Consider the following 72,089-nt stretch of genomic DNA (forward strand, 5'->3'; position numbering starts at 1 on the left):
TCGCTTCCTGAATCTGGGCCCTGGAGAGGGACTCCGAGATCCGTACTTCAGGCACCTTGGCATCGGGTACACCTACCTCCGGTGTCCCCTTCTTGGGGACAGACGCTTTTTCTACTCCCACGGCCATCAGGGACTCTCTTTCCCTCCATGGCTTTAGGAGGTTCACGTGGTATATCTGTTCGGGTTTCCTCCTCCCCGGCTGAGATACCTTGTAGGTTACCTCCCCTACTTTCTCCATGACCTCATATGGTCCTTGCCATTTTGCCAAGAACTTGCTCTCAACGGTGGGCACCAGAACTAGCACTCTGTCGCCTGGGTTAAAGGTCCTGAGTCTGGCTGACCTATTGTAGACCCTAGACTGGGCCTCTTGTGCCCTTGTCATGTGCTCCTTTACAAGGGGCATTACCGCCGCTATGCGGTCCTGCATAAGGGAGACATGTTCTATCACACTACGGTGGGGGGTCCTTTCCTGTTCCCAGGTCTCCTTGGCTATATCCAAAAGCCCACGTGGGGAACGGCCATATAACAGCTCAAAGGGTGAGAAACCCGTGGAGGACTGGGGAACTTCACGTATGGCAAACATCAAATAGGGCAACAAACAATCCCAGTCCTTCCCATCCTTGCTGACCACCCTCTTTAGCATCCCCTTCAAGGTCTTGTTAAACCTCTCGACTAGGCCATCTGTCTGAGGATGATACACAGAGGTGCGGAGTTGTTTAACCTGCAGTAACTTACACATCTCCTTCATTACCCTAGACATGAATGGGGTACCCTGGTCAGTCAAGATTTCCTTGGGGAGGCCTGTGCGTGAGAATACCTGGAACAGCTCCCTAGCAATATTTTTGGAGGAGGTGTTCCTTAATGGAATCGCCCTTGAGGATTTTACTATGGGGCCAACCAGATCCATTGCAATCCATTCAAATGGCACCTCTATGATTGGTAGCGGGACCAAAGGACTCCTGAAGTGGGACACCGGGGCAGTAAGTTGACACTCGGAGCAGGAGCTACAATACCGGTTTACCTCCTCCCACACCCCGGGCCAGAAAAATCTCTGCAGGATCCTCTCCCGGGTCTTCTCAGCACCTAAGTGCCCTCCCAGCACATGTTTGTGTGCCAACTCTAGCACCAGCCTACGGTGAGATTCGGGTACAAGTTGCTCAACCTCCTCACCCCGTATCTGGTCGACCCTGTACAACAGCTCCCCAACAATCACCATTCGGGGGTATATTTTGTCAGCCCCTGGTATTTGGAGTACCCCATTTATCACCTTAACATTCTCCCGTGCTTTAAACAAGGTAGGGTCCTGTAGCTGTGCAGCCCCAAAATTCTCACGGGAAAACTCAAGGTCCGGCATGTCGGCCACCTCCTCGTGGCCCTCGACCTCACCAGCTAGGACCTCTAGGGGAGAGAATTCATCACATAGGGTCACCCCTACTGCTGGTGTGGGTACATCGGCCTCAAAGGGTTCAGGGGCCAAGGCCGGACATACCTGACGTCCATTATCTGCAACAGCACCTGAGGTGGGTCTTGGTCTCCAGAGGTCCCAAAACACTGGTAAGTCTCTGCCGATAATAGCCTCATGAAACAGGGTCCCCACCACCCCCACTTCATGGGTAATAGTACCACAAGGTGTATGTAGGTTGATGACAGCAGTGGGATATTCGCGAGTGTCCCCATGTATACACAACACTCCCACTTTACGCCCACTGTACAGTCCAGGATCAACCAAAGTTCCCCGCACCAGGGTAACCAGACTCCCTGAGTCTAGCAAGGCTTTCACCGTGTGACCACCGATTGTGACCATACACACTTGGGGTTCTGCATCCGTGACTGACTCGGCAGCCAGAACCGGCCGGGCAAACAGTGACATTCGCCGGGTCTGGTTGCAGTCCATTGGCTCCACTGACAGGGGACAGTTGGCAGCAATATGGCCCATTTCATGGCATCGCCAGCACTGGATACGGCCATGACCTCTGTCACGAGCCTCACTGGGTTTCTGTGTATCCAAGCCCCCCAGTGTACCCCCTCCCAACCTGACTTGTTTCCCTTTTTCTGCAGTAGCAGTCCTACCAGATGGTTTAATGGCCTTGTCACTGGCACTGCTTCGTGTGGGAGGGATAAGTAGAAGATCCTCCGTAGCCCGATATCTCTCTACTAGGGACACGAGTTCCTCAGCATTTGTGGGACCGGCCTGTCCAACCCACCGCTGGAGCCGAGAGGGCAGAGAACGGGTGAACTTGTCAAGAACCACTCTCTCGACCATCTGTGCTGGGGTGCAGTCATCGGGTTGTAGCCACTTCCGGACAAGATGGATAAGGTCATGCATTTGGGAGCGCGGGGGTAGTTTTTCAGAGTATGCCCACTGGTGGACCCGGCTGGAACGAACTTGAACGGTGACCCCAAGACGAGCCAGAATCTCCGCCTTTAGCTGGGGGTACTCACGGGCCTCCGTTTCACTCAGGTCGTAGTAGGCCTTCTGCGATTCGCCTGTCAGGAACGGCGCCAGGACATCTGCCCACTGCTCAGCTGGTAACTCCTCTCGCTCAGCTACTCGCTCGAACACAGTGAGATAAGCCTCCACGTCATCGGTCGCCGTCATCTTTTGTAAAGCCTTCTGCACTGCAGCCCGTGCGGAATGCTGGACAACCGGGTACCCTTGCAAACCAGTATGGGACCCCTCAGTAGTCGTCGCTTGCGGTGCTGCCATAACGCCAGAAAACTTTTCCATCATCAGCTGGAACATGGCTCGGGACTCTTCCTGCTGTTGCTGGAGCATGGCTCGGGACTCTGCCTGCTGTTGCTGGAGCATGGCTTGCTGCTGTCGGGACCTCTCCTCCTGCTGCTGGAGCATGGCTTGCTGCAGCTGTCGATTAGCCTGGGATTCTTCCTGCTGCTGGCGGGACCTCTCCTCCTGCTGCTGGAGCATAGCCTGCTGCTGGCGGGACCTCTCCTCCTGCTGCTGGAGCATGGCCTGCTGCTGCTGCCGATTAGCTCTGGCCTCCTCTTGCAGGTATTTAATAAAGTCCTCCATCTTGGCTTTATCCTGCAATTTGCCTGCTGCTTTCACCCAGGCCATGCAATGTTGCAGGATGTAGCGAGCCTTTCAGGTGTGTGTCTTTTGAACTGCCCGCAATCCAAAGCACCATCCACAGTTCCAAAGAAACATACCGCCCATCCACAGTTAACCCCTTCAGTGTCTCACAATATATATACACACATACATACTACCACATACTGAAATGCATAAAATACCACATCCATACACCAATCTATATACACATATACATAAACACCTATACCATGCACTTACAGTGTATGTATTTGCATACTCATATACACATATCATGCACATACAGTTTACATATATATATAACCTACATACACACTGACCTTCCATGTTGGATGTGTCAAGCAGACTTCCACTTGACAACACTCATGGGTAGAGTAAGAAGGACTGGGAACAATGTACGTGATAAGCAGCTGCTGCCCAAGAAGGTGCCCAAAACCTGACAGCGAGGAGGGAGATAATGATGATCAGAGCCTGGGAGCAGATGTTGTATTGTTGCCCTCCCTTCTTCTGCTAAACATGTCTATGAAGGAAGTTTTTCCTGGTGCTGCTCAGATATGGCAGTCCAGGCAGATCAGATGAGCGATATGGACGGCCATGGACCCCCAGAATTGCCTATAACGCCTAATGAGGATCTGCCAATTGCTTTACCCACTCTCCATTCTAATTAATTGGTTATCAATAACTTTCACAAAATTGCTGTTTGCTGTGGCCAAGAGATATAATTCTCGAACAGGGCACTCACAGTTATTACCCAAGATTTTCAATTTGTTGTATGGAAATGGGTTATTCCACAGGATTTTCCTTTGTGAAGAGACAACATTTCTAAAATGGACTAGTTCTTATAGCAGAATTGCTCTTCCTCACCACTGTGACATACAGAAAATTTAAAGGGAACCTGACACCACACTATAACCCCCAAGAATGCAAAAAAATAAATAAATAAGTGCCATATACACACACACACATAAATATATATACGGTGTATATTATAATGATATAATTTACTATAACATTTGATAATTAATAAGTAAGCAGTTACCTGAAATTCCAGAATTGTCTTAATGTAGTGTACATAATAAACTGTTATTGTCTTTGCTTTACTGTAAGTTCTTTCTGCATTCTGGGAGGATTCATTTGAATGTCAGTTATGTTATGTTACAGTGACATTCCTGTCAGTCATCTTTAAGAACCTCACAAATCGAAGGCAATGTTTGAAGTCATGCAATAGCATGGAACATGTTTTTCTCCGGAGTTAATAAGGCATTTAAAAGGTCACACTTCTAACTGAGGAAATAATGAAAACTTGTGTAGAATATTGCTGAGGTATAAATGAATCTGTGTAGAAATGTAAGAGCAGAGTGTCCTTGCGTTCCTTTATGAATGCACAGCAGCTGTACTTGTGGTGTTATTTAAAGAAAAGAAATCTGGATTGCTCTCTTTATGACCAATTGAAAATGCAAATTGTATTTCAATTGTTAAAAGAAAAACTAGGGCAAGCTATAAAAGTCAGTTCAAAATAAATATTTTTTTTGGACTACAAATGTTCATAAAAGAAATGACTTAACATTATTTTGAATCCATGATTCTCTTATCTTAGGCAGTGTGGATTATAAAAGTGCAATTGCAGTATTTTTTTCAAAAATCAATAGCTCTTGGGATGTAGTAAAACTTTGCCTATTACTTTCAATAAAAGGAACCTGTCACTGAAGACATCATTTTCACTGAAGACAGATTACAGAAGCCCATTACAGCTGAATTGCACATATGTTTTACTGCCTTTTATAAGCATTTGCATTGCAATATAATTATGTGTTATAACTTACCTTGCACCTTGACAATTCTTTGTGTAGTCACAGAGGTTGGGCTTTGGTTTCGATGCATCTCAAAAAACACCATGTGACTTGTCTGTGCTGCAGACTGCTCAACTCTAGGCCCCCACCTTTGTGCTCCTGTACAGCCCCTCCCTCCCTCATTGATGTCATCTCACGTGGCTGTGAGCTCTGAAGAAGCAGGAGGGAGGAGCTGTACATGAGCACAAAGGTGGGGGCCATGAGTTGAGAAGTGAGTAGCACAGACAAGTCACATGTTGTTTTTTGAAATGCATCCAAACCAAAGCCCAACCCCTGGGACTACACAGATAAATATGTCAGGGTGAGAAATAAGTTACAACCCACAATTATATTGTAATGCAAAGGCTTAGAGAAAGCAGAAAGGTATATTGGAACTGCAGCTGTAATGAGCTTCTGCAACCTGTCTTTAGTGAAAAGGAGGTCCCTGGCGACAGGTTCCCTTTAACTTTGTCCAGAATTATCTCTACTATCTTCCTCAGTTTAGCCATTCTCTGAAGAAGCTGTCTCCTCTTAATATGCTGCTTACATCTGTGAAACAGTCCTTCGTTTACAGTCATTTTATAAGAGTTCTAATTACTTTTGCTCTCTTCTCACTCTGAAGGGAGGGGAGGTCATGTGATTCTCTCAGTGTATAGCTAGCAGAAGATGTGTATCTGTGCAGCTTTGTGGATACAGAAATCTCCTGAAAAGAATAAGGAACAAAATGTCCCCTGTCATCAGTGCTCTTTGGACGCTATCTACTCAGCAGGGAAGCTAACCTTTCTGAGCAAGATTCTACATTTCATGTAACTATTACACTGCTGGTCTGTACAACATATCCAATTTTCAATGTTCCTCCATGTAATAAAAGCTGCCAGCCAGTCACCATATTGATCGGTCAATGGTTCCCAAACTTCCTGTGACCAGAGACTGACTGCATAAATCAGTTTTCTCCAGGGAATGCAAGGAGGGAAGATTGGTTGTTTTGCATGCCAAAAATGTACATTTGTGCACCTTCCTTCTATCACTCATCCACATCTGTGCTTGATTCTATTGCCAACATGCCTGATGTGAAGATAAAAGCACTTTCACTTGCTGCATTAAAAAACAAGTGTTTAATGATTTAGACTGCAGGTTTTGAATCTACAGCATGTCAATTAGTGCTGATAATTTGTAATGCAGAGTTTCACCTTTGCACAGTCTTTCCGTCTTAAATTGTGAAATGCTTTGCATTTATAATTTTGTGTGCTTGTATTTTATGACAGTTTAACTAAATTGAGGGGCTTTTCTAAGTTGTCAGTCCATCCGTTCCTTCAACCAGTTCTGCCCAAGACTACTTTCTTATATTTTTTTGAATTGATTTTCTGCACTAATTTTATACATTACCTGAAATATAAGAAACACTGTATGACCTTGCTCATAGAATACACAAGCATCTTTATAATTAGTGATTTAGAATTCATCTGGAAAACTTTGATCTGACTTAATAAGTCATAGTCTTACATGTGGCAGATTATACATTTTTTATCTGGCTACTCAAATGCAATTTTAGCACAGATTGGCTCCTGTTCTGGTTAAATAATGAAGGATGTTTGTCTCATTTTGTCTTCAATTTATGCAAATTGTGAATAAAACTAGGAAAACAGAGCAGTTATATTCTCTGGGAATGATTGCTGCTTATTAGAACATTGATATCAGAGTTGTTATCTCCACAGGATGTTTTGTTCTGATTTGATTAGATGTAGGGTAATGTGAACGTGAACTTTTTCAGAGAATTCATTCTAAAGTAGTAGATCATCTTCACCTACGTTTCTAAGAAATGAAAGTTATGCACAACATAATTTACTTACAATTAAAATATTGTAAGCCCAGGAGAGTTCCTCTATGACCTGATGTTTTTTACACTAATAAAGTCTAATATGCAGAAATATCAATGATAAAATGTTTAGTTTAAAGAAAACCTGTCACCACACTAAGCCCCCCAAGACCAGAAACATTACTTTTATAAAATATATATATTACAAACCTAGAGTTTGGACACACCTTTCACAAAAAAGTGTGAAACAACTGAAAATATGACTTATTCTCTAAGTTCTTCAAAGCAGCCACTTTTTGCTTTGATTACTGCTTTGCATTCTCTTGATGAGCTTCAAAATGTAGTCACCTGAAAAGACTTCCAAAAGTCTTGAAGGAGACTTGAATCTCAATTGGGTTCAGGTCTGGTGACTGTGGAGGTCAGGTCATCTAGCGTAGCACCCCATCACTCTCCTTCTTGGTCAAGTAGCCCATCCAAAGCCTGGAGGTGTGTTTGGGGCCATAGTTGAAAAAATAAATTTATCCTGTTGAAAAATAAATGATGCTCCAACTAAACACAAACCAGATGGAATAGTATGCCACTGCAAGATTCTGTGGTAACCATGCTTGTTCAGTATACCTTCAATCATCCATCCGTTTCCAAAAGACACAATGGTTGGAACCAAACATCTCAAATTTGGACTCATCAGACCAAAGCACAGATTTCTGATGGTCCATTTCCTGTGTTCTATAGCCCAATCAAGTCTCCTCTGCTTGTTGCCTGTCATTATCAGTGGTTTCCTAGCAGCTATTTTACCATGAAGGCTGCTCTTAACAGTTCTTATAGAGATGTGTCTGCTGCTAGAACTCTGTGTGGCATTGACCTGGTCTCTAATCTGATCATCTGTTACCTTGTGATTTCTGAGGCTGGTGATTTAGATTAACTTATCCTCCGCAGCAGAGGTGACTCTTGGTCTTCCTTTCCTGGGTTGGTTTTTCTTTACTTACCTGCTTTTTTCTAGCCATAATACAAATTCTAACAGTCTATTCTGTAGGATCCACCACACTTCTGCACACACCTAATGGTCCCAACACCATTTATTAAACCTGACAGGGCACACCTGTGATGTGAGAACCTTTTCTGGTGACTACCTCTTGAAGTTCATCAAGAGAAGCCAAGAGTGTGCAAAGCAGTAATCAAAGCAAAAGGTGACTACTTTCAAGAAATATAAGACGTATTTTCAGTTGTTTCACACTTTTTTGTTAATAATATAATTCCACATGTGTTAATTCATAGTTTTGATGACAGTGTGAATCTACAATTTTTATAGTCATAAAAATACAGAAAACTCTTTTAGAAGGTGTGTCCAAACTTTTGGTCTGTACTGTATACAGGTTGCTGCACAAATGAAAAATCAGCTTTTATTATTTTGTAAGATGCAGTGAAGGTGGTGGGGCTGCTCACCAAGCAGTCAACCCTGCCTCATGACCACTGTTTGCTCTGTCCTCTCCATTCAGCTGGCATCCCAGCTCTGCCTCAATAAAACACATGTAATTGGGTCACAAAACAGATGTTTGAAAGCCAACTGAATCTAGAACTAAAAAATTTCGTAAAAGGGGGTTTTCTCTGTAAGAAAGAGTGCTTGTATAATTGAACAGTGTGTGCAACAATTCGATAATATGGAACAAAGTTCAAACTGCACTAGGGAAGTTACAACAGTTTTTATAAATCTGGGTTATTGAGTTTCAGCTCCGTCAAAAGATGACTTCAAGGCAAGAGACTGGCTAGGCCTCTCCAGGACCTGAAAATAATTGTTACAGAGACACTCCTTAGTTGCTCTGGAAGTGTGTTTCCCCTTATTAAGACCTGATATTTCCTCCAGCCACCCCCCATCTATTCTCTGCTTTTTCACTGTCTTTCTCCATAGTGTTCCTAAAGTGGAGAACCTATGGCAGGAGTGCTAGAGTGGACACGCGCACCATCTCCCCTGCCTTCTCTATATTCAGCACTGGAGCCCCAGCCAGGCAGGAAATACAGCCGCTCACTGAGAGCTTCAGTGCATTATCACACTGTAGGCTGCATGTGCATCTGTTCTCACTAGTGCTGCCTTAGTCCTGCTCCCTCCCCCTTCTCCACTGCAGCCTGGGAAGGAGAGTGAGGCAGAACTGCAGCAGCGCTGAGCACAGATAAGTCATAAGTGTAGTCACTCAGTAGGAGTGAGGAGGTCAGAAGCTACTCTATGTGGTTTTCACAGACAGCAGTTGAGTGTTCAATGTTGTAACCTGTCAGGTGGCTTTGGGACCCTAAACAACTGTAGTTTGTTCTTGTTTAGTGTCCGCTATCTATTGCCATTGAAGCCGGGGTGCACTAAGCTGCCCTCATTGACAAAATGGCACAGGTGCCAAGAGTTTTGGCTCAAGGGATGTATATATATGTGCATATATAAATATATTATATGGCCAAAGACGATTTGAAGCGATTTGATCAGAAATTCACCTGTCTGGCTCCTTTGCTGTTCAGCGCCCCCACCCCACAACACACACTTTTCCCTACACACCACCTGTCAAATTAGATTCCCCAATCCTTCATATTGCTTCTGCTACTGGCATCATAGCAACCCCCCCCCCTGCTCAGGACTATTGTCACTATTTGTGTAAGATTAAACACGGTAAGGAGTTAATAATTAATATATAGCTGAAAAATTATTTGTATGGCCATGATATTTCTCACTGTATGGCGGTAATATTTATCACTATATAGCATAGTCTGCCTCGCTGAATTGGGGTAGTATTCCTCACTGTGTAGGGGTTATATAACTCACTGTATTGCGGTAGTATTCCTCACTGTATGGGGGTAATATTTCTCACTGTATGATGGTAATATTCGTCCCTGTATTTGCTCATGCTTAGTGATATTATTGGTAATATTTGTCTTTCAATGTTGCTTTGTAGTTTTGGCACTTGGGAGCACACTTATCAGGACCTCAGAGGCCCTGAAATAATCACAAATGCTAGCCTATTGCTAGCATTAGCGACTATTTGCCCCAATCCGCCACCTTCACGCCAGTGGGAAGTGAGGGGGGGGGCAGGAGTGGGCCAGCGTGGGGCGCTGCCTGGCATAGAATAAACGTGGCGCAGCCTCCTGCCCCGATACATCAAGAGACTTCCGCTAACTTTGGCAACCCAAATGAGACATATTGAGGGAGGTTTATTAATCTGTCCACGACAGGATTCTGTCATAGTTTGCAATGTAAAAAAAACTGTCTGTACCCCATATATAAAGGGTTTTAGACAGTTTTCTGGCGCTCCTATGACCAGCTCGTCAAAAGGGGTGTGGCATAATAAAAACAGGGCGTGGACTCTTGCCAAAAAAGTCAGTTCGCAAGAAATACTGCTGACCTGGCAGAATAGTGTCCTAATTTTCTAAGGCAACTAATAGGAGGTGTAGGACTAGACAGTCTTATACTAGGACAGTTTAGACACTTTTTATAAATGTGCCCCAATAAGCTAGCTCTGTACTCTGCTTAGTAGCTGGCACTGTGAGACGCCTTTTTTTCCCCCAAGGTTTACAAAGAGTTATAATTAAATTCTACACTGGCTTTTTAAGCCACTTTTATGTGAATTTCCAGTGACCATGCCACGTTTAACTTACTGTATGTTCCTTTATTTTGTCCATTAATAAACCAATGGATATCTGTATTATTTTTATTTTGAATAGATAGATTGTAAATTATAATGATGGCTTATTTATTTATAAAGTGATTAAAAAAAAACATAAATGAGGAAATGTCTTTTTCCCTCACGCGGCGATAAATGTGAGGACGTCTTTCCTCCCACCAGAGATGGACTTGGGTGATATTTATCATTATTTTTCTATGCTCATATTGCTGACTTCATGTTATTATCGTCATTACTATTGATTATTGTTTGACCTGCATCTTATCTGCACTTTGTCCATACCATATAGATAGCCACATCGTTAGGCATTGGTGAGGAGGAGCACACTGTTACATTTCTACAGTGGCCGAGTGGCACATAAGGATGTGTCCATTTTTATGTGTTTTTAGAGTATACCAATAAAATTGTGTATTTTATTACAGTTAAAAGATTGTTTTTGGTTCATGACATTGGCCGGGTAGGTTATTTAGCACTTTATCCCGGGAGCTTTCCCTTCCGTTCGGTCTTTTTTATGTTATCAGGCATACAAATTCCAGCAGCCACAATGTCAATGGAAATACTCTTATCTTATTAAAGCTCTAGTAGCTAACCTGTATTGCCATCTTGTGGCCATTCAGTGTAACCATACACAAGTGCGTTAAAGGAAATCTACCATTTGTTTTTATGCATTGTGAACCAAACATACCTTGAGAATGCTGTAGCTACACTGATGCAGAAACATATCTTGTTTAATACCTGAACTGAATGGTTTTGCTAAAAAAAACTATTATAACATTCAGGACCTTAGGAAAGCTGGGTCCAGCCTGGCTGCCATACATAAACACATTACTTCCACATTTCACTATCTAGACAGGACTAATCCACCTGAGCTGGATGACCCATATACATTAGCTGGGGGATGGCGCAGTGATTGATTACAGGCGGTCCCCTACTTAAGAACACTCAACTTACATACGACCCCTAGTTACAAATGGACCTCTGGATATTGGTTATTTATTGTACTTTAGTCTTAGGCTACAATAAACAGATATAACAGTTATCTTAGGTGTCTGTAATGAAGCTTTATTGATAATCCTGATTCTTATGAAAATCCAATATTTTTAAAATCCAATTGTCACAGAGACCAAAAAAGTTCTGGCTGGGATTACAATGATAAAATATACAGTTCCGACTTACATACAAATTCAACTTAAGAACAAACCTACAGACCCTATCTTGTATGTAACCCGAGGACTGCCTGTACTTCTACCTGTCAGGGTCAACACAGTGATTATATTCTCAGCAGGGATTAAACAAGATATGTGTCTGCATCAGTGTAGCTACAGCATTCTCAAGGTATGTTTGATTCACAATGCAGACAAGCAAATGGAAGATTTCCTTCAAATAAAGTGCACTGTAAAAATCATATCAGATAACAGTCAAGTATAAATTATAATGGATTTTATTATGTAAGTTAACATTCATGAAAAATTCACATTGCATTATGTATATTTTACTGATACTGGGGCACATGTATCATAGTTTCAGCTAGCCAAATTGTCTAATTTTAGCGACTTTTGCAGTTTTTGCGCCATTTTTGCAACTTTTCTTTTTCAAGCACGCCTTGGTCTGCACCTTTGTGCAGTGTTCCTTATGTATCTTTGTTTTCCAGATGTTCTGTGCGACTTTTCACTTAGGTTTCACTTTTTAGCGCCTTTTTTGCAACTTTTTTAGGCGCAAATCTGCATATGGTCCAGGGCAGGTACAAAGGAAGTTTTTTTTTCATGGACCCGATTTTAACATGTAAATTGGAATTATTTGACATGCTTAAATGTTTATCATTTTGCACAATAACCTCTTTTGTCAAAATTCTTAAATTTTTGCTTTTTTTTTTTAATCGGTTACTTCTAAGGGTCACACGTAGCGGTTTTATTGCATTTTTTATGCATTTTGAAACTAATTGCAACAGCTGAGGAGAGGTGATTTGCCTTATTTCATTACTGTTAACATTTGTGTTTACAAAATGCAATATAAACGCCTCCTTAACGCATGTGTTAACATTGTGTTTACTATGTGTTTTGTACATTCAAATGTTAAAAGTAATTAAATAAGACAAATCACCTCTTCTCAGCTGTTGTAATTAGTTTCAAAATCCATTAAAAATTAAACATGTTAAATCCCAAATTAACAGTAGGGTCCACTCCAGCATATAACCCCCTCACGTGGCCTATGTCCATGTGGATTTGAGACATTTGTAACAAAAAGTCTCAAAAAGAAGCCAAAATTTGCGCCTGCCAGGATAGGAAAACCTTAACATGTATCACAAGTAAAAAGACAGAATAATACATAAGGCGCAAAAACTATCTGCCAAAAGCCTCTAAAATTCACCTCAGAGAGACCAAACTATGATACATGTGCACCAATGAGTTTAAGTGTGTATTGCCTTTTGCAGAGTTGTATTTTACAGTATTTCTTGACGGTTTGGTGTTTGAACAGAGAATTCCCTGATGGACCTAGGTACTGGTGGTTTATTTATAAACAGAGATTAGTTCTGGTGCTTTAATGTATGAAATCTGGTTGTGGTGTTGTAAACGGGTACAGAACTTTGTTCCAGTGGTCATGTGGTTATGTATGGGGCTTGGTTCTGCTGCTGTATATAAATACGGATATATATAAGTATATAAATATGGATGTATATAAGTATGGAGTTCAGTTCTGGTTCTATACCAGAACTGAACTCCATATATAAATATATATAGTGTGTGTTTTGAAACTTCCAGTAACAGGGCAGCACTTTATTGAGATTCCGCCTTTTAAAGGTAATTACTGCCAAGTCTACTGGAAGATATATGAGTAAGCTGCAGGGATTATGATGTCATAGGACAAAATCTTTGGAGTATTCCATAGTACACACAGCTTCAACGGTTCTGTGAAGGATTGAGGTGAGCCTGTGCATTCTGCACCCTGTTTTTACTGTGCCTGGCTTTCTCCTCCGTAAATCAACTACTAGCTGTAATTTCACCTTCACGAAGAGCATCCTATCAAAATCTAGGTAAGTAATACTGCAATCCTTCCTGATAAGCTACTCCCCTTTCAATGTAAGCTCCACCCTTTTTCAATCAAAAGTGTATAAAACACATTCCAAATGTGGAGCAAAACTAGAATGCTAGTTTTTAATTTGCATTTTTCAAGAATCATGAAAATATTTTTATAAATACATTTTTATTCAGAAAAGCATATTATATGAGAATCTATGGGGGGTACATATAAACAGGGAGCTAGAAGCCATTTATGTAACTGACCCAAAATAAGTAAATATACACAATATATTATATTACTGATACTGTACAGCATATAGTGGATATAGGAGTAAGCGTACTGTGTGAAAATGGAGCAGTCCATTTTATTTACTGTATACAGAGTCCCTGTCCTGGTTTGTTTGTTCCACAAGCTTCAGCCAATAGCAAAGCAGCATTATATGAAAAGTGGGTGTGGCTTTATCAACTGTCACCTTCTTTGTAAAGTGCAGCAGCTGTCTATGTCCTGGGTAATTACACTACAAGGAAGATGTAAAGCGTTGGTGTTGGGGGAGCAGTCCTACCAAAATCCACCATCTGGTACGTTACATCCAGTCACTTCCACTTGTAGTTGATGTACAGTATCTTTACATGATGCAGAATTTTATACTGTCATTTATGTATCTCATACATTGGATGGAGTTTTAGGAGACTCTGACAACTGACACCAAGTGATGTGTGGGAGGGAAAGGCCAATGACATAAGGGTTTGGAGTGTGATACAGATTTACTGATGAAGGTACAACGAATCATGGCTCTAACTAACTGCTACATAGTAAAACTATCCTGTAACTGACCATGTGTATATATATGTATAGATGTGTGTGTATATATATGTATAGATGTGTGTGTGTGTGTGTGTGTATATATATATATATATATATATATTTATAGATTAGGGGCTCATGTAATTACTACTGGAAGGCAGTGATAGGCCCGGGCAGCTACCATCTTGTACAGTTGCCTTGGCAACCCACCCGCCATGCCTGGCAATGTATGTCCCTGCAGGAGACACCTGGAGAGATACCTGCAGTCACTTCACTGAATATAATTTCTATTTTTTATTTCAGATTAGGAGACGTGATGTGATGGATCCTCTGATGGACGAGACGTCTTCCTGCTGGATGTGGAGACCAGTCACTGGTGAGTTACATCCTCCACTCAGTGACATCACATCTCATCATTTGTATCTTTACCAACTTATTTACTCCAGCTCAGTGGATTCACACAGAACCTGTCACACATTGGGGGGGATTTACTAATTGTGCCGCAAGGACGACTGTCGGCGTTGGAGATCAGTCTCTTTGAAGCACAGCCCGATGTATTAAAGTGGTGCACGGCTGTTAGTGATTACTGGGTAGACGGAACTAATCAGTTGCTCTCAGACCAATTTTTTCCTGGTCTGTTGTGAGCCTAAATTAGCGCCTAAAAGTGCCGGCAAAATCCACATAAATGTGGAGGATAATGTGGAAATGTTAGGCCACGCCCACTTGTCCCAAAAAAACCTGAAGGTGTCGGGATAGTCGGAAACATCTGTTGTTTCTGGCGGGAACTCGTTATAAATGATCCGCAACAATTCTGCGCCCAAAAAAAAGTAAAATCCCAGCATTTTTTGGGTGCAGATACGATAATACATGTCCCCCATTGTATTGTATTGGGTTTAATCTAAGACATGTACATTTTACATGTACGGCTCTGTTCACACTATTAACAGTTATGTTTCACAGCGCATTATGGACTATCTTTTAGGCTATGTCTAAAACATGGCCACCATCTTGAAAGTTGCCATATTGCATCAAGGGAAGGTTTTTCCTATGGGAAGGTGGTGATATCAATGAAATGGTGATGACGTATGAATGAAGAACACAATTACTTGAATCTATAGTAAAAATCATATTTGTGATATTTCTTGTGTTTCTAAAGTTATAAATCCAGAAACTGTAACAACAACTGGGAACATTCCCTGCACTTCACAGTTATTACATGTGTTCAATGTTGTCCCTGATGCTAAATCCAGGGGTGAAGGCAACAGATCCAATCACTATGAACCTGCATGAGAATCTATGGGGAATATCTGCATATTAATACTGTGAATACTTCATTGATATCTATGTGTGTACCATATGTGACCGTTACATAAGGAAGGGGGGGGGGGATTCAGGGCCTTCTGTGCTCTGTTGTATTTTATGTATTTTATCATGTGTATGTAATAAAGCTTTTGTTGTTAATGACTACTGAGTAATATTTATTTGTCCACATCCACTTTTGCTTGTAGATGTTTCTCTAAAGTAAATTAAGACCCCTATCCCTCAACAAATAAGGGGGGCTTCTTACTTTATCATTGCTACAATAGATAATAAACCTCATTATAGGGGTCTTAATTTATTAAAAGGAGCCATGTATATTATTGTTAATTTGAAGGGTCTCAATTCTATGGTCTCAATTTATTATACAATAATTATTTTGATGGCAACAAATATAATATTCTCTCTGGAGAAGCTCTAACAGATGCCGGATATGACAGGGCGAGGGGCCATTTTGTACACACAAGCTTTTCTCAAGCCCCGGATTAGAAAAGGCTTGATGATGTTAAAGGAAATCTATCACCAGGATGAAGGAATGTAAACCAAGCACACTGACATACTGACAGGATCCGCCCTTCTTTAAGCTTCTTGTGCCTTTGTTTTTAAGAAAAAAGGTTTTAAAAATTATGCAAATGAACCATTAACACCTATGGAGCTCGGTGCCCCTCAGGCTTATTTTATTACTTTTAAAGGCCTTTTTTTGCAAAAACCAGGGCATAAAAAGCTAAAAGAAGAGCAGGTCCTGCGAGAGGGGGCACACACCATTATGTCAGTGCGCTTGGTGTACAATCCTTCATCCTGGTGGTAGATGTCCATTAAAGCTTCTCCAGTGACTGCAGCCTACCTACCTGTGTATTATGTGTAGTGTAATGAATTACAGGCTGAGGGGCTATTTATTTTTATTCAGGAGGTTCTATATAATGTATTCAATGAGCATAAAGTCTTTTATAACTTATGGAGAGTCACAGTGTATATGTCATATATGCAGGGGGCACAGTTGTGTTGTGGGGAAACAATAGTCCAGAGCCGACTCATTGAGATTATCACCTTCCCTCTGTCCACACTATTTATTTTCCTGTATCTGCAAACAATGGCTCTCTTGTCTGTCTTTGTGGTCAGTGTGTCTTCAGCATTATTATTATTTAATTTTTTGAGCCACATGCCTGTAAAGACAGTCTGTATGTCTCCCACATGTCATCGGTTTTTGTGGCTAAAAATCAGAATGCAGACGATTGATGCCAGTAACTTGTCCAAAGTTGGACTATCACATGACTGTGTTACCGAGCAACTGATACGCAAATATGAATGGCAACCGGATGACACCATTTGTGGGGCATCAGTATTTTTCACAGCATTTCTCCTGCCACTTCCACCTATTATTGCTGTGGATGCAGAATGTAGTGATATGTGAATGTACTCATACTAGCCAAGGACATATGTCCAGAGGAAGTTTCCACCCTCTTGGGCAGTAGATGATTACTTACACATAACCTTAAAGAGGTCATATCATAATATAAACAAAACTTCCATTACATAGGTCAGGGGTTAAGCAGCAATCTGTGCCATTCAGCATCTCAGACTTGAGATCACATTGGTTGAGCTGTTTCCTTCTGCAAGCCACTAACATACGCGATTGTGGGTATCCATGGACGCATGTGTGATCTTACCAGTGAAGCATCCTTGGATACCTCCGATCGCTTGCAGATGGATACGGCACTGAAGCCATTGCCTGCGCTACATGACAGAAAAGTTATAAAGATTGTGCCTCAGTATAGTACTTTCAGATCTATGTTAAAGTGCCTCTGTTAGTCATGTGCAGCATCTTCAGTATGCTCCGGAAAGCTGCTGCCATGTGTATCTAAGAACACACACACATCCTTGGTTACCCTCAATCTATTGGTTTGCAGTAGGAAACATGAGAGATTTTACAGGAGAAACTAAGGACCTGATGCGCTGTGAAAGAAGGGGTGGGTGTAAACCGGGGACTGCTTGTGTTACCATTTTCTAATACAGGCATTCCCCAGGTTACATACAAGATAGGTTCTGTAGGTTTGTTCTTAAGTTGAGTTTGTATGTAAGTCTTCCCATAGTTTGTTCATTTCGTCCCTAAATACCATTAGGTCGTTCTGTATAGATCCCACTTGGGTACAGGCAGTCCCCGGGTTACATACAAGATAGGTTCTGTAGGTTTGTTCTTAAGTTAAGTTTGTATGTAAGTCGGAACTGTATACTTTATAATTGTAACCCCAGACAAATTTTTTTTGGTCTCTGTGACAATTGGATTTTAAAAATGTTGGATTGTCATAAGAACCAGGATTAACATTAAATCTTAATTACAGGCACCATTGATAACTGTTAAAGCTGTTTATTGTAGCCTAGGACTAAAGTACAGTAAATTACCAAAATCCAGTGGTCCGTTTGTAACTAGGGGTCGTATGTAAGTCAGGTGTTCTTAAGTAGGGGACCGCCTGTATTTAATTTTTCCAATAGCCGACTTAGATTCGTCAACTTTTGTCTTAGTTTCTTTAACAGCAGCAAGGATTTCTGCTAAAGTTTCTTTTAATTCCCATGGGGGGGGGGGGGTCCTCATTCTGTAATGGTAAAAATCTGGACCCTTCTTCTGACCCTTCTTGCTCCTTAGGAGTCTGTCTAGTCTTAGCAGGTGAAGCTTTCCAAATCTTATCTATCCCACCGCCAGACTTCCTTTGAACATTCTTGGGGCCCATTTTAGAAAGAGATCTAGAGCAGTGGTTCTCAACCTTTCTAATGCTGTGACCCCGCAATACAGTTCCTCATGTTGCGGTGACCCCAAACCATGTACAAGAATATAACTACTATAATACTGCCCCCTATGTACAAGAATACAACTACTTTAATACTGTCCCCTATGTACAAGCATATAACTACTATAATACTGCCCCCTATGTACAAGCATATAACTAGTATAATGCTGCCCCCTATGTACAAGAATATAACTACTATAATACTTCCCCCTATGTACAAGAAAATAACTACTATAATACTGCCCCATATGTACAAGCATATAACTACTATAATACTGTCCCCTATGTACAAGTATATAACTACTATAATACTGCCCCCTATGTACAAGAATATAACTACTATAATACTGCCCCATATGTACAAGCATATAACTACTATAATACTGTCCCCTATGTACATGAATATAACTACTATAATACTGCCCCCTATGTACAAGAATATAACTACTATAATACTGTACCCTATGTACATGAATATAACTACCATAATACTGCCTCCTATGTACAGAAATATAACTACTATAATACTTCCACCTATGTACAAGAATATAACTACTATAATACTGCCTCCTATGTACAGGAAAATAACTACTATAATACTGCCCCCCTATGTACAAGAATATAACTACTATAATACTTCCCCTATGTACAAGAATATAACTACTTTAATACTGCCCCCTATGTACAAGAATATAACTACTATAATACTGCCCCCTAGTTCTAGTTCTCCCTCCTACCCCCAGTTCTAATCCTCCACTGCTGCCACCAGTTCTAGTCTCCCCCTCCTGCCCCAGTTTTGGTCACCCCCTCCTGCCACCAGTTCTAGTTTACCCACCCCTTGCTGCTCCCAGTTCTAGTCCCCCCTCCTGCCCCCAGTTCTAGTTCCCAGCTCCTGCCCCCAGTTCTAGTTCCCCCCCTGCTGCCCCCAGTTTTGGTTCCCCCTTGCTGCGTCCAGTTCTAGAGCCCCCCTCCTGCCCCAGTTTTGCCCCCCCTCTGCTGCCCCCAGTTTTGGTTCCCCCCTCCTGCCCCAGTTCTAGTGCCCCCCTCCTACCCCAGTTTTGCCCCCCCCCTGCTGCCCCCAGTTTTGGTTCCCCCCTTGCTGCCCCCAGTTTTGGTTCCCCCCCTGCTGCCCCCAGTTCTAGTCCACCCCTGCTGCGTCCAGTTCTAGCGCCCCCCTGCTGCTCCATTTGTAGTGACCCCCTGCTGCCCCAGTTGCAGTGCCCCCCTGCTGGCCCCAGTTCTAGCCCCTTCCCCCCCTGCTGCCCCCAGTTCTAGTCCCTTCCCCCCCTGCTGCCCCCAGGTCTAGTTCCCCCCTTCCTGCCCCCAGTGTTTGTGTGCCCCCCTGCTGCTTTAAGTTGCAGTTTCTACTCACTGAGCAGAGCAGTCCTGTTCCGCGGGAGTCTGTGTAGAGGAGAAGCTGGAGGGTCATGTGATGATGACATCACCACAGGTCCTCAAGCTTCCCCTGTATGCAGAAGCCGGCAGGTCCTGAAGCAGTGAGTGCTTATTACACAAGTCCCTGCGATTTGGTCGTTCGACCCCCGCACAGGTTGAGAACTGCTGATCTAGAGCGAACCTTTACCTTACTAAGAGGAAATTCAGGGAGCTTTCTGGAATGTTACAACCTTAATACAATAAGTTCCAATATAATGACAGCATTAGTAACCAGACCAACCACTCTCAGATTTACGTACCGAACCTACTGACCTTATAAATTTAGCTTACAGAATATACCAGGGTAAAATAAAACCGCTGTTAATAAATTTAAGTTAGTCCAGTTAGTTGCACATCAAGCAAGAGCACAGTATAGTAAAATGAACAAAGTAGCTTAAAGGAAACCTATCACTTGGGATAGGGCTTATAAGCTGGACATGCCGTGCACCAGCTCAAAGTGAGCTGGTGCCGGCGCTTATCTCCGTTATGTTTTTAAACAGTTTTAAAGTGTTTTTACAGTTTATTAATGTTTATATCCTTACTAGCTTCCCCGCACTGGGGTCCGCGCTCAGCGCACCATGCGCGCTACCACTTCCTATTAAGATGCACGCACGGTCGTGCGCATGGTGTGCCGGTGTGGGGAAGCTAGTAAGGATATAAACATTAATAAACTGTAAAAACACTTTAAAACTGTTTAAAAACATAACGGAGATAAGCGCCGGCATCAGCTCATCCGGAGCTGGTGCGCGGCATGTCCTGCTTATAAGCCCTATCCAAAGTGGTAGGTTTCCTTTAAGCAGTAAAGTGGTTAGTGTTACTTGTCAGTATTAGCAACTGCTGTGGCTTTAGTTGCTCTCAATAGACAAATCAAATACACTGTCAAAACAAATCTTTCCGGCGAGCGCCAACCATCAAGCGGGGACTCGAACAGGCATGACCACGTAGGAGGTGTTTAGGGAGGGGCGGCTGTGACGCTCACTTACGTCCCGCCTTCACGCACCAACCCCCCACGAGTTTGTATGTAAGTCAGAACCCTATACTTTTTTATTGTAACCCCAGTCAAAATTTTTTTGGTCTCTGTGACAATTGGATTTTAAAAATGTTGGATTGTCATAAGAACCAGGATTAACACTAAAGCTTCATTACAGACACCTCTGATAACTGTTACAGCTGTTTATTGTAGTCTAGGACTGAAGTACAGCAAATTACCAAAATCCAGAGGTCCGTTTGTAACTAGGGGTCGTATGTAAGTCAGTTGTTCTTAAGTAGGGGACCGCCTGTACCTGTTTCTTTTTTATAGTTCAGTTTACAGAGTTTGGTAAGGTGTAACTTTTTGTGGGATAAGTTGATGTTTGATCACTTTTTCTGCATAAGTTGGGAGGTAGGAGTGTGTGGTGGCCTCCTACACAGAGAAACAGGTTATTTGTAAAAAGTGCATTACATTTCACATTAGTATCTTCCCATGTGAAAGTTGAAATAGCTGCTGAAAGTTGTAATTCTTCAGCCGTATGCATGAGGGGGCCGGTCAACACACCCCCCTACATGCCCCTGTCAGTCAGGTACCTGTAAGTCAGGGACCAGCAGTGTGTGTATAGCGCAATCGCTGCCGGCTCTATGCGATGCTGTGCGCTGACAGCGCCCGCAGAGGGGCTTATTCACAGCAAGTCTTACAGGTCCATGACTGATAGGGGGTGTGTCGGCAGGCCCCCTCATGAATACGGCTGACTGCTAGGAGACTTGTACGACGATCTGACCTCTTTTTCAATAAATATAAAGGGGCTGGTGACAGGATGAGGGGTAGCTAATTTGCTTAGGGTGTTTTTCCTGGGTGACAGGTCCTCTTTAAGCCATGGACAGACAGTACAGGATTGCTGTGGACATCCACTATGTTCTTACTATAAATTGCTGTCAGAGCTTGTGCTGTGGTCAACCCGCACGTGCCCCATGTGTCACCAGCCCTAGGCACTTTGCGGACCTAGAGCAGGGGTACGTTATCTCTATTTTGTGGGCCGCCAATAGGAAGTGACTGCCTGTGCTGCAAATATGACTAGACGCTGTTGTATTTGCAGTGCGGACAGTCAGCTCGAACCAGGGGCAGTAGATGTGCTGCCCTGTGACAGAGCCCAAAAGAAAATAATGGGGCTTTGAGTTAGACCACCAAAAACCAGCTAGCTCACAGCCACAATACAAGCTCATGTGCATGAGGCCTTACACTTTGTCATCTAAATGCTAGCTGTCTACAGACATGCCGGTAACATCCAGGCTGCTTTGAAAAGAAAGAAATGATTTATGTTGCTGTTTGTTTAGAGAGGAAAAAGTTCTGACAGCTTCTGCACGATTGTTCTGAGTGTAAAAATGTATGTACAGGTCCTCTCATACATGCACATACCTAGCTGTGACATGCAGGCAGATGTAAAGATGTCCTCCCACTTCTCAGTCCTAGCTCAGCAGTGAAGGGTCAGGATGAGGATGACAGGGCACAGCACATGCTGCAGGCCATGGACGTCATCTTCTCATGCTGCTCTGAGTGTGAATGCTGTGCAGGGAGACCTCCCCCGCCCCTCCTCACTGACCCGTCTTCTTCACTGACCGGGATCTTTGTTGCAGCCTTGAGGAGAGTGTGCTATAGATAATGTAAAGCAGCACATTGATAGTGATTGCTGCCAGGCCCTACTGGACCCAGCATCTCTGAAGCTGTAGTGCGTAGAGACCTGCTGCAGGACACATACGGAGCTCTGCACCCACTGTCACCTTCCTACAGCGTTGTGGCGCTTAGGAGTAATGTGCTCACAGTAAGTACTGACGGGAACTGCCCGAGTGCTGGAGGCTTATGAGAGACCACTGCTGGGCCAGTCTGACCCTGAATGAGCTTAGTAGTACTATGACTATATAATGGAGGATAGGAGTAGTAGTATTGTGCAGTACCCAAATATAAAGAATAAGTGTAGTAGTACTATGACCATATAATGGAGTATAGGAGTAGTAGTATTGTGCAGTACCCAAATAGAAAGAATGAGCGTAGTAGTACTATGACCATATAATGGAGGATAGGAGTAGTAGTATTGTGCAGTACGCAAATAAAAAGAATGAGCGTAGTAGTACTATGACCATATAATGGAGGATAGGAGTAGTAGTATTGTGCAGTACCCAAATATAAAGAATGAGTGTAGTAGTACTATGACTATATAATGGAGGATAGGAGTAGTAGTATTGTGCAGTACCCAAATATAAAGAATGAGCGTAGTAGTACTATGACTATATAATGGAGAATAGGAGTTGTAGTATTGTGCAGTACCCAAATATAAAGAATGAGCTTGGTAGTACTATGACCATATAATGGAGGATAGGAGTAGTAGTATTGTGCAGTACGCAAATAAAAAGAATGAGCGTAGTAGTACTATGACCATATAATGGAGGATAGGAGTAGTAGTATTGTGCAGTACCCAAATATAAAGAATGAGTGTAGTAGTACTATGACTATATAATGGAGGATAGGAGTAGTAGTATTGTGCAGTGCAGTACCCAAATATAAAGAATGAGCGTAGTAGTACTATGACTATATAATGGAGAATAGGAGTTGTAGTATTGTGCAGTACCCAAATATAAAGACTGAGCGTAGTAGTACTATGACTATATAATGGAGGATAGGAGTAGAAGTATTGTGCAGTACCCAAATATAAAGAATAAGCGTAGTAGTACTATGACTATATAATGGAGGATAGGAGTAGTAGTATTGTGCAGTACCCAAATATTAAGAAGGAGCGTAGTAGTACTATGACTATATAATGAAGGATAGGAGTAGTAGTATTGGGCAGTGCCCAAATATAAAGAATAAGCATAGTAGTACTATGACTATATAATGGAGGATAGGAGTAGTAGTATTGTGCAGTGCCCAAATATAAAGAATAAGCGTAGTAGTACTATGACTATATAATGGAGGATAGGAGTAGTAGTATTGTGCAGTGCCCAAATATAAAGAATAAGCGTAGTAGTACTATGACCATATAATGGAGGATAGGAGTAGAAGTATTGTGCAGTACCCAAATATAAAGAATGAGCGTAGTAGTACTATGACTATATAATGGGGGATAGGAGTAGTAGTATTGTGCAGTACCCAAATATAAAGAATGAGCGCAGTAGTACTATGACTATATAATGGAGGATAGGAGTAGAAGTGCTGTGCAGTGCCCAAATATAAAGAATAAGTGTAGGAGTACTATGACTATATAATGGAGGATAGGAGTAATAATATTGTGCAGTACCCAAATATAAAGAATGAGCGTAGTAGTACTATGACTATATAATGGAGGATAGGAGTAGTAGTATTGTGCAGTACCCAAATATAAAGAATGAGCGTAGTAGTACTATGACTATATAATGGAGGATAGGAGTAGTAGTATTGTGCAGTACCCAAATATAAAGAATGAGCGTAGTAGTACTATGACTATATAATGGAGGATAGGAGTAGTAGTATTGTGCAGTGCCCAAATATAAAGAATAAGCGTAGTAGTACTATGACTATATAATGGAGGATAGGAGTAGAAGTATTGTGCAGTACCCAAATATAAAGAATGAGCGTAGTAGTATTATGACTATATAATGGAGGATAGGAGTAGTAGTGTTGTGCAGTGCCCAAATATAAAGAATGAGCGTAGTAGTACTATGACTATATAATGGAGGATAGGAGTAGTAGTATTGTGCAGTACCCAAATAGAAAGAATAAGCGTAGTAGTACTATGACCATATAATGGAGGATAGGAGTAGTAGTATTGTGCATTATTTGCAGTACCAAAATATAAAGAATGAGCGTAGTAGTACTATGACTATATAATGGAGGATAGGAGTAGTAGTATTGTGCAGTACCCAAATATAAAGAATGAGCGAAGTAGTACTATGACTATATAATGGAGGATAGGAGTAGTAGTATTGTGCAGTACCCAAATATAAAGAATAAGCGTAGTAGTACTATGACTATATAATGGAGGATAGGAGTAGAAGTATTGTATAGTACCCAAATATGAAGAATGAGCGTAGTAGTACTATGACTATATAATGGAGGATAGGAGTAGTAGTATTGTGCAGTACCCAAATATAAAGAATGAGCGTAGTAGTACTATGACTATATAATGGAGGATAGGAGTAGTAGTATTGTGCAGTACCCAAATATAAAGAATGAGCGTAGTGGTACTATGACTATATAATGGAGGATAGGAGTAGTAGTATTGTGCAGTACCCAAATATAAAGAATGAGCGTAGTAGTACTATGACTAAATAATGGAGGATAGGAGTAGTAGTATTGTGCAGTACCCAAATATAAAGAATAAGTGTAGTAGTACTATGACTATATAATGGAGGATAGGAGTAGTAGTATTGTGCAGTACCCAAATATAAAGAATGAGCGTAGTAGTACTATGACTATATAATGGAGGATAGGAGTAGTAGTATTGTGTAGTACCCAAATATAAAGAATGAGCGTAGTGGTACTATGACTATATAATGGAGGATAGGAGTAGAAGTATTGTGCAGTACCCAAATATAAAGAATGAGCGTAGTAGTACTATGACTATATAATGGAGGATAGGAGTAGTAGTATTGTGCAGTACCCAAATATAAAGAATAAGCATAGTAGTACTATGACTATAAAATGGAGGATAGGAGTAGTAGTATTGTGCAGTACCCAAATATAAAGAATGAGCGTAGTAGTACTATGACTATATAATGGGGGATAGGAGTAGTAGTATTGTGCAGTACCCAAAAATAAAGAATAGGCGTAGTAGTACTATGACTATATAGAGGAGGATAGGAGTTGTAGTATTGTGCAGTACCCAAATATAAAGAATGAGCGTAGTAGTACTATGACTATATAATGGAGGATAGGAGTAGTAGTATTGTGCAGTGCCCAAATATAAAGAATAAGCGTAGTAGTACTATGACTATATAATGGAGGATAGGAGTAGTAGTATTGTGCAGTACCCAAATATAAAGAATGAGCGTAGTAGTACTATGACTATATAATGGAGGATAGGAGTAGAAGTATTGTGCAGTACCCAAATATAAAGAATGAGCGTAGTAGTACTATGACCATATAATGGAGGATAGGAGTAGTAGTATTGTGCAGTACCCAAATATAAAGAATGAGCGTAGTAGTACTATGACTATATAATGGAGGATAGGAGTAGTAGTATTGTGCAGTGCCCAAATATAAAGAATAAGCGTAGTAGTACTATGACTATATAATGGAGGATAGGAGTAGCAGTATTGTGCAGTACCCAAATATAAAGAATAAGCGTAGTAGTACTATGACTATATAATGGAGGATAGGAGTAGTAGTATTGTGCAGTACCCAAATATAAAGAATGAGCGTAGTAGTACTATGACTATATAATGGAGGATAGGAGTAGAAGTATTGTGCAGTACCCAAATATAAAGAATGAGCGTAGTAGTACTATGACCATATAATGGAGGATAGGAGTAGTAGTATTGTGCAGTACCCAAATATAAAGAATGAGCGTAGTAGTACTATGACTATATAATGGAGGATAGGAGTAGTAGTATTGTGCAGTGCCCAAATATAAAGAATAAGCGTAGTAGTACTATGACTATATAATGGAGGATAGGAGTAGCAGTATTGTGCAGTACCCAAATATAAAGAATAAGCGTAGTAGTACTATGACTATATAATGGAGGATAGGAGTAGTAGTATTGTGCAGTACCCAAATATAAAGAATGAGCGTAGTAGTACTATGACTATATAATGGAGGATAGGAGTAGAAGTATTGTGCAGTACCCAAATATAAAGAATGAGCGTAGTAGTACTATGACCATATAATGGAGGATAGGAGTAGTAGTATTGTGCAGTACCCAAATATAAAGACTGAGCGTAGTAGTACTATGACTATATAATGGAGGATAGGAGTAGTAGTATTGTGCAGTACCCAAATATAAAGAATGAGCGTAGTAGTACTATGACTATATAATGGAGGATAGGAGTAGAAGTATTGTGCAGTACCCAAATATAAAGAATGAGCGTAGTAGTACTATGACCATATAATGGAGGATAGGAGTAGTAGTATTGTGCAGTACCCAAATATAAAGAATGAGCGTAGTAGTACTATGACTATATAATGGAGGATAGGAGTAGTAGTATTGTGCAGTGCCCAAATATAAAGAATAAGCGTAGTAGTACTATGACTATATAATGGAGGATAGGAGTAGCAGTATTGTGCAGTACCCAAATATAAAGAATAAGCGTAGTAGTACTATGACTATATAATGGAGGATAGGAGTAGTAGTATTGTGCAGTACCCAAATATAAAGAATGAGCGTAGTAGTACTATGACTATATAATGGAGGATAGGAGTAGAAGTATTGTGCAGTACCCAAATATAAAGAATGAGCGTAGTAGTACTATGACCATATAATGGAGGATAGGAGTAGTAGTATTGTGCAGTACCCAAATATAAAGACTGAGCGTAGTAGTACTATGACTATATAATGGAGGATAGGAGTAGTAGTATTGTGCAGTACCCAAATATAAAGAATGAGCGTAGTAGTACTATGACTATATAGAGGAGGATAGGAGTTATAGTATTGTGCAGTACCCAAATATAAAGAATGAGCGTAGTAGTACTATGACTATATAATGGAGGATAGGAGTAGTAGTATTGTGCAGTGCCCAAATATAAAGAATAAGCGTAGTAGTACTATGACTATATAATGGAGGATAGGAGTAGTAGTATTGTGCAGTACCCAAATATAAAGAATGAGCGTAGTAGTACTATGACTATATAATGGAGGATAGGAGTAGAAGTATTGTGCAGTACCCAAATATAAAGAATGAGCGTAGTAGTACTATGACCATATAATGGAGGATAGGAGTAGTAGTATTGTGCAGTACCCAAATATAAAGAATGAGCGTAGTAGTACTATGACTATATAATGGAGGATAGGAGTAGTAGTATTGTGCAGTGCCCAAATATAAAGAATAAGCGTAGTAGTACTATGACTATATAATGGAGGATAGGAGTAGCAGTATTGTGCAGTACCCAAATATAAAGAATAAGCGTAGTAGTACTATGACTATATAATGGAGGATAGGAGTAGTAGTATTGTGCAGTACCCAAATATAAAGAATGAGCGTAGTAGTACTATGACTATATAATGGAGGATAGGAGTAGAAGTATTGTGCAGTACCCAAATATAAAGAATGAGCGTAGTAGTACTATGACCATATAATGGAGGATAGGAGTAGTAGTATTGTGCAGTACCCAAATATAAAGAATGAGCGTAGTAGTACTATGACTATATAATGGAGGATAGGAGTAGTAGTATTGTGCAGTGCCCAAATATAAAGAATAAGCGTAGTAGTACTATGACTATATAATGGAGGATAGGAGTAGCAGTATTGTGCAGTACCCAAATATAAAGAATAAGCGTAGTAGTACTATGACTATATAATGGAGGATAGGAGTAGTAGTATTGTGCAGTACCCAAATATAAAGAATGAGCGTAGTAGTACTATGACTATATAATGGAGGATAGGAGTAGAAGTATTGTGCAGTACCCAAATATAAAGAATGAGCGTAGTAGTACTATGACCATATAATGGAGGATAGGAGTAGTAGTATTGTGCAGTACCCAAATATAAAGAATGAGCGTAGTAGTACTATGACTATATAATGGAGGATAGGAGTAGTAGTATTGTGCAGTGCCCAAATATAAAGAATGAGCGTAGTAGTACTATGACCATATAATGGAGGATAGGAGTGGTAGTATTGTGCAGTACCCAAATATAAAGAATGAGCGTAGTAGTACTATGACTATATAATGGAGGATAGGAGTAGTAGTATTGTGCAGTGCCCAAATATAAAGAATGAGCGTAGTAGTACTATGACTATATAATGGAGGATAGGAGTAGTAGTATTGTGCAGTACCCAAATATAAAGAATGAGCGTAGTAGTACTATGACTATATAATGGAGGATAGGAGTAGTAGTATTGTGCAGTGCCCAAATATAAAGAATAAGCGTAGTAGTACTATGACTATATAATGGAGGATAGGAGTAGTAGTATTGTGCAGTGCCCAAATATAAAGAATAAGCGTAGTAGTACTATGACTATATAATGGAGGATAGGAGTAGTAGTATTGTGCAGTACCCAAATATAAAGAATGAGCGTAGTAGTACTATGACTATATAATGGAGGATAGGAGTAGTAGTGTTGTGCAGTGCCCAAATATAAAGAATGAGCGTAGTAGTACTATGACTATATAATGGAGGATAGGAGTAGTAGTATTGTGCAGTACCCAAATATAAAGAATGAGCGTAGTAGTACTATGACTATATAATGGAGGACAGGAGTAGTAGTATTGTGCAGTGCCCAAATATAAAGAATGAGCGTAGTAGTACTATGACCATATAATGGAGGATAGGAGTGGTAGTATTGTGCAGTACCCAAATATAAAGAATGAGCGTAGTAGTACTATGACTATATAATGGAGGATAGGAGTAGTAGTATTGTGCAGTGCCCAAATATAAAGAATGAGCGTAGTAGTACTATGACTATATAATGGAGGATAGGAGTAGTAGTATTGTGCAGTACCCAAATATAAAGAATAAGCGTAGTAGTACTATGACTATATAATGGAGGATAGGAGTAGTAGTGTTGTGCAGTGCCCAAATATAAAGAATGAGCGTAGTAGTACTATGACTATATAATGGAGGATAGGAGTAGTAGTATTGTGCAGTACCCAAATATAAAAAATGAGCGTAGTAGTACTATGACTATATAATGGAGGATAGGAGTAGTAGTATTGTGCAGTACCCAAATATAAAGAATAAGCGTAGTAGTACTATGACTATATAATGGAGGATAGGAGTAGTAGTATTGTGCAGTACCCAAATATAAAGAATAAGCGTAGTAGTACTATGACTATATAATGGAGGATAGGAGTAGTAGTATTGTGCAGTACCCAAATATTAAGAATGAGCGTAGTAGTACTATGACTATATAATGGAGGATAGGAGTAGTAGTATTGTGCAGTACCCAAATATAAAGAATAAGTGTAGTAGTACTATGACTATATAATGAAGGATAGGAGTAGTAGTATTGTGCAGTGCCCAAATATAAAGAATAAGCGTAGTAGTACTATGACCATATAATGGAGGATAGGAGTAGAAGTATTGTGCAGTACCCAAATATAAAGAATGAGCGTAGTAGTACTATGACTATATAATGGAGGATAGGAGTAGTAGTATTGTGCAGTACCCAAATATAAAGAATGAGCGTAGTAGTACTATGACTATATAATGGAGGATAGGAGTAGAAGTGCTGTGCAGTGCCCAAATATAAAGAATAAGTGTAGTAGTACTATGACTATATAATGGAGGATAGGAGTAGTAGTATTGTGCAGTACCCAAATATAAAGAATAAGCATAGGAGTACTATGACTATATAATGGAGGATAGGAGTAATAGTATTGTGCAGTACCCAAATATAAAGAATGAGCGTAGTAGTACTATGACTATATAATGGAGGATAGGAGTAGTAGTATTGTGCAGTACCCAAATATAAATAATGAGCGTAGTAGTACTATGACTATATAATGGAGGATAGGAGTAGTAGTATTGTGCAGTGCCCAAATATAAAGAATAAGCGTAGTAGTACTATGACTATATAATGGAGGATAGGAGTAGTAGTATTGTGCAGTACCCAAATATAAAGAATGAGCGTAGTAGTACTATGACTATATAATGGAGGATAGGAGTAGTAGTGTTGTGCAGTGCCCAAATATAAAGAATGAGCGTAGTAGTACTATGACTATATAATGGAGGATAGGAGTAGTAGTATTGTGCAGTGCCCAAATATAAAGAATAAGCGTAGTAGTACTATGACTATATAATGGAGTATAGGAGTAGTAGTATTGTGCAGTACCCAAATATAAAGAATAAGCGTAGTAGTACTATGACTATATAATGGAGGATAGGAGTAGTAGTGTTGTGCAGTGCCCAAATATAAAGAATGAGCGTAGTAGTACTATGACTATATAATGGAGGATAGGAGTAGTAGTATTGTGCAGTACCCAAATATAAAGAATGAGCGTAGTAGTACTATGACTATATAATGGAGGATAGGAGTAGTAGTGTTGTGCAGTGCCCAAATATAAAGAATGAGCGTAGTAGTACTATGACTATATAATGGAGGATAGGAGTAGTAGTATTGTGCAGTACCCAAATAGAAAGAATAAGCGTAGTAGTACTATGACCATATAATGGAGGATAGGAGTAGTAGTATTGTGCAGTACCAAAATATAAAGAATGAGCGTAGTAGTACTATGACTAAATAATGGAGGATAGGAGTAGTAGTATTGTGCAGTACCCAAATATAAAGAATAAGCGTAGTAGTACTATGACTATATAATGGAGGATAGGAGTAGTAGTATTGTGCAGTACCCAAATATAAAGAATGAGCGTAGTATTACTATGACTATATAATGGAGGATAGGAGTAGTAGTATTGTGCAGTACCCAAATATAAAGAATGAGCGTAGTAGTACTATGACTATATAATGGAGGATAGGAGTAGTAGTATTGTGCAGTACCCAAATATAAAGAATAAGCATAGTAGTACTATGACTATTAAATGGAGGATAGGAGTAGTAGTATTGTGCAGTACCCAAATATAAAGAATGAGCGTAGTAGTACTATGACTATATAATGGGGGATAGGAGTAGTAGTATTGTGCAGTGCCCAAATATAAAGAATAAGCGTAGTAGTACTATGACTATATAGAGGAGGATAGGAGTTGTAGTATTGTGCAGTACCCAAATATAAAGAATGAGCGTAGTAGTACTATGACTATATAATGGAGGATAGGAGTAGTAGTATTGTGCAGTGCCCAAATATAAAGAATAAGCGTAGTAGTACTATGACTATATAATGGAGGATAGGAGTAGTAGTATTGTGCAGTACCCAAATATAAAGAGTGAGCGTAGTAGTACTATGACTATATAATGGAGGATAGGAGTAGTAGTATTGTGCAGTACCCAAATATAAATAATGAGCGTAGTAGTACTATGACTATATAATGGAGGATAGGAGTAGTAGTATTGTGCAGTACCTAAATATAAAGAATGAGCGTAGTAGTACTATGACTATATAATGGAGGATAGGAGTAGAAGTATTGTGCAGTACCCAAATATAAAGAATGAGCGTAGTAGTACTATGACTATATAATGGAGGACAGGAGTAGTAGTATTGTGCAGTGCCCAAATATAAAGAATGAGCGTAGTAGTACTATGACCATATAATGGAGGATAGGAGTGGTAGTATTGTGCAGTACCCAAATATAAAGAATGAGCGTAGTAGTACTATGACTATATAATGGAGGATAGGAGTAGTAGTATTGTGCAGTGCCCAAATATAAAGAATGAGCGTAGTAGTACTATGACTATATAATGGAGGATAGGAGTAGTAGTATTGTGCAGTACCCAAATATAAAGAATAAGCGTAGTAGTACTATGACTATATAATGGAGGATAGGAGTAGTAGTGTTGTGCAGTGCCCAAATATAAAGAATGAGCGTAGTAGTACTATGACTATATAATGGAGGATAGGAGTAGTAGTATTGTGCAGTACCCAAATATAAAAAATGAGCGTAGTAGTACTATGACTATATAATGGAGGATAGGAGTAGTAGTATTGTGCAGTACCCAAATATAAAGAATAAGCGTAGTAGTACTATGACTATATAATGAAGGATAGGAGTAGTAGTATTGTGCAGTACCCAAATATAAAGAATGAGCGTAGTAGTACTATGACTATATAATGGAGGATAGGAGTAGTAGTATTGTGCAGTACCCAAATATAAAGAATGAGCGTAGTAGTACTATGACTATATAATGAAGGATAGGAGTAGTAGTATTGTGCAGTACCCAAATATAAAGAATGAGCGTAGTAGTACTATGACTATATAATGGAGGATAGGAGTAGAAGTGCTGTGCAGTGCCCAAATATAAAGAATAAGTGTAGTAGTACTATGACTATATAATGGAGGATAGGAGTAGTAGTATTGTGCAGTACCCAAATATAAAGAATAAGCGTAGGAGTACTATGACTATATAATGGAGGATAGGAGTAATACTATTGTGCAGTGCCCAAATATAAAGAATAAGCGTAGTAGTACTATGACTATATAATGGAGGATAGGAGTAGTAGTATTGTGCAGTACCCAAATATAAAGAATGAGCGTAGTAGTACTATGACTATATAATGGAGGATAGGAGTAGTAGTATTGTGCAGTACCCAAATAGAAAGAATAAGCGTAGTAGTACTATGACCATATAATGGAGGATAGGAGTAGTAGTATTGTGCAGTACCAAAATATAAAGAATGAGCGTAGTAGTACTATGACTATATAATGGAGGATAGGAGTAGTAGTATTGTGCAGTACCCAAATATAAAGATTGAGCGAAGTAGTACTGTGACTATATAATGGAGGATAGGAGTAGTAGTATTGTGCAGTACCCAAATCTAAAGAATAAGCGTAGCAGTACTATGACTATATAATGGAGGATAGGAGTAGAAGTATTGTGCAGTGCCCAAATATAAAGAATGAGCGTAGTAGTACTATGACTATATAATGGAGGATAGGATTAGTAGTATTGTGCAGTACCCAAATATAAAGAATGAGCGTAGTACTACTATGACTATATAATGGAGGATAGGAGTAGTAGTATTGTGCAGTACCCAAATATAAAGAATGAGCGTAGTAGTACTATGACTATATAATGGAGGATAGGAGTAGTAGTATTGTGCAGTACCCAAATATAAAGAATAAGCGTAGTAGTACTATGACTATATAATGGAGGATAGGAGTAGTAGTATTGTGCAGTACCCAAATATAAAGAATGAGCGTAGTAGTACTATGACTATATAATGGGGGATAGGAGTAGTAGTATTGTGCAGTACCCAAATATAAAGAATAAGCGTAGTAGTACTATGACTATATAATGGAGGATAGGAGTAGTAGTATTGTGCAGTACCTAAATATAAAGAATGAGCGTAGTAGTACTATGACTATACAATGGAGGATAGGAGTAGTAGTATTGTGCAGTACCCAAATATAAAGAATGAGCGTAGTAGTACTATGACTATATAATGGAGGATAGGAGTAGTAGTATTGTGCAGTACCCAAATATAAAGAATGAGCGTAGTAGTACTATGACTATATAATGGAGGATAGGAGTAGAAGTATTGTGCAGTACCCAAATATAAAGAATGAGCGTAGTAGTACTATGACCATATAATGGAGGATAGGAGTAGTAGTATTGTGCAGTACCCAAATATAAAGAATAAGCGTAGTAATACTATGACTATATAATGGAGGATAGGAGTAGTAGTATTGTGCAGTACCCAAATATAAAGAATGAGCGTAGTAGTACTGTGACTATATAATGGAGGATAGGAGTAGTAGTATTGTGCAGTACCCAAATATAAAGAATAAGCGTAGTAGTACTATGACTATATAATGGAGGATAGGAGTAGTAGTATTGTGCAGTGCCCAAATATAAAGAATAAGTGTAGTAGTACTATGACTATATAATGGAGGATAGGAGTAGTAGTATTGTGCAGTACCCAAATATAAAGAATGAGCGTAGTAGTACTATGACCATATAATGGAGGATAGGAGTAGTAGTATTGTGCAGTACCCAAATATAAAGAATGAGCGTAGTAGTACTATGACTATATAATGGAGGATAGGAGTAGAAGTGCTGTGCAGTGCCCAAATATAAAGAATAAGTGTAGTAGTACTATGACTATATAATGGAGGATAGGAGTAGTAGTATTGTGCAGTACCCAAATATAAAGAATAAGCATAGGAGTACTATGACTATATAATGGAGGATAGGAGTAATAGTATTGTGCAGTACCCAAATATAAAGAATGAGCGTAGTAGTACTATGACTATATAATGGAGGATAGGAGTAGAAGTGCTGTGCAGTGCCGGGTATAGGAGGAAAACTCTCCTCTGGCAGTGAGAAGGGCAGCAGAGGCGGGTCTCACATCTAGTATGTATTTGGGAGAAGAAATTGATGAGAATTTTAAAAATGTGTCACAGTCCAGGTACCGAACCCCCATAAGCTGTTCTCACACTGGTCAGGGTTGGATCAGGGTTTGGTCAGTGAAAAACTGACATTTTGCATCAAGCCCCTTCTACGCGTGCTTTTGTCGTGCAGAACTTGCATTGTAATCAAAGGGCTTTTTCAGACTTCCATTTTCTTTCACGCACACACACGTGTTTATTTTCAACCCCTTAAGGACGCAGGGTTTTTTCGCTCGTTTCTCGCTCTCTACCTTTAAAAATCCATAAACTTTTTAATTTTTACCTGTACAGACCTGTGTAAGGTCTTATTTTTTGCGTAACAAATTCTACTTTCCAGTAATGTTTTTTATTTTAACATGCCATGTAATGCGAAGCTGGAAAAAAAATTCCAAATGTGGAAAAATTGAAAAACGTCCGTCCGTTTCAGTCAGTTTTTACGACTTTGACTGTGCGTTCCAAATAACACCTCAGCTTTATTCTTTGGTTTGGTGCGATCGCGATAATACCAAATTTATACAGGTTTTATGGCGTTTTAATACATTTTCAAAAATTAAACGAATGTGTACAAAAAAAAATAAAATTTTTTTTTGCCATATTCTGACGCTAATAACTGACATTTTGATCACTATTTATTCCTTTTTTTGTGACTTAAAAAGGTGTAAAAGTAGCATTTCGGACATTTGGGTGCCATATCCCATCTCGGAGGTCACCGCCGTCCGTAACCGTTTTTTTATTTTGATAGATCGGGCATTTTGGGACGCGGCGATACCTGATGTGTCTGTGATTTTTACTGTTTATTATATTTTACATCAGTTCTAGGGAAAGGGGGGGTGATTTGAATTTTTAATATTTTATAAAAATTTATTTATTTATTTCTTAGACCATCTAGGGTACATTAACCCTAGATGGTCAGATCGTTCATACCATATACTGCAATACTTCTGTATTGCAGTATATGGCATTTTTGCATGTTATTCGTTACAGTGAGCCACTGGCACATTGTAACGAATCTGCAAAAACAATTTAGCCTCGGGTCAAAAGAAGACCCAAGGCTACCATGGCAACCGATCGCTGCCCCCTGATGACGTTCGGGGGAGCGACAATCGGAATTAAGATGGCAGAGCCCATGCGCCGCCGTCTTTTAAATGCCACCGGCGAACTTGCTGGCGGCAACAGAAGGGTTAATGGTGGTGGGGGTTTGCTGCAATATGCAACAACCCCCACCCGTGAGCCCTCTTTATACATTCCCTGCACCTCTGCGGCGTAGAGCTACACCGTAGAGCGTTAAGGGGTTAAAGCACGTTTAAATTTTCAGCATACATGAAAAACTGAGACACTGATTGAACTCTGATGTAAAATGTCAGTTTTTCACTGACCAAACCCTGATCGCACCCTGATCAGACTCTGACTGATCTGCAATGCAAGTGTGAATGGGGCCTAATAATGACATATCTTATGGATTTGTCATGAATAGTAAGGATGGAATAAACCCATGTAAAGCCGGCTGCCGATGATGAATGTTCACAGGATTCATTCCACAGCCATTTCATACAACGCATAAACCATCCAAAATCTGATGGTTTCTGTTACGGATTTAAAGGAAATCTACCACCAGGATGAAGGATTGTAAACCGAGCTCACTTACATGCTGGTGGGTGCCCATCTGCCAGGATCTGCTCTTCTTTTAGCTTCTTAAGTTGTTTTATGTGAAAAGCTTTTTTAAAAATATGCAATTTAGCAAGAAGGGCTCCATTTACTGAGCTCAAAGCCCCTCTGTGTAATTTGCATAATTACATTATTTTTTTTTTTTGTTAATTCAAGGGGATTAGAAGCTAAAAGAAAGCAGATCATGACAGAGGAGGTCTACACCAGCATGTCAGTGAACTTGGTTTGCAAACCTTCATCCTGGTGGTAAATTTCCTTTAAGCTGCATTTCTAATGCAGAAGGGAGGACTGAGCGCCCACAATTGGCATCAATAACTGACATGCTGGAGATTTTATAAATTCTATACATTACACTGGTACTGTATATTGCTATCTGCAATGTGTATATCAGCTTAGAACCACATAAATAACTGTGTATATATATATATATATATATATATATATATATATATATATATATATTGTGTGGGGACTCAGGTAGATGCCTGGTAGTAGTAGTGCAGGGAGCAGGGACACATGCAGAGTTAGTGTTTTATTCACACTTCCAAAACAACATAAATTCAGCTTTGTTTTTAAACCCTGCCCGGCTAGGCACTGCCTAATACAATATCATATCCTAGCTATACGGGTACCAGGCTGCCTGGCACACGCTCTTGGCCAGCGGTAGTACAGGAGGCACTCAGTTACCTTTGCTCTGTGAACTCAGTCTTAGGGTGATGTCACACATGGCATTTTGAAACCGTTTTTTGGTCCGTTTTTAAGCAGTCTGTTAAAAAACGCATCCGTTCTTAAAAACAGATGCGTTTTAACGCATGCATTTTTTAACGGACTGTTCAAAAACGGACCAAAAACGTGTTCAAAACTCCATGTGTGGCATCACCCTTAGCCTTCAGCTCTCCAGGTAGTGCCTCACCTACTGCTTCTGGCCTGCAGATTATATCAGGCTCTAACGAGGCCTGTGACCCGCACCTGTGGGCTATACAGAAACCCAGGACCGAAGCCCGGATGTAGGAGTAGGAGTCCCACTACCTGCCTAACCCTACTCCATAATAAGCAGGCCCAGTACACACATTACAAAGGTGTCTATGCCAGTTAGGCCAACATAGACCAAACAGACTTCTCCTGCTTACTATATGTCTGCATTAACCCTTGGGTTACTGCAGACAAATCCAGGGCTTTTACCACATGCATTTTATCTGCCTGTAAGACAGATAGTGGCTCTCCCACACAATACCTCTTACTTTCTCACAGTATATATATATATATATATATATATATATATATACACAGGTGGTCCCCTACTTAAGAACACCTGACTTACAGACGACCCCTAGTTACAAACAGACCTCTGGATATTAGTAATTTACTGTATTTAAACCTCAGACTAATTGACTAATTGTCACAGAGACCAAAAAAAATTTTGACTGGGGTAACATTTATAAAATATACAGTTCCGGCTTTCATACAAATTCAACTTAAGAACAAACTTACAGAACCTATCCTGTACTTACGTACAAGATAGGGTCCGGAGGTTTGTTCTTAAGTTGAATTTGTATGCAAGTCTTAACTGTATATTTTATAAATGTAGATTGGCGTTTAAACATTTTTTGCTGTAATGGGACCAATGATTATCAATAAAGCTTCATTACAGACACATTACAGCTGATTATTGCAAAGTATTCAGAAAGCTTCACCAGAGGTCAGAGGGGTCTGTCTGTAACTATGGGTTGTCTGCAAGTCGGGTGTCCTTAAGTACGGGACCGCCTGTATATAATTACAGAATTTTTCAGACTATAAGGCGCACCGGAGTATAAGGCGCACCATCTTTAAATGCCTGCTAAAACATCTAGGTTTATATATAAGGCACACCGGATTATAAGGCGCACCTTATTATAAGGATGAATGACCAGCAGGTGGCAGAACTGTGCACTGTTCAAGGCAGCTGTTGTCTGTAGGTACGGTTCATATATAAGGCGCACTGGACTATAATTCGCATCTTTGAATTCTGAGAAAATCAAAGGATTTTTCGTGCGCCTTATAGTCCGAAAAATACGGTATACACATACAGCTGCATAAACCACCTGTGAATAAGCAATTGTAATTTTTATTAAAATATTTGAGGTGCTAAACCCAGTTTATTTCAGTGACATATTAATTCTGGCGACATGAGTGAACTTTACTCAAAGTTAAGTGTTCCATAAAAACCTGCAAGAACCCAACAGTGACAAAACTGTAAAAAATCATCAGAAAACCAGCAAACACTGATAAATCTGCCCTCTGTGTATACATGAACACACACAGTTTGTGGTTGAAACTACAACATACTGTACTACACACATTAACTACACTCTTGTTTTACATAAGTACAGTAACAATCCTGCAGGTTGGGTGCAGCCTTGACTCTAGGTGCTTTCACGCGCTGAATTATTGGATGCGTTGTTACATGTTATAATGTGTTTGGCTGAAGTGTAAGCAGATGTGTCCCAATGTTAACACATCCAACAATAATGAAACGCATGGTAACAAGTAAAAACGCATGTTTTGAAGAACAGGGCTTGGTCATTAATAAGCCTGCTCACTAAGGGGTTAATAAAGGTGTTTTTTTGTCGAAATCATTTGTCATTTACACAGGGAAAGCATGAATGTCTGGATTGGGGAACCAGCAGTCATCAAATGAGAAGGAAAAAGATTAAAAAGATTTTTAGATTAAAAATCCATTTTATTTGAAAAAATGAAAAACTAGGACGTCACTAATAATGAAAAGTCTGACAAGTTTCCAACCAGAGGGTTCTTAGCCGTAGCCCAATTAGCTCCAATTGGCTCCGGCCAGGCTAGTACACGCCCCAGTAGCCTCTGTAGTTAATTTACATATTACTTAATTGGTTCGCGACCGGATCCCGCTGCATGGCATATGAGGCTGCATATTGCAGCAAAGACTTACCGGTAACACCCACAATCGGTACTAGCACCGATCGCAGGTGTTATTACAGCGATGGCTGCCGGCAGCCTCAAAAAGTTAGCGGCGCATGGGCGCCACCTCCTTGCCTAGGATCGTCGCTCCCCGTGACGTCATCGGGGAGCGGCGATCCGTCTCCATGGTAGCCTCAGGGCTATTTCGTTTTGACCCCTTCAATACAATGTTCTGATAGCACATTGTAATGAATGAGGAGGAAAATCCCCATATACTGCCATACAGTAGTATGGCAGTATATGATAGGATCGATCAGACAACCTAGGGTTAAAGTACCCTAGGGAGTCTGAAAAATAGTAAAAAGAAAAATAAAAAAAAATTGTAATAAAAAAACCTAAAAATTCAAATCACCCCCCTTTCCCTCGAACTGACATAAATATAAATAAACAGTAAAAATCATAGACACATTATGTATCGCCGCGTCCGAAAATGCCCGATCTATCAAAATATATTAACGTTTTTTCACTGCGTTTAACCCCGTAATGGAAAATAGTGCCCAAAGTCGAAAATGGCACTTTTTTGACATTTTGAAAAATATAAAAAAAAAATCTATAAAAAGTGATTAAAAGGTCGTACAGTCCTAAAAATTATATCATTGAAAATATTATCAAAAGTCGCAAAAAAATGACACCATCTAAAGCTCCATACAACAAAGTATTAAAAAGTTATTAGCGCCAGAAGATGGCAAAATCAAAAAAAAAAATTTGTACAGGAGGTTTTAATTTTTGTAAATGTATGAAAACATTATAAAACCTATACAAATTTGGTATCCACGTAATCGTAGTGACCCAAAGAATAAAGTAGACATGTCATTTGGGGTGCTCAGTGAAAGCCGTAATATCCAAGCCCACAAGAATACGGCACAAATGCGTTTTTTCACCATTTTCATTGCATTTGGAATTTTTTCCCCGCTTCCCAGTACACGGCATGGAATATTCAATACCCTCACTATGAAGTGCAATTTGTTATGCAGAAAACAAGCTGTCACAGAACTCTTTACGTGTAAAAATAAAAAAGTTATAGATTTTTTTACAGCAGATTTATACATTTACCATCCTAACATGCTGTATTTATTTTCCCTATAATATAAAACTAGTAAAAATTAAATCACTAATAATAAAAACAGATCACTTCAAACCACCTCACCAAAATCTCCTACATTTTGTGATGGATTGGATAAAGGCAATAATAGAACTCTAATGCAAACAAAACTATACACATTTTCAGCATATCAGTTGTTGTCTGAAATCTCACTTTCACTATTAGCATCCAATCAGACTTGGTGAAGAGATCCCAATCCTTCCTGCTAAGCCACACCCCTTCCCTAATAAGCCCCAAAAGGGGGTGATTTAACACAAAATACCGGCAGCTCGGTCCCGATCGCAGGCGTTTCCATAGAAACGCCGATGCTATCAGGCCTCGGCCCGCCCCGGTGGCCGTGACTTTGTTTGCGTTTGCAAGCGCAGACAAAGCGGTACGTGTGGCACCAGCCTTAGGCCCCTTCCACACTTGGAAGTGTAATGCGCTGAACTCGCATCACACCCCAGCGAGTGCTGCCTGGATCTCCCGGCCGAACGCTGCAAACCAAACTGAACTGACATGCTGAGTTCATTTCCGGTTTGCAGCGTTCGGGCCGGGAGATCCAGGCAGCACTCGCTGGGGTGTGATACGAGTTCAGCGCATTACACTTGCAAGTGTGGAAGGGACCTAAGGCAACATTAAGACAACTGTATGGGGAACGTATGTATGGGCAACATATATACATCACATATATGTCCCCCATAGACAGCACGGTGCTGCACATGGGCACCAACCTTCAGTCCAGTCCAGTAGCCAGGAGAAAGATAGGATATAACGCTGTGCGCCATATATATCGCTATGCAGAGGGGCAGGGGTGAGCAGCGCTGTGCCCGCCATGCTACGTTACGGCGGGCACATGCTCATGTGAATGTAGCCTTATACTGCACCAGAATTCCTCATCACAGTGATAAATGTGGCGCAGCAAAAGATTATTGTTTTCCAGCTAGAAACTGGCGAAACCTGAGACACATTGTTAAATGCCCCCTACAGTGTATAAAACACATAATGGGGCAGATTTATCAAGCTGTCTGAAAGTCAGAATATTCCTAGTTGCCCATGGCAACCAATTACAGCTCAGCTTTCGTTTTACCAATGCTCAAGAATATTTTAAAGGCAAGCTGTAATTGGTTGCCATGGGCAACTAGGAATATTCTGGCTTCCAGACAGCTTGATAAATCTGCCCCAATGGATGTGGAGCAAAACTTGAAGGCTAGTTTTTAGTGCACATTATTCAAGACTGATGGTTTTTCTTTTATCTCTGCCCCATTATCTACAGGAAAATCCTAGCAAAAACATAAGGGAAAACTATGGCTTCTAATATGCCAGTCGGAATAAACCATTTGTCAAAGCATCATGGGGGATACTTGTAAATATAAATTAGAATCCATTAATGTAACTGACCCAAAGGAAGTAAATATACACAATATATTATATTACTGATACTGTACAGCATATAGTGGATATAGGAGTAAGCGTACTGTGTGAAAATGGAGCAGTCCATTTCATATACTGTATACAGAGTCCCTTTCCTGGTTGGTTTATTCCATGAGCATCAGCCAATAGCAACACAGCATTATATGAAAAGTGGGTGTGGCTTTTAGAACTGTCACCTTCTTTGTGAAGTGTAGCAACTGTCTATGTCCTGGGGTCCTGGATAATTACACTACAAGGAAGATGTAAAGCGTTGGTGTTGGGGGAGCAGTCCTACCAAAATCCACTATCTGGTACGTTACATCCAGTTACTTCATCCCCAGCAGCTATTAACAGTTTCTTCCACTTTTAGTTGATGTACAGTATCTTTACATGATGCAGAATCTTATACTGTCATTTATGTATCTCATACATTGGATGAAGTTTTAGGAGACTCTGACAACTGACACCAAGTGATGTGTGGGAGGGAAAGGCCAATTACATAAGGGGTTGGAGTGTGATACAGATTTACTGATGACGGGACAACGTATTATGGCTCTAACTAACTGCCACATAGTAAAACTATACTGTATATATGTATAGATGTGTGTATATATACGTATAGATGTGTGTATTTATATATATATATATATATATATACATACATATATGTATAGATGTGTGTATATATATATATATATATGTATAGATGTTTGTGTATATATATATATATATGCATAGATGTGTGTATATATATATATGTATAGATGTGTATATATATATATATGTATAGATGTGTGTGTGTGTATGTGTGTATATATATATATGTATAGATGTGTGTGTGTGTATATATGTATAGATGTGTGTGTGTGTATATATATGTATATGTATAGATGTGTGTGTGTATATATATATATATATATATATATATATATATATATATATATATATGTATAGATGAGGGGCTCTTGTAATTACTACTGGAAGGCAGTGATGGGCCCGGGCAGCTACCATCTTGTACAGTTGCCTTGGCAACCCACCCGCCATGCCTGGCAATGTATGTCCCTGCAGGAGACACCTGGAGAGATACCTGCAGTCACTTCACTGAATATAATGTCTCTTTTTATTTCAGATTAGGAGACGTGATGTGACGGATCCTCTGATGGACGAGACGTCTTCCTGCTGGATGTGGAGACCAGTCACTGGTGAGTTACATCCTCCACTCAGTGACATCACATCTCATCATTTGTATCTTTACCAACTTATTTACCCCAGCTCAGTGGATTCACACAGAACCTGTCACACATTGTATTGTATTGGGTGTAATCTAAAACATGAAAAATTTACATGTACAGCTCTGTTCACACTATTTATTTTTCTTTTACCCTAGGTTGTCTGATTAATCCTACCAAATATTGCCATACTATAGTATGGCAGTATATGGGGATTTAACTGCTCATGAATTACAATGTGCCATAGCAAAGCTGCTAGCACTGATCACGGGTGTTACACGGGTGTTCACTGCAATATGGAGATTGGACCGCGATATAGGATCTCACTCACTCTATATCGCGATCCAATCTCCCCATACACTCCTGAAAGCCTGAATAATGTGTATTTATAGTGGCTGAAGTATTTTAAGGTTTAAAATAAAATTGACATTTTAAAGTGTTCTAATTTCATACAGTGTAAACGTCATTGATATCTATGTGTTTATTCTCTGTGCCATAAATAACTGTTATACAAAGATATAAACATGAATTTTATATATTTTATTATGTGTTGTTTAATAAAGCTGTTTTGTTCATTACTATTGAGTGATATTTATTAAACCACATCCTCTTTTGCTAGTAGATGTTCATTTATAATAAACGGAGACCCCTGTCCCCCAACAAATAGACGTTCTGCTCCGCTTTCTTGATATGTAAAATGAAACCTCCTGTCTTTTACCTCATCAGCCAGGGATCCCTGACCATACAATGGCTGCAGATGGAGGGTCATGTTATCTAATCTGTCCATGAACCTCGACAGGACCTGTAACTAATATTCAGACTATCATAAGGTCCTGCCACAGCCACATTCACTTCTATAGGAGGGAAAAGTCACAAACACGGCTACCCCTGAATCTTTTCTCAGGGGTACTGGGTGAAGGAAATCACATCTGTGTGTATATAGAAATACATGGGAACAGGAGCTCGCTGCAAAAACAACGGCTAGAACACACAGGAAAAATATTTGTTTCCACCCTCTTGGCCACTAGAAGCTTAATAACACATAACCTTACAGAGGTCATATCATTGTATAAACAAAACGTACATTACATACATCAAGGGTTAAATGAAACCTCTCATGAAAAACTCCTGTTGCTTCTGCCCTAATCAATAATCCTTGTATGTAAATTAACTGCAGGGGCTACTGGGGTGTGTACATGCCCCAGTAGCTTCTGCAGTTAATTAACATATTACTAAAATAAAGTTTTTTTTTAACAAGTTAGGTTACGATCCAGGATTATTAAATAACAAATTAGGGCAGAGGCAGGCAGGAGGAATCTACCATCAGATCTACTTCTGATTCCTCATGGTAGGTTTCCTTTAAGCAGCGTTCAGCATCTCAGACTTGGTGTCAGCATCCACTTGATCGCATTGGTTGCCCCCTGTTATTATTACTTATACACGCTTTCCTTTATGCTTCTATGTTACAATTGTCGCATGTATATTCAGGAGTAGTATTCTGCGGTGCCCATATATACAGGATATACAGGATAGGAGTAGTCAGAGGTTGCACTAATTCTTTTCCTGTAGAGTAATAAAACTCCTCTTACCATTTATAAGGAGTGTTTCTTACTGATGAGGAGTATTTTATTTTCACAAATAGAAATAAATAACTCATAGGTGTAGATAATGTTAATGTACTGCAATTCATGCAAGACAATCATAACTGTGCATAAATATCACAGAGATGATTGTGTAACTCCTATTGTATGTGCAGGCACCTAAAGCATAAGCGATAGAGTAACTTTAGTAGGGCCCTATGCCCTATACTGTGTAGGGCAGTGATGGCGAACCTTTTAGAGGCCAAGTGCCCAAACTGCAACCCAAAACCCCCCTCATTTACCGTGAGGTGCCAACCAAAAATTAAAGCAGTAACTTACTGCTCCCTGTTCAACAACTTTCAATCATATTGGCCTCCAGGAGAGCAACACAGTAGATAGATGGAAAATTTTCATCATTTTAGCTTCTTTCCAGTTTCCCTCCGTACACAGAGAATCGTGGGGCCAGCAGGAGGTCCTCCAAAATTAATTTGACCCTGTCTAATTCTCCCTCTTCCTACAGTCCCAAGTAGTGAAGTATCAAAATATGACTGAAAGCAGCATCTTTTAAGTTTCTTGGAACTGCAGGAAGATTCTTTGAGTCTTGTCTGGTGCGCTGGGGGGATGGCCCGGGTGCCCACAAAGAGGGCTTTGAGTGCCGCCTCTGGCACCCGTGCCATAGGTTCGCCACCACTGGTGTAGGGTAACAAGGCTGGAATTACCCTATTTGGGAGTATGCGATGAGTCTTATGCAGTGCAGGGGGTGGGGGGTGAATGGGCCTTATACAGTGTGGGAGGTTGGGGGTTATACACTTCGTGGGTGTCACGTCACCAGCTCTCAGGAAGGGGAGGGAGTGGGCAGTTTCTACTGCATGCTGTGGGTATGCATTATTAGGACCCAAGCTCTGGCTCTGGGAAGGGGAGAGGGCGGCCGGAATGTGATGCACACTAGAGGCGTGCATAATTAGTAGTCATGCAGAGCGCTGAGTCCCTGTGTGAGCCCCTAACTTGCATATTGTCTAAAGACATTTTCTGGACTAACTAAATGCTTTGATACCTACTGAAGGCAGCAGTATCTAAATCTCAAACAGCTAGTATGTTTGGTTTAGATACCGCACTACAAAGTCGTAGATTTTCTTTAAACAATACAAGACACCGGGTGCTGGTTTCCATAGAAACACATATATGAGCAGGCCGTGGCAAACCCACATGTGTTTTGATTCCATTTCTAAAAGGTTTCATGTGAGCGCACCCACACCATGGCGAATCTACTTTCTGAGATATTACCCATTAGTTTCCCTGTCTGGGGGCAGAAATAAAGCTTAAAGCTGAAATATGCAGATTAATTTCTAAGGTTTCTGGGGTGTAGAGTAGCCTGAGACAGCTCTGGGGGCGGAGGCTACTCCACACCCCCAGTAGCCACTACTGACCCTCCTCTATCCATAGCGACATTATTTGAGCTCTGCAGAAGCACAGTAGCTCGCTGCATGCGCATTGTATACAGACAAATGGGAGTTACTGCACATTCCCAGAGCTCAAATGATGCCGGAGACAGGCAGAGGCAGATAGAGGAGATAGAGCAGATAGAATTTTACTACCCTGACTAACAATACCACCTTCTGTAGCTCCTGCACCGTGCGGCCCATGTCACGTGACTGACGCGACCTGACGTCAGGTCGCATAAGTCAAGTGACCAGAGGCGCGCGGTGCAGGAGCTACAGAAGGTGGGCGGATCGCCATTAGGAGTGAAGGTACGCGGAAGAAGACATCAAGGGTAAGTATATAAGGTTATTATTTGTATAAGGAAGGCAGCTATAGTCTTTTTTTATTAGTAAAGGGAGGCTGGGGCTTTTTATTAGTTAAGGGAGGCCTCTAGGGCCTTTTAATTAGTAAAGGGAGGCCTCTAGGGCCTTTTAATTAGTAAAGGGGGGCCTTTAGGGCCTCTTAATTAGTAAAGGGGGGCCTCTAAGGCCTTTTAATTAGTAAAGTGGGGGCTCTAGGGCCTTTTAATTAGTAAAGGGGGGCCTCTAGGGCCTTTTAATTAGTAAAGGGGGGCCGCTAGGGGCTCTTAATTAGTAAAGGGAGGCTGCTAGGGGCTCTTAATTAGTAAAGGGAGGCCGCTAGGGGCTCTTAATTAGTAAAGGGAGGCCGCTAGGGGCTCTTGATTAGTAAAGGGAGGCCGCTAGGGTCTTTTAATTAGTAAAAGGAGGCCGCTAGAGGTTTTTATAAGTAAAGGGAGGCTGCTAGGGGTTTTTTATTAGTAAAGGGAGGCCGCTAGGGGTTTTTTATTAGTAAAGGGAGGCCGCTAGGGGTTTTTTATTAGTAAAGGGAGGCCGCTAGAGGTTTTTATTAGTAAAGGGAGGCCGCTAGGGGTTTTTTATTAGTAAAGGGAGGCCGCTAGGGGTTTTTTATTAGTAAAGGGAGGCCGCTAGAGGTTTTTATTAGTAAAGGGAGGGCGCTAGGGGGTTTTTATTAGTAAAGGGAGGCCTTTTATGACTGTTTTAGTGTAATTTTGTGCTATTTTGGTTGGTGGTGTGCCCCAGGATTTTCTAAGTATAAAAAGTGTGCCGCGGCTCAAAAAAGGTTGAAAATCACTGCTCTAGAAGGACGAGGTCCTTACCAGTGAGGGGAAATAGCTCTGCTGGAGTTATCTACTTCCCATTAGTTGTAGGGACCATGTTGTTCTCCTGTTGGCGGGTATGATAGTATACAGCTGCTTCTCAGTGACCGGGCAAAATCCTATTCTTACTAAGGACCTGCACATAATCCTGAAGTACTGAAATTCTGTTTTTCAATTACCTTGATAAACATTAATTTTTGAAGTGACAATAAAATAAGGTAAATCTGGTCAATCTTCTGTACAGATTGCTGAGAGCTCTGTGTTATTGGCCCTGTGGGGATATTTACAGTGTTTGGGGTACAAGGTAAAGGCGCACTTCCCTGTATGTGACCAGGAATGGTGGTTACTTCCCACCTTACGTGCCAAGTGGGTGTGAAGGGAACATGGTGAAGGCTTTAGCGCAATTCAATGCCAGGCCAGTCCTGGTGTGGAACTCCCCATGTTGCGAACCCTGACGCATTTATTAAGAGGTTGGAGCCTCCTAATAGATGCAGCAAGTGCCAGGGGTTGGAGATTACTTTATTCGCTGGCGCACCATGTTGTAATGTTGTGCTATATGTTGCATTTCATGTGTTCAATCTGTTGTCCTTGGAGCTAAACAAAGAAGCAAAGAGGTTGAATCCTATCATTATGAAACCACATGAGAATCTATGGAAACATTGATATCTATCTGCACATTGTTACTGTGTATACAGCATTGACATCCATGTATGTTTATTCTCTGAACCATGACTGTTAGATAAGGTATGGGGGATATAATAGTCAGGTTATTTTGTGCTTTGTTGGATTTTATGTATTCTATCATGTGTATTAAATAAAACTCTTATTGTTCATTACTAGTTTTATGAGTAATATTTATTGGTCTACACTCTACACCAACGTTTTAGTAGAGGTTTCTCTATAAAAAAAAATTAACCTGTACATATACCTTTTTAGCTGAATTTTTCAGCATAATTTTTGTGCTGAAAGGGCCCCAATCGGCTTACACATAAGTACAGAAAAAAATACACTTATTACTTATAAACTGGCGCCCACCTCTAGCATCCTCTCCTCTACACATCTTCTCTTCTGGTCTCTGGGTTCTTGGCAGCGCAAGCAGAGCCACGTCTATGCAATCTGCCCGTGCACACACACTATGACACGCCGTGATTCCGCCCATATTCGGAACAGGAGATGCAGAGAGTAGAGAATGCCAGAAGTGAGCGTCAGAAGGCGACTACTAAGTTTTTTTAAGTGCAGAACTGCTGGATATAGTATAAATTGGGAGGGGCTCCGCTGGTCATTGTATAGGTTGGAAGGCGGCTGTTGAACATTTTCTTCATGGGGGGCTGCTTCTGAGCATTTTATTCATTAGGGGTTGTTGATGGACATTTTATTAACAGGGGTGGGCCCTGTTGGACATTTCATTAGTAAGGGGAGGCTGTGGCTGGACATTATCCAGAGGGGAGGCTGCTGGACATTTTATTAAACAGTAGCTGCTACATTTTCCACCCTAGGCTTATACTGGAGTCAATAAGTTTTCCCAGTTTTTATTTTTATCTGCCTCCGCTTATGCTCAAGTATATATGTTATATGGCAGCAGTCTATAGTAGTGTTCATTTTAGGGTCTCAATATATTATTGTAATAATTATAGTGGAGCATTAAATATAATATTCACGATCAGGGGGCAATTTTTTAAATAATTACTTTGGAGCACTATATTTATAATTGTTCATTACGAGTCATGATATATAATTTAATATATAACTAGTTTGATACGGAATATGTTTTTTCTGGTTTATTCTATTAAAATCAGAGGGACATGAAAGAGTAACAACAATCACTCAGCTCCAGGGCCATAACTGAAGCTGATGGGCCCCAGTGCAAAGTCTATGCCAGCTCTCCAACTATAATGTATGTATTTCAGTACTAGTCTTCTTATATGGGAAAGAGACACCTTATGGGCCACCTAAGCCTCCTGGGCCCGGTTGAAACTGCAAACCTCTGCTCAGCTCCCACAGTTAAAAATAACGGGGAAGATTTATCAAGCTGTCTAATTTTAAGAATGTGCTTAGTTGCCCATGGCAACCTATTACAGCTCAGCTGTCATTTTAGTAGTGTTCATGAATATTTTAAAGGGGAGTTGTAATTTGTTGCCATGGGCCACTAAGCACATTCTTCAATTTAGACAGCTTGATAAATCTCCCCCTATATTCCAATCTTCATGTTTGTTTCATACGACAAATCCACAGAGCAGAACCTTAATCAGGAAGGACGTCCATGTGTAAAACACAAGATGAAAGGGGGCACTCACCACTGTTGCTTTAATAGCCATTGTTGATTTCTCAAGCCGCCAATCAAAAAAGAGATTATGGGCTTGAGAATGTTAAAGCATGTCATTTGAGATCATTTTAAATAATGCACAGGAGGTTGTTTTGATCATTTTTCTTATAAAATTAATTAAGAAATTCAGCTTAGTTTGTGGAGAAATGGACTGCAAAACTCCCGCATTTAACCCGTTAAGGACGCGCACTTTAACCGGTTAAGGATCGGGCCCTTTCCTGTTTTTTCATGTCCATTTTTCACTCCCCACCTTCAAAAACCTATAACTTTTTTATTTTTACACGTAAAGAGCTGTGTGACGGCTTGTTTTCTGCGTAACAAATTGCACTTCATAATGATGGTATTAAATATTCCATGCCATGTACTCGGAAGCGGGAAAAAAATTCCAAATGCAATGAAAATGGTGAAAAAACTCATTTGCGCCATTTTCTTGTGGGCTTGGATATTACGTCTTTCACTGAGCGCCCCAAATGACATGTCTACTTTATTCTTTGGGTCGGTACGATTAAGGGGATACCAAATTTGTATAGGTTTTATAATGTTTTCATACATTTACAAAAATTAAAACCTCCTGTACAAAAATAATTTTTTTGATTTTGCCAACTTCTGGCGCTAATAACTTTTTTATACTATGGTGTACGGAGCTGTGGGTGGTGTCATTTTTTGCAAAATTTGATAATATGTTCAATGATATTATTTTTAGGACTGTACGACCTTTTGATCACTTTTTATAGTTTTTTTTAGCTTTTTCAAAATGTCAAAAAAGTGCCATTTTCGACTTTGGGCGCTATTTTCCGTTGCGGGGTTAAACGCATTGAAAAACCGTTATCATATTTTGATAGATCGGGCATTTTTGGACGCGTCGATACCTGATGTGTTTATGATTTTTACTGTTTATTTATATTTATGTCAATTCTAGGGAAAGGGGGGTGATTTGAAATTTTAGGGTTTTTTATTATAATTTTTTTTTTTTAACTTTTTTTTATTTTTATTTAAACTATTTTTCAGACTCCCTAGGGTACTTTAACCCTAGGTTGTCTGATCGATCCTATCATATACTGCCATACTACAGTATGGCAGTATATGGGGATTTTCTTCCTCATTCATTACAATGTGCTATCAGCACATTGTAATGAAGGGGTTAAAACGAATTAGCCTCGGGTCTTCGGAAGACTCGAGGCTACCATGGAGATGGATCGCCGCCCCCCGATGACGTCACGGGGAGCGGCGATCCCAGGTAAGATGGCGGCGCCCATGCGCCGCTATCTGTTTGAGGCTGCCGGCAGCTTTGCCGGCAGCCCACGCTGTGAAAACACCCGCGATCGGTGCTAGCACTTTGCTGCAATATGCAGCAAAGACTTACCGGCTATGGAGAGGGCTCAGCCCGTGAGCCCTCTCCATGCAGCGTGACCTGACCGCCGCCGTGAATACACGGCGGGCGGTCGCGAACCGATTAAAAACAACAGCACGCATTGGGTGCAGGTGCATGGAGAAGGTTCACAGGCTGAGCCCTCTCCATGGCTGGTAAGTCTTTGCGTCATTTTGTTTTTGGGTTTTATCCCATTGGTGACCATCTGGATGACGATCGTCGCTCCCTGTGACATCATCTGGGAACGGCCATCGGTCACCATGACAGCCTCGGGTTTTCCAAAGACCCGAGGCTGTCTCGGTTTAACAATTTCATTACAATGTGCGATCAGCACATTGAAATGAATAAGTTGGAAGATCCCCATATACTGCCATACTGTAGTATGGCAGTATATGGTAGGATGAAACAGACAACCTAGGGTTAAAGTACCCTAGGATGTCTGAAAATATGTAAAAGTAAAAATTAAAAAAAGTAAAAAAAAAATTATGATAAAACAAACCTAAAAATTCAAATCACCCCCCTTAACATATAATTGATATAAATATAAATAAACTGTAAAAATAATAAACACATTAGGTATCGCCGCGTCCGAAAAAGCCCCATCTATGAAAATATAATAACGGTTTATCACTACATTTAAACCCGTCACTACATTTAACCCCCGAAAATAGCGTCGGAAGTAGAAAATGGCACTTTTTTCCATTTAAAAAAAAAAAAAAAAATTAAATACAAATTGATCAAAAAGTTGTACAGTCTGAAATATAGTAGCAATGAAAAAGACATCAATAGTTGATAAAGTTGACACCACCCACAGTTCTGTACTCCGAAGTGTGAAAAAGTTATTAGCGCCAGAAGAAGGCAAAATTAATTTTTGTAAATGTATGCAAACATTATAAAACCTATACAAATTTGGTATCCCCGTGATCGCATCGACCCAAAAAATAAAGTAGACATGTCATTTAGGGTGCACAGTGAAAGCCGTAAAATACAAGCTCACAAGAAAACTGCGCAAATGCGGTTTTTCCCCATTTTCACTGCATTTGGAATTTTTTTCCTGCTTCCCAGAGTATGACATGGAATAATTAATAATACTGTCACTATGAAGTGTAATTTGTTACGCAGAAAATAAACCCTCACACAAATGTAAAAATAAAAAGTTATAGATTTTTGAAGGTGTGGTGTGAAAAATAGAAACGAATAAACAAAAAAGGGCCCGGTCGTTCAGATTGCTATAAGCTTATATCTAATATCCCTTTGTTGGCTTACACAGCTCTGGCAGAAAGGATAAACCCCTTCACTTATAGTATGATGTTTAAAAATAATGATTTCTAACTATAATATAATTTATTTAATGGGCATAATGTCTATTATAAATTATGGAGGAGCCAGAGTGCATATTTCGTATATACAAGGGGTACAGCTGTGTTGTGCGGAGTATATATTACTTAGGAGCATAACATGGAACAATGTTGTTATCTAGGCCATCATATCTTCACTGGTGCAGTTTGAAAATGTATTACAAACAGTTACATATACAGGCGGTCCCCTACTTAAGAACACTCGACTTACATATGACCCCTAGTTACAAACGGACCTCTGGATATTGGTAATTTATTGTACTTTAGTCCTAGGCTACAATAAACAGCTATAACAGTTATCACAGGTCTCTGTAATGAAGCTTTACTGTTAATCCTGGTTCTTATGACAACCCAACATTTTTAAAATGCAATTGTCACAGACACCAAAAAAGTTCTGGCTGGGATTACAATGATAAAATATACAGTTCCGACTTACATACAAACTCAACATAAGAACAAACCTACAGACCCCATGTTGTATGTAACCCGGGTACTGCCTGTATCTGGAGGCTAATTCCACAATAAATCATGACCAGTAGAAGTCATCTTCCTGTTGTGTAGTCAAAGGAGCAGAATGTCAGCAATAATTGTGATCACCATCTGGATGTATGTCATTTGTTTCACTGTAATGTGCCTTTTGGGACATGGTAGAGCACGAAATTTGCCTCTATGAGGACCCAGAATTCCTGCCCTGTGCTTTACAGCATCCCAATAAATGACTATAAACAGCAATAATCTAGAGAGCATTCATTGAGATTACTACCCCGTATCTTAACATAGAACATTCTTACAGGAATATTGTAGTTTATTCAGATGCAACAGTTTTCATAATTTTGATTGTAAATGTAAACTTTGTAATGACCTTGTAACCAATCCCAGAAGATAAGTAACATGTTTCTATAAGATCACTGCTACTGTAAATTTCACCTATTAAAGGGAACCTGTCACCAGGAGACCCATTTTTAGCATTTCCCTATTCCCCACATTGCATAGTACATACACTGCTAATGAGTTTTTGTATAAAAAATAAATTTTGCAGAAAAAAAATGTTACAAAGTACCTTTCAATGCCATGTGCTCTGTGACCAGGTACTTGTTCCCTGAGAGGAGCTATATAGGAGCAGCCCCCCTATGCTCTGTAGGGACTAAGGGGAAATAATATAGGGCAAATTGTCAGTTTCTGGAAGAAAGAGCATTGTGTTTAAATTGTAGGACCAAAGGAGTACCTAAAATAACCTAAATCACTGAAGAAAATAAAGCTCTATAGGAAGAAAACACAGAGACGAACTCTGTTTCTGGAAGAAAGAGCATTGTGATTAAGTCCTGGGACCTCGTTATTGCGTATGATAGTATAAAACAAAGGGGAAAATTGGGTCCAAGCGGTGAAATGCACAAGGCAGAAGGTCACTAGGTCCTTTATAATGAGTGAAAACATGGTCTCTCATATATTAGGAGGCCATGACAATCTTTTAGGTGCTAATTAACCAATTTTTAATAATGAAAAAAATGAAACTGGAATGTATTCTGTCATTATATCAATTTAAATGGTGTAATAAGTACATCAGGAATGGACCTAATTCATGTTTAAGAGACCAAATGTCTTGTAAAGCTGCTCTATTTGCAGAAGATTGGATCTGATGTATTCCCCTTTAGGTGGCTTGAAGGAACAGAGAAGGTTCTATTGCAGGTTCTAATACCGAAGATGGTATTAGTATTTAAAGAAAATGGGGTCCTGTAGGTAATAAGCGCAGGGATGAAGGGCAGCGGATCTGTTTCAAGAAGAAAAAACATTGGGATTAAATCCTGGGACTCCATTAGTACCTATGATGGTATTCATCGTTGAAGAAAATGGGGTCCTATAGGTAAAAAAAACAAAAGAGTGAAAGCATGGTCAATCTAATATTGGTACCCAATTGGAACCATTGGGGGTAGAAACCATTGAAGAAAATGGGATACAAAGGAAGAAGACTGCAACGATTGACAGCATCCCTATTGAAGCAATGTCACCATTTCAAGCCATCAGACCAAGTAAGTTCTCACTAATTTTGAACGTTTATGCTAAATTAATTTTTAAATGCTAAGATATTTGATGTAAGGTTTACTCCCTTTTTCTGTAAAACTATTTAGAGATTGGCTAAAGAGGAACTCTGCCTTTAATGGCAGGGAAACACCTGTTTGGAAATGGATTGATGGAATGGCTGTAGGGGCAGTGGAGGAGGCCATAATTTTTTAAGGTGCTCTTTAACCAATTTTCTAATATTTTAGAAAAAGTGGAATGTATTATGCCATGTTAACAATTTGTATGGTGTTCTGGGCACATCTGGGCTGGGCATAGTGTCTCTTGTCTTTTTAAGAGGCCTTATGTACTACAGACTATGTGCTACTTGCAGAAGTTAGGATCTAATATATTCAATTGTAGGTGGCTTTTTGGAAGAAAGAAGGTTGTATTGCAATTCCTGGGACCCCATTTATACTGATGATGGTATCAGCATTTGAAGAAAATTTGGTCCTATAGGTGAAGAGGGCAGGAATGATGGGCAGCTGATCTGTTTCAGGAAGAGAGAGCATTGTGATTAAATCCTGGGACCCCATTAGTACCTATGATGGTATTTATCTTTGAAGAAAATGGGGTCCTAAAGGTAAAAACACAATGGCTAAGGTCAGCAGCTCCATTCTGAGGAGTGAAAGCATGGCGAATCTAATATTGGAACCCAATTGGAACCATTGGTGGTAGAAACCATTGAAGAAAATGGGATACAAAGGAAGAAGACTGCAACGATTGACAGCATCCCTATTGAAGCAATGTCACCATTTCAAGCCATCAGACCAAGTAAGTTCTCACTAATTTTGAACGTTTATGCTAAATTAATGTTTAAATGCTAAGATATTTGATTTAAGGTTTACTCCCTTTTTCTCCAAAACTATTTAGAGATTGGTTTAAGAGGAACTCTGCCTTTAATGGCAGGGAAACACTTGTTTGGAAATGGATTGATGGAATGGCTGTAGGGGCAGTGGAGGAGGCCATATTTTTTTAATGTGCTCTTTAACCAATTTTCTAATATTTTAGAAAAAGTGGAATGTATTATGCCATGTTAACAATTTGCAAGGTGTTCTGGGCACATCTGGGCTGGGCATAGTGTCTCTTGTCTTTTTAAGAGGCCTTATGTCCTACAGTCTATGTGCTACTTGCAGAAGTTAGGATCTAATATATTCATTTGTAGGTGGCTTTATGGAAGAAAGAAGGTTGTATTGCAATTCCTGGGACCCCATTTATACTGATGATGGTATCAGCATTTGAAGAAAATGGGGTCCTATAGGTGAAGAGCGCAGGAATGATGGGCAACTGATCTGTTTCAGGAAGAAAGAGCATTGTGAGTAAATCCTGGGACCCCATTAGTACCTATGATGGTATTTATCGTTGAAGAAAATGGGGTCCTATAGGTGAAGAGCACAATGTTGAAGTGCCAATCATCTGTTTCTTGAAGAAAGAGCATTGTGATTGAAACCTGGGACTCCATTAGTACCTATGATGGTATTCATCTTTGAAGAAAATGGGGTCCTAAAGGTAAAAACACAATGGCTAAGGTCAGCAGCTCCATTCTGAGGAGTGAAAGCATGGCGAATCTAATATTGGTACCCAATTGGAACCATTGGTGGTAGAAACCATTGAAGAAAATGGGATACAAAGGAAGAAGACTGCAATGATTGACAGCATCCCTATTGAAGCAGTGTCACCATTTCAAGCCATCAGACCAAGTAAGTTCTCACTAATTTTGAACGTTTATGCTAAATTAATGTTTAAATGCTAAGATATTTGATGTAAGGTTTACTCCCTTTTTCTGTAAAACTATTTAGAGATTGGTTAAAGAGGAACTCTGCCTTTAGTGGCAGGGAAACACCTGTTTGGAAATGGATTGATGGAATGGCTGTAGGGGCAGTGGAGGAGGCCATAATTTTTTAAGGTGCTCTTTAACCAATTTTCTAATATTTTAGAAAAAGTGGAATGTATTATGCCATGTTAACAATTTGTATGGTGTTCTGAGCACATCTGGACTGGGCATAGTGTCTCTTGTCTTTTTAAGAGGCCTTATGTCCTGCAGTTTATGTGCTACTTGCAGAAGTTAGGATCTAATATATTCATTTGTAGGTGGCTTTATGGAAGAAAGAAGGTTGTATTGCAATTCCTGGGACCCCATTTATACTGATGATGGTATCAGCATTTGAAGAAAATGGGGTCCTATAGGTGAAGAGGGCAGGAATGATGGGCAACTGATCTGTTTCAGGAAGAAAGAGCATTGTGATTATATCCTGGGACCCCATTAGTACCTATGATGGTATTTATCGTTGAAGAAAATGGGGTCCTATAGGTGAAGAGCACAATGTTGAAGTGCCAATCATCTGTTTTTTGAAGAAAGAGCATTGTGATTGAAACCTGGGACTCCATTAGTACCTATGATGGTATTTATCTTTGAAGAAAATGGGGTCCTAAAGGTAAAAACACAATGGCTAAGGTCAGCAGCTCCATTCTGAGGAGTGAAAGCATGGCAAATCTAATATTGGTACCCAATTGGAACCATTGGTGGTAGAAACCATTGAAGAAAATGGGATACAAAGGAAGAAGACTGCAACGATTGACAGCATCCCTATTGAAGCAATGTTACCATTTCAAGCCATCAGACCAAGTAAGTTCTCACTAATTTTGAACGTTTATGCTAAATTAATATTTAAATGCTAAGATATTTGATGTAAGGTTTACTCCCTTTTTCTGTAAAACTATTTAGAGATTGGTTAAAGAGGAACTCTGCCTTTAATGGCAGGGAAACACCTGTTTGGAAATGGATTGATGGAATGGCTGTAGGGGCAGTGGAGGAGGCCATAATTTTTTAAGGTGCTCTTTAACCAATTTTCTAATATTTTAGAAAAAGTGGAATGTATTATGCCATGTTAACAATTTGTATGGTGTTCTGAGCACATCTGGACTGGGCATAGTGTCTCTTGTCTTTTTAAGAGGCCTTATGTACTACAGACTTTGTGCTACTTGCAGAAGTTAGGATCTAATATATTCAATTGTAGGTGGCTTTTTGGAAGAAAGACGGTTGTATTGCAATTCCTGGGACCCCATTTATACTGATGATGGTATCAGCATTTGAAGAAAATGGGGTCCTATAGGTGAAGAGCGCAGGAATGATGGGCAGCTGATCTGTTTCAGGAAGAAAGAGCATTGTGATTAAATCCTGGGACCCCATTAGTACCTAAGATGGTATTCATCTTTGAAGAAAATGGGGTCCTATAGGTGAAGAGCACAATGTTGAAGTGCCAATCATCTGTTTCTTGAAGAAAGAGCATTGTGATTGAAACCTGGGACTCCATTAGTACCTATGATGGTATTCATCTTTGAAGAAAATGGGGTCCTAAAGGTAAAAACACAATGGCTAAGGTCAGCAGCTCCATTCTGAGGAGTGAAAGCATGGCGAATCTAATATTGGTACCCAATTGGAACCATTGGTGGTAGAAACCATTGAAGAAAATGGGATACAAAGGAAGAAGACTGCAACGATTGACAGCATCCCTATTGAAGCAGTGTCACCATTTCAAGCCATCAGACCAAGTAAGTTCTCACTAATTTTGAACGTTTATGCTAAATTAATGTTTAAATGCTAAGATATTTGATGTAAGGTTTACTCCCTTTTTCTGTAAAACTATTTAGAGATTGGTTAAAGAGTAACTCTGCCTTTAATGGCAGGGAAACACCTGTTTGGAAATGGATTGATGGAATGGCTGTAGGGGCAGTGGAGGAGGCCATAATTTTTTAAGGTGCTCTTTAACCAATTTTCTAATATTTTAGAAAAAGTGGAATGTATTATGCCATGTTAACAATTTGTATGGTGTTCTGAGCACATCTGGGCTGGGCATAGTGTCTCTTGTCTTTTTAAGAGGCCTTATGTCCTGCAGTCTATGTGCTACTTGCAGAAGTTAGGATCTAATATATTCAATTGTAGGTGGCTTTTTGGAAGAAAGACGGTTGTATTGCAATTCCTGGGACCCCATTTATACTGATGATGGTATCAGCATTTGAAGAAAATGGGGTCCTATAGGTGAAGAGCGCAGGAATGATGGGCAACTGATCTGTTTCAGGAAGAAAGAGCATTGTGATTAAATCCTGGGACCCCATTAGTACCTATGATGGTATTCATCTTTGAAGAAAATGGGGTCCTATAGGTGAAGAGCACAATGTTGAAGTGCCAATCATCTGTTTTTTGAAGAAAGAGCATTGTGATTGAAACCTGGGACTCCATTAGTACCTATGATGGTATTCATCTTTGAAGAAAATTGGGTCCTAAAGGTAAAAACACAATTGCTAAGGACAGGAGCTCCATTCTGAGGAGTGAAAGCATGGCGAATCTAATATTGGTACCCAATTGGAACCATTGGTGGTAGAAACCATTGAAGAAAATGGGATACAAAGGAAGAAGACTGCAACGATTGACAGCATCCCTATTGAAGCAATGTCACCATTTCAAGCCATCAGACCAAGTAAGTTCTCACTAATTTTGAACGTTTATGCTAAATTAATGTTTAAATGCTAAGATATTTGATTTAAGGTTTACTCCCTTTTTCTCTAAAACTATTTAGAGATTGGTTAAAGAGGAACTCTGCCTTTAATGGCAGGGAAACACCTGTTTGGAAATGGATTGATGGAATGGCTGTAGGGGCAGTGGAGGAGGCCATAATTTTTTAAGGTGCTCTTTAACCAATTTTCTAATATTTTAGAAAAAGTGGAATGTATTATGCCATGTTAACAATTTGTATGGTGTTCTGGGCACATCTGGGCTGGGCATAGTGTCTCTTGTCTTTTTAAGAAGCCTTATGTCCTGCAGTCTATGTGCTACTTGCAGAAGTTAGGATCTAATATATTCATTTGTAGGTGGCTTTATGGAAGAAAGAAGGTTGTATTGCAATTCCTGGGACCCCATTTATACTGATGATGGTATCAGCATTTGAAGAAAATGGGGTCCTATAGGTGAAGAGCGCAGGAATGATGGGCAACTGATCTGTTTCAGGAAGAAAGAGCATTGTGATTAAATCCTGGGACCCCATTAGTACCTATGATGGTATTTATCGTTGAAGAAAATGGGGTCCTATAGGTGAAGAGCACAATGTTGAAGTGCCAATCATCTGTTTCTTGAAGAAAGAGCATTGTGATTGAAACCTGGGACTCCATTAGTACCTATGATGGTATTCATCTTTGAAGAAAATGGGGTCCTAAAGGTAAAAACACAATGGCTAAGGTCAGCAGCTCCATTCTGAGGAGTGAAAGCATGGCGAATCTAATATTGGTACCCAATTGGAACCATTGGTGGTAGAAACCATTGAAGAAAATGGGATACAAAGGAAGAAGACTGCAACGATTGACAGCATCCCTATTGAAGCAGTGTCACCATTTCAAGCCATCAGACCAAGTAAGTTCTCACTAATTTTGAACGTTTATGCTAAATTAATGTTTAAATGCTAAGATATTTGATGTAAGGTTTACTCCCTTTTTCTGTAAAACTATTTAGAGATTGGTTAAAGAGGAACTCTGCCTTTAGTGGCAGGGAAACACCTGTTTGGAAATGGATTGATGGAATGGCTGTAGGGGCAGTGGAGGAGGCCATAATTTTTTAAGGTGCTCTTTAACCAATTTTCTAATATTTTAGAAAAAGTGGAATGTATTATGCCATGTTAACAATTTGTATGGTGTTCTGGGCACATCTGGGCTGGGCATAGTATAGTGTCTCTTGTCTTTTTAAGAGGCCTTATGTACTACAGACTATGTGCTACTTGCAGAAGTTAGGATCTAATATATTCAATTGTAGGTGGCTTTTTGGAAGAAAGAAGGTTGTATTGCAATTCCTGGGACCCCATTTATACTGATGATGGTATCAGCATTTGAAGAAAATGGGGTCCTATAGGTGAAGAGCGCAGGAATGATGGGCAGCTGATCTGTTTCAGGAAGAAAGAGCATTGTGATTAAATCCTGGGACCCCATTAGTACCTATGATGGTATTTATCGTTGAAGAAAATGGGGTCCTATAGGTTAAGAGCACAATGTTGAAGTGCCAATCATCTGTTTTTTGAAGAAAGAGCATTGTGATTGAAACCTGGGACTCCATTAGTACCTATGATGGTATTCATCTTTGAAGAAAATGGGGTCCTAAAGGTAAAAAACACAATGGCTAAGGTCAGCAGCTCCATTCTGAGGAGTGAAAGCATGGCGAATCTAATATTGGAACCCAATTGGAACCATTGGTGGTAGAAACCATTGAAGACAATGGGATACAAAGGAAGAAGACTGCAACGATTGACAGCATCCCTATTGAAGCAATGTCACCATTTAAAGCCATCAGACCAAGTAAGTTCTCACTAATTTTGAACGTTTATGCTAAATTAATGTTTAAATGCTAAGATATTTGATGTAAGGTTTACTCCCTTTTTCTGTAAAACTATTTAGAGATTGGTTAAAGAGGAACTCTGCCTTTAATGGCAGGGAAACACCTGTTTGGAAATGGATTGATGGAATGGCTGTAGGGGCAGTGGAGGAGGCCATAATTTTTTAAGGTGCTCTTTAACCAATTTTCTAATATTTTAGAAAAAGTGGAATGTATTATGCCATGTTAACAATTTGTATGGTGTTCTGAGCACATCTGGGCTGGGCATAGTGTCTCTTGTCTTTTTAAGAGGCCTTATGTCCTACAGACTATGTGCTACTTGCAGAAGTTAGGATCTAATATATTCATTTGTAGGTGGCTTTTTGGAAGAAAGAAGGTTGTATTACAATTCCTGGGACCCCATTTATACTGATGATTGTTTCAGCATTTGAAGAAAATGGGGTCCTATAGGTGAAGAGCGCAGGAATGATGGGCAACTGATCTGTTTCAGGAAGAAAGAGCATTGTGATTAAATCCTGGGACCCCATTAGTACCTATGATGGTATTTATCGTTGAAGAAAATGGATTCCTATAGGTGAAGAGCACAATGTTGAAGTGCCAATCATCTATTTTTTGAAGAAAGAGCATTGTGATTGAAACCTGGGACTCCATTAGTACCTATGATGGTATTCATCTTTGAAGAAAATGGGGTCCTAAAGGTAAAAACACAATGGCTAAGGTCAGCAGCTCCATTCTGAGGAGTGAAAGCATGGCGAATCTAATATTGGAACCCAATTGGAACCATTGGTGGTAGAAACCATTGAAGAAAATGGGATACAAAGGAAGAAGACTGCAACGATTGACAGCATCCCTATTGAAGCAATGTCACCATTTCAAGCCATCAGACCAAGTAAGTTCTCACTAATTTTGAACGTTTATGCTAAATTAATGTTTAAATGCTAAGATATTTGATGTAAGGTTTACTCCCTTTTTCTGTAAAACTATTTAGAGATTGGTTAAAGAGGAACTCTGCCTTTAATGGCAGGGAAACACCTGTTTGGAAATGGATTGATGGAATGGCTGTAGGGGCAGTGGAGGAGGCCATATTTTTTTAAGGTGCTCTTTAACCAATTTTCTAATATTTTAGAAAAAGTGGAATGTATTATGCCATGTTAACAATTTGCAAGGTGTTCTGAGCACATCTGGGCTGGGCATAGTGTCTCTTGTCTTTTTAAGAGGCCTTATGTCCTGCAGTCTATGTGCTACTAGCAGAAGTTAGGATCTAATATATTCATTTGTAGGCGGCTTTAAGGAAGAAAGAAGGTTGTATTGCAATTCCTGGGACCCCATTTATACTGATGATGGTATCAGCATTTGAAGAAAATGGGGTCCTATAGGTGAAGAGCGCAGGAATGATGGGCAACTGATCTGTTTCAGGAAGAAAGAGCATTGTGATTAAGTCCTGGGACCCCATTAGTACCTATGATGGTATTTATCGTTGAAGAAAATGGGGTCCTATAGGTGAAGAGCACAATGTTGAAGTGCCAATCATCTGTTTCTTGAAGAAAGAGCATTGTGATTGAAACCTGGGACTCCATTAGTACCTATGATGGTATTCATCTTTGAAGAAAATGGGGTCCTAAAGGTAAAAACACAATGGCTAAGGTCAGCAGCTCCATTCTGAGGAGTGAAAGCATGGCCTATCTAATATTGGTACCCAATTGGAACCATTGGCGGTAGAAACCATTGAAGAAAATGGGATACAAAGGAAGAAGACTGCAACGATTGACAGCATCCCTATTGAAGCAGTGTCACCATTTCAAGCCATCAGACCAAGTAAGTTCTCACTAATTTTGAACGTTTATGCTAAATTAATGTTTAAATGCTAAGATATTTGATGTAAGGTTTACTCCCTTTTTCTGTAAAACTATTTAGAGATTGGTTAAAGAGGAACTCTGCCTTTAATGGCAGGGAAACACCTGTTTGGAAATGGATTGATGGAATGGCTGTAGGGGCAGTGGAGGAGGCCATAATTTTTTAAGGTGCTCTTTAACCAATTTTCTAATATTTTAGAAAAAGTGGAATGTATTATGCCATGTTAACAATTTGTATGGTGTTCTGAGCACATCTGGACTGGGCATAGTGTCTCTTGTCTTTTTAAGAGGCCTTATGTCCTGCAGTCTATGTGCTACTTGCAGAAGTTAGGATCCAATATATTCATTTGTAGGTGGCTTTATGGAAGAAAGAAGGTTGTATTGCAATTCCTGGGACCCCATTTATACTGATGATGGTATCAGCATTTGAAGAAAATGGGGTCCTATAGGTGAAGAGCGCAGGAATGATGGGCAGCTGATCTGTTTCAGGAAGAAAGAGCATTGTGATTAAATCCTGGGACCCCATTAGTACCTATGATGGTATTTATCGTTGAAGAAAATGGGGTCCTATAGGTGAAGAGCACAATGTTGAAGTGCCAATCATCTGTTTCTTGAAGAAAGAGCATTGTGATTGAAACCTGGGACTCCATTAGTACCTATGATGGTATTCATCTTTGAAGAAAATGGGGTCCTTAAGGTAAAAACACAATGGCTAAGGTCAGCAGCTCCATTCTGAGGAGTGAAAGCATGGCGAATCTAATATTGGAACCCAATTGGAACCATTGGTGGTAGAAACCATTGAAGAAAATGGGATACAAAGGAAGAAGACTGCAACGATTGACATCATCCCTATTGAAGCAATGTCACCATTTCAAGCCATCAGACCAAGTAAGTTCTCACTAATTTTGAACGTTTATGCTAAATTAATGCTTAAATGCTAAGATATTTGATTTAAGGTTTACTCCCTTTTTCTCTAAAACTATTTAGAGATTGGTTAAAGAGGAACTCTGCCTTTAATGGCAGGGAAACACCTGTTTGGAAATGGATTGATGGAATGGCTGTAGGGGCAGTGGAGGAGGCCATATTTTTTTAAGGTGCTCTTTAACCAATTTTCTAATATTTTAGAAAAAGTGGAATGTATTATGCCATGTTAACAATTTGCAAGGTGTTCTGGGCACATCTGGGCTGGGCATAGTGTCTCTTGTCTTTTTAAGAGGCCTTATGTCCTGCAGTCTATGTGCTACTTGCAGAAGTTAGGATCTAATATATTCATTTGTAGGTGGCTTTATGGAAGAAGGAAGGTTGTATTGCAATTCCTGGGACCCCATTTATACTGATGATGGTATCAGCATTTGAAGAAAATGGGGTCCTATAGGTGAAGAGCGCAGGAATGATGGGCAACTGATCTGTTTCAGGAAGAAAGAGCATTATGATTAAATCCTGGGACCCCATTAGTACCTATGATGGTATTTATCGTTGAAGAAAATGGGGTCCTATAGGTGAAGAGCACAATGTTGAAGTGCCAATCATCTGTTTCTTGAAGAAAGAGCATTGTGATTGAAACCTGGGACTCCATTAGTACCTATGATGGTATTCATCTTTGAAGAAAATGGGGTCCTAAAGGTAAAAACACAATGGCTAAGGTCAGCAGCTCCATTCTGAGGAGTGAAAGCATGGCGAATCTAATAGTGGTACCCAATTGGAACCATTGGTGGTAGAAACCATTGAAGAAAATGGGATACAAAGGAAGAAGACTGCAACGATTGACAGAATCCCTATTGAAGCAATGTCACCATTTCAAGCCATCAGACCAAGTAAGTTCTCACTAATTTTGAACGTTTATGCTAAATTAATGTTTAAATGCTAAGATATTTGATTTAAGGTTTACTCCCTTTTTCTCTAAAACTATTTAGAGATTGGTTAAAGAGGAACTCTGCCTTTAATGGCAGGGAAACACCTGTTTGGAAATGGATTGATGGAATGGCTGTAGGGGCAGTGGAGGAGGCCATATTTTTTTAAGGTGCTCTTTAACCAATTTTCTAATATTTTAGAAAAAGTGGAATGTATTATGCCATGTTAACAATTTGCAAGGTGTTCTGGGCACATCTGGGCTGGGCATAGTGTCTCTTGTCTTTTTAAGAGGCCTTATGTCCTGCAGTCTATGTGCTACTTGCAGAAGTTAGGATCTAATATATTCATTTGTAGGTGGCTTCATGGAAGAAGGAAGGTTGTATTGCAATTCCTGGGACCCCATTTATACTGATGATGGTATCAGCATTTGAAGAAAATGGGGTCCTATAGGTGAAGAGCGCAGGAATGATGGGCAACTGATCTGTTTCAGGAAGAAAGAGCATTATGATTAAATCCTGGGACCCCATTAGTACCTATGATGGTATTTATCGTTGAAGAAAATGGGGTCCTATAGGTGAAGAGCACAATGTTGAAGTGCCAATCATCTGTTTCTTGAAGAAAGAGCATTGTGATTGAAACCTGGGACTCCATTAGTACCTATGATGGTATTCATCTTTGAAGAAAATGGGGTCCTAAAGGTAAAAACACAATGGCTAAGGTCAGCAGCTCCATTCTGAGGAGTGAAAGCATGGCGAATCTAATAGTGGTACCCAATTGGAACCATTGGTGGTAGAAACCATTGAAGAAAATGGGATACAAAGGAAGAAGACTGCAACGATTGACAGAATCCCTATTGAAGCAATGTCACCATTTCAAGCCATCAGACCAAGTAAGTTCTCACTAATTTTGAACGTTTATGCTAAATTAATGTTTAAATGCTAAGATATTTGATGTAAGGTTTACTCCCTTTTTCTGTAAAACTATTTAGAGATTGGTTAAAGAGGAACTCTGCCTTTAGTGGCAGGGAAACACCTGTTTGGAAATGGATTGATGGAATGGCTGTAGGGGCAGTGGAGGAGGCCATAATTTTTTAAGGTGCTCTTTAACCAATTTTCTAATATTTTAGAAAAAGTGGAATGTATTATGCCATGTTAACAATTTGTATGGTGTTCTGAGCACATCTGGACTGGGCATAGTGTCTCTTGTCTTTTTAAGAGGCCTTATGTCCTACAGACTATGTGCTACTTGCAGAAGTTAGGATCTAATATATTCAATTGTAGGTGGCTTTTTGGAAGAAAGAAGGTTGTATTGCAATTCCTGGGACCCCATTTATACTGATGATGGTATCAGCATTTGAAGAAAATGGGGTCCTATAGGTGAAGAGCGCAGGAATGATGGGCAGCTGATCTGTTTCAGGAAGAAAGAGCATTGTGATTAAATCCTGGGACCCCATTAGTACCTATGATGGTATTCATCTTTGAAGAAAATGGGGTCCTATAGTTGAAGAGCACAATGTTGAAGTGCCAATCATCTGTTTTTTGAAGAAAGAGCATTGTGATTGAAACCTGGGACTCCATTAGTACCTATGATGGTATTCATCTTTGAAGAAAATGGGGTCCTAAGGGTAAAAACACAATGGCTAAGGTCAGCAGCTCCATTCTGAGGAGTGAAAGCATGGCGAATCTAATATTGGAACCCAATTGGAACCATTGGTGGTAGAAACCATTGAAGAAAATGGGATACAAAGGAAGAAGACTGCAACGATTGACAGCATCCCTATTGAAGCAGTGTTACCATTTCAAGCCATCAGACCAAGTAAGTTCTCACTAATTTTGAACGTTTATGCTAAATTAATGTTTAAATGCTAAGATATTTGATTTAAGGTTTACTCCCCTTTTCTCTAAAACTATTTAGAGATTGGTTAAAGAGGAACTCTGCCTTTAATTGCAGGGAAACACCTGTTTGGAAATGGATTGATGGAATGGCTGTAGGGGCAGTGGAGGAGGCCATAATTTTTTAAGGTGCTCTTTAACCAATTTTCTAATATTTTAGAAAAAGTGGAATGTATTATGCCATGTTAACAATTTGTATGGTGTTCTGAGCACATCTGGACTGGGCATAGTGTCTCTTGTCTTTTTAAGAGGCCTTATGTCCTACAGTCTATGTGCTACTTGCAGAAGTTAGGATCTAATATATTCAATTGTAGGTGGCTTTTTGGAAGAAAGAAGGTTGTATTGCAATTCCTGGGACCCCATTTATACTGATGATGGTATCAGCATTTGAAGAAAATGGGGTCCTATAGGTGAAGAGCGCAGGAATGATGGGCAACTGATCTGTTTCAGGAAGAAAGAGCATTGTGATTAAATCCTGGGACCCCATTAGTACCTATGATGGTATTTATTGTTGAAGAAAATGGGGTCCTATAGGTGAAGAGCACAATGTTGAAGTGCCAATCATCTGTTTCTTGAAGAAAGAGCATTGTGATTGAAACCTGGGACTCCATTAGTACCTATGATGGTATTCATCTTTGAAGAAAATGGGGTCCTAAAGGTAAAAACACAATGGCTAAGGTCAGCAGCTCCATTCTGAGTAGTGAAAGCATGGCAAATCTAATATTGGTACCCAATTGGAACCATTGGTGGTAGAAACCATTGAAGAAAATGGGATACAAAGGAAGAAGACTGCAACGATTGACAGCATCCCTATTGAAGCAGTGTCACCATTTCAAGCCATCAGACCAAGTAAGTTCTCACTAATTTTGAACGTTTATGCTAAATTAATGTTTAAATGCTAAGATATTTGATGTAAGGTTTACTCCCTTTTTCTGTAAAACTATTTAGAGATTGGTTAAAGAGGAACTCTGCCTTTAGTGGCAGGGAAACACCTGTTTGGAAATGGATTGATGGAATGGCTGTAGGGGCAGTGGAGGAGGCCATAATTTTTTAAGGTGCTCTTTAACCAATTTTCTAATATTTTAGAAAAAGTGGAATGTATTATGCCATGTTAACAATTTGTATGGTGTTCTGAGCACATCTGGACTGGGCATAGTGTCTCTTGTCTTTTTAAGAGGCCTTATGTCCTACAGACTATGTGCTACTTGCAGAAGTTAGGATCTAATATATTCAATTGTAGGTGGCTTTTTGGAAGAAAGAAGGTTGTATTGCAATTCCTGGGACCCCATTTATACTGATGATGGTATCAGCATTTGAAGAAAATGGGGTCCTATAGGTGAAGAGCGCAGGAATGATGGGCAGCTGATCTGTTTCAGGAAGAAAGAGCATTGTGATTAAATCCTGGGACCCCATTAGTACCTATGATGGTATTCATCTTTGAAGAAAATGGGGTCCTATAGGTGAAGAGCACAATGTTGAAGTACCAATCTTCTGTTTTTTGAAGAAAGAGCATTGTGATTGAAACCTGGGACTCCATTAGTACCTATGATGGTATTCATCTTTGAAGAAAATGGGGTCCTGAAGGTAAAAACACAATGGCTAAGGTCAGCAGTTCCATTCTGAGGAGTGAAAGCATGGCGAATCTAATATTGGAACCCAATTGGAACCATTGGTGGTAGAAACCATTGAAGACAATGGGATACAAAGGAAGAAGACTGCAACGATTGACAGCATCCCTATTGAAGCAATGTTACCATTTCAAGCCATCAGACCAAGTAAGTTCTCACTAATTTTGAACGTTTATGCTAAATTAATATTTAAATGCGAAGATATTTGATGTAAGGTTTACTCCCTTTTTCTGTAAAACTATTTAGAGATTGGTTAAAGAGGAACTCTGCCTTTAATGGCAGGGAAACACCTGTTTGAAAATGGATTGATGGAATGGCAGTAGGGGCAGTGGAGGAGGCCATAATTTTTTAAGGTGCTCTTTAACCAATTTTCTAATATTTTAGAAAAAGTGGAATGTATTATGCCATGTTAACAATTTGTATGGTGTTCTGAGCACATCTGGACTGGGCATAGTGTCTCTTGTCTTTTTAAGAGGCCTTATGTACTACAGACTTTGTGCTACTTGCAGAAGTTAGGATCTAATATATTCAATTGTAGGTGGCTTTTTGGAAGAAAGACGGTTGTATTGCAATTCCTGGGACCCCATTTATACTGATGATGGTATCAGCATTTGAAGAAAATGGGGTCCTATAGGTGAAGAGCGCAGAAATGATGGGCAGCTGATCTGTTTCAGGAAGAGAGAGCATTGTGATTAAATCCTGGGACCCCATTAGTACCTATGATGGTATTCATCTTTGAAGAAAATGGGGTCCTATAGTTGAAGAGCACAATGTTGAAGTGCCAATCATCTGTTTTTTGAAGAAAGAGCATTGTGATTGAAACCTGGGACTCCATTAGTACCTATGATGGTATTCATCTTTGAAGAAAATGGGGTCCTAAGGGTAAAAACACAATGGCTAAGGTCAGCAGCTCCATTCTGAGGAGTGAAAGCATGGCGAATCTAATATTGGAACCCAATTGGAACCATTGGTGGTAGAAACCATTGAAGAAAATGGGATACAAAGGAAGAAGACTGCAACGATTGACAGCATCCCTATTGAAGCAGTGTTACCATTTCAAGCCATCAGACCAAGTAAGTTCTCACTAATTTTGAACGTTTATGCTAAATTAATGTTTAAATGCTAAGATATTTGATTTAAGGTTTACTCCCCTTTTCTCTAAAACTATTTAGAGATTGGTTAAAGAGGAACTCTGCCTTTAATTGCAGGGAAACACCTGTTTGGAAATGGATTGATGGAATGGCTGTAGGGGCAGTGGAGGAGGCCATATTTTTTTAAGGTGCTCTTTAACCAATTTTCTAATATTTTAGAAAAAGTGGAATGTATTATGCCATGTTAACAATTTGTATGGTGTTCTGAGCACATCTGGGCTGGGCATAGTGTCTCTTGTCTTTTTAAGAGGCCTTATGTACTACAGACTATGTGCTACTTGCAGAAGTTAGGATCTAATATATTCAATTGTAGGTGGCTTTTTGGAAGAAAGAAGGCTGTATTGCAATTCCTGGGACCCCATTTATACTGATGATGGTATCAGCATTTGAAGAAAATGGGGTCCTATAGGTGAAGAGCGCAGGAATGATGGGCAGCTGATCTGTTTCAGGAAGAAAGAGCATTGTGATTAAATCCTGGGACCCCATTAGTACCTATGATGGTATTCATCTTTGAAGAAAATGGGGTCCTATAGGTGAAGAGCACAATGTTGAAGTGCCAATCATCTGTTTTTTGAAGAAAGAGCATTGTGATTGAAACCTGGGACTCCATTAGTACCTATGATGGTATTCATCTTTGAAGAAAATGGGGTCCTTAAGGTAAAAACACAATGGCTAAGGTCAGCAGCTCCATTCTGAGGAGTGAAAGCATGGCGAATCTAATATTGGAACCCAATTGGAACCATTGGTGGTAGGAACCATTGAAGAAAATGGGATACAAAGGAAGAAGACTGCAACGATTGACATCATCCCTATTGAAGCAATGTCACCATTTCAAGCCATCAGACCAAGTAAGTTCTCACTAATTTTGAACGTTTATGCTAAATTAATGTTTAAATGCTAAGATATTTGATTTAAGGTTTACTCCCTTTTTCTCTAAAACTATTTAGAGATTGGTTAAAGAGGAACTCTGCCTTTAATGGCAGGGAAACACCTGTTTGGAAATGGATTGATGGAATGGCTGTAGGGGCAGTGGAGGAGGCCATATTTTTTTAAGGTGCTCTTTAACCAATTTTCTAATATTTTAGAAAAAGTGGAATGTATTATGCCATGTTAACAATTTGTATGGTGTTCTGGGCACATCTGGGCTGGGCATGGTGTCTCTTGTCTTTTTAAGAGGCCTTATGTCCTGCAGTCTATGTGCTACTTGCAGAAGTTAGGATCTAATATATTCATTTGTAGGTGGCTTTATGGAAGAAGGAAGGTTGTATTGCAATTCCTGGGACCCCATTTATACTGATGATGGTATCAGCATTTGAAGAAAATGGGGTCCTATAGGTGAAGAGCGCAGGAATGATGGGCAGCTGATCTGTTTCAGGAAGAAAGAGCATTGTGATTAAATCCTGGGACCCCATTAGTACCTATGATGGTATTTATCGTTGAAGAAAATGGGGTCCTATAGGTGAAGAGCACAATGTTGAAGTGCCAATCATCTGTTTCTTGAAGAAAGAGCATTGTGATTGAAACCTGTGACTCCATTAGTACCTATGATGGTATTCATCTTTGAAGAAAATGGGGTCCTAAAGGTAAAAACACAATGGCTAAGGTCAGCAGCTCCATTCTGAGGAGTGAAAGCATGGCAAATCTAATATTGGTACCCAATTGGAACCATTGGTGGTAGAAACCATTGAAGAAAATGGGATACAAAGGAAGAAGACTGCAACGATTGACAGCATCCCTATTGAAGCAATGTCACCATTTCAAGCCATCAGACCAAGTAAGTTCTCACTAATTTTGAACGTTTATGCTAAATTAATGTTTAAATGCTAAGATATTTGATTTAAGGTTTACTCCCTTTTTCTCTAAAACTATTTAGAGATTGGTTAAAGAGGAACTTTGCCTTTAATGGCAGGGAAACACCTGTTTGGAAATGGATTGATGGAATGGCTGTAGGGGCAGTGGAGGAGGCCATATTTTTTTAAGGTGCTCTTTAACCAATTTTCTAATATTTTAGAAAAAGTGGAATGTATTATGCCATGTTAACAATTTGCAAGGTGTTCTGGGCACATCTGGGCTGGGCATAGTGTCTCTTGTCTTTTTAAGAGGCCTTATGTCCTGCAGTCTATGTGCTACTTGCAGAAGTTAGGATCTAATATATTCATTTGTAGGTGGCTTTATGGAAGAAAGAAGGTTGTATTGCAATTCCTGGGACCCCATTTATACTGATGATGGTATCAGCATTTGAAGAAAATGGGGTCCTATAGGTGAAGAGCGCAGGAATGATGGGCAACTGATCTGTTTCAGGAAGAAAGAGCATTGTGATTAAATCCTGGGACCCCATTAGTACCTATGATGGTATTTATCGTTGAAGAAAATGGGGTCCTATAGGTGAAGAGCACAATGTTGAAGTGCCAATCATCTGTTTCTTGAAGAAAGAGCATTGTGATTGAAACCTGTGACTCCATTAGTACCTATGATGGTATTCATCTTTGAAGAAAATGGGGTCCTAAAGGTAAAAACACAATGGCTAAGGTCAGCAGCTCCATTCTGAGGAGTGAAAGCATGGCGAATCTAATATTGGTACCCAATTGGAACCATTGGTGGTAGAAACCATTGAAGAAAATGGGATACAAAGGAAGAAGACTGCAACGATTGACAGCATCCCTATTGAAGCAATGTCACCATTTCAAGCCATCAGACCAAGTAAGTTCTCACTAATTTTGAACGTTTATGCTAAATTAATGTTTAAATGCTAAGATATTTGATGTAAGGTTTACTCCCTTTTTCTGTAAAACTATTTAGAGATTGGTTAAAGAGGAACTCTGCCTTTAGTGGCAGGGAAACACCTGTTTGGAAA

The 72,089-nt window shown here is 39.8% G+C and overlaps 1 long non-coding RNA gene across 2 annotated transcripts; it reads left to right on the top strand.

Annotated features, from left to right (window-relative positions):
- The first annotated feature begins 13,282 nt into the window (after positions 1–13,282).
- On the top strand, positions 13,283–43,674 carry LOC140134040 (uncharacterized). 2 transcript variants are annotated; one of them, XR_011856034.1, is made up of 3 exons: positions 13,283–13,402; positions 14,497–14,569; positions 43,086–43,674. It is a non-coding gene; the product is annotated as an uncharacterized lncRNA (long non-coding RNA). The 2 variants fall into 2 exon arrangements; XR_011856035.1 differs by lacking the exon at positions 13,283–13,402 and adding an exon at positions 13,882–13,967.
- Positions 43,675–72,089: the final 28,415 nt, after the last annotated feature.

The sequence above is a fragment of the Engystomops pustulosus genome, chromosome 5 (assembly GCF_040894005.1).
Source record: "Engystomops pustulosus chromosome 5, aEngPut4.maternal, whole genome shotgun sequence".
NCBI lineage: Eukaryota > Metazoa > Chordata > Amphibia > Anura > Leptodactylidae > Engystomops > Engystomops pustulosus.